General features: G+C 35.9%; 2 protein-coding genes across 2 annotated transcripts in view; both read left to right on the forward strand.

Annotated features, from left to right (window-relative positions):
- Positions 1–2,772: 2,772 nt before the first annotated feature.
- On the forward strand, positions 2,773–55,959 carry LOC133334554 (MAGUK p55 subfamily member 7). Its single transcript, XM_061542869.1, has 11 exons — positions 2,773–2,821; positions 34,868–34,984; positions 35,061–35,242; positions 35,332–35,427; positions 35,528–35,659; positions 47,857–48,024; positions 48,087–48,269; positions 51,384–51,522; positions 51,894–52,187; positions 52,250–52,593; positions 55,778–55,959. Exons 2-11 carry the CDS (start codon positions 34,939–34,941, stop codon positions 55,952–55,954), a joined length of 1,761 nt encoding a protein of 586 aa, XP_061398853.1. The 5' UTR covers positions 2,773–2,821; positions 34,868–34,938; the 3' UTR covers positions 55,955–55,959.
- Positions 55,960–70,030: 14,071 nt separating this feature from the next.
- Positions 70,031–72,089, forward strand: part of LOC133334551 (beta-ureidopropionase-like) — a 7,038-nt gene continuing 4,979 nt past the window's right edge. The window contains exon 1 of the mRNA XM_061542866.1: positions 70,031–70,153. Coding sequence (XP_061398850.1) covers positions 70,050–70,153 — 104 coding nt within the window. The 5' untranslated portion in view covers positions 70,031–70,049. The remainder of the gene's footprint in view (positions 70,154–72,089) is intronic.

The raw sequence follows: 72,089 nt of genomic DNA on the forward strand, positions 1-72,089 counted from the left end.
AGTGATGAAACAAGTGAAAATATTTATGGATCCTGTCTGTCCGGGTTTTTATGTATAATTTAGTGTGTTTCCAATTTTAAAAATAACCGCATACGTTTCGGTAGATGGTAGAGATCTTCTTCAAATACAGAGGCTGTGGCGGTACCAAAAGTGCTAGTGAAAAATATAATCATATATATATATATACGAGCGATTTAAAGAAAATACAAACCATAACAACAAAAACAACAACAATGTGAAATAATTATTTTTGATGTCTGCTGCCTACGACGGCAGATTTTTGTTAAGTTGCCATCAAATAATATGCTACTGTGAGCGTCAAATAAAAGTAAACATATGGATTTATTAACGAAAGATTCAAATGAATGGAGGAAGTATTAAATAAGATGTTGAATTACTGAGTTCAGTTTGGGAGTTCCGAAGTCAGTTGAAATTTCAAACCCCCTGCATTTAAAGCTTTTAAAATATCTATATTCGGGTCTTATCGGAATACAGTGTGAAAACCGATAGAAGATCGTCTAGAAATTGAGATTCGCCCCAGACTTAAAGGAAGAGAGTCTTTATAGACTATCTGACTGGACAAAAGAGACTAAGGCGACAGTGAAAAATTAAACAAATAAAAAAGTGTCAGTCGGTGTTGGCGAGGTATTCGGAATTACACACAGATTGTTGTTGTTGTAGCAACAAAATACATGTAATGAGTTATTGATTGTCTGCTTCTGCTTTTTCTACCTCCAAATTGAAAAATGTTGCAACTTTAACGGGTGAATTCGGCGATATGTGTCCATAGTGAATTCGGTAGGACAAGTGTTAATTATCGAGCCGTCAATTCTTGTCCAATAGGAATTGATTCGGTTGCACCATCCTGATCTAAGTTGAGCTAAGACTACTCGTGTTTGTCGGGGGAACTGCTTCTCCTCTGCTCCGATGGATGGGGATGGTTTCCGATTATGGTATTCAGAGGATTATGGTAGGACAAGTGTTAATTTGGAGGTCAATTTATATCAATAGGAATTGATTCAGTTTCTCTCTCTGATCTAAGAATAAGACTACTCGTGTTTGTCGGGGGAACTGCTTCTCCTCTGCTCCGATGGATGGGGATGGTTTCCGATTATGGTATTCACACCATATTGCTCTACTGCTTGAGTGACTGTGTCCGTGTGAATACCATGCAGACCTTCTTTATAAGCTTCTTGATTTGGAGGTTCATATTTATATTTTTGGACCTCTCTCTTTCTCTAGATCACGAAAATCTTCCCTGACGTGCCTGGGCGGGAGAGTTCTGTCCATAAGACTATGACAGGCGCGACGATAACACTCAAACAAGTTACATATTGACAAAACATAATTGTGTTGATGACCGGTCTATTGCTTTATAAGAGGTCAATAAGGTTTCTTTGTCAGCGCCCAAGTGCTGCCGGCTAGCAACTTGAGCGGCTTCTCTATTGCTTTATAAGCATAAAATATGGTTTGTCAGCGCTTGAAAAGGCTGTCGAAAGTTAGCAACTATGTAGGGTAGTCTAACTATACTTTATACTGGGATGAAAGAAATTTACGAGATCAGCTATGTTGATGTTTAACCTCTCACAAATGTCATCAATAATGGGACTCGATGCCATGATCGTACAATCATCCGCGATCGTACAATCTTTCCAGACATCTGTATGGGTTTTGGATTTGTAGACTGGGATATTTATTAGGAATCCGTAATGCCAAATTAAGGTCACTTCTGTGGAAAAATCTACGAAGTACCGAAAAAAGAAGTCGCGAGGTGATAAATCGGTTCTAAATGACAAATTTAATATAAAAGTAAAGTCAATGACCCCATCACCCGAAATATCTAGGTCAATGACAAACCCTACCCTAAATATAGCACCAAGCCTAAAATGTTAACATTTTCACATTTCAAGATCCCAATCAGAAAAGACACGATGTTGTTAAAATTCGTGCTAACAGAACTACGCGGACTTCCTACATCAATCTAAATTTCACATTCGACTGGCGCCCAACGGTTCGTTAACTCATTGAAATCTCTTATTTACTGAAAATCAACAGAATCTAATTCGTCTCAACAGAATCTTATTCAGTAGTAAATTCAATAGAGGCATTTCAAAATAAAAATTCAGTGTAACAAGGCGGATGCACACCAATGACTAATATCGAATTGATAGAGGCATTTCAAAAAAAAATCTGTTATGTTTCTGTCTTATACACATAGACTTATGACTCTAAACCTGTGACCATTTTATATCCGCCTTTTGCAGAACCGCAATGGTATTGTTTTTCAAATATCTTTGCGATTATCAAGTAGTTTAAAATTCAATAGGAACAGACCTATTTAACGCCTCTATGTTCAAGCAAAGTCGAATGTATCTTCAAAGACTAACACGTTCGATGGTGTTATGTTTCTGTCTTATACAGTTTTTCACAAATAAAAAACCCTTCATGTTAATGAGAATATTACGATCGGTTAACTTCAAATTATTACACTTGCCATATGTTTACCATTTATTGACGCTCACAGTATATCTCAAGCACCGAGAAAATATTACAAGGAAAAAAATACCCAACAACAAAAAGTAAAATAACAAAGCAAACAAAACGAATTTTTGGGTTAAATAAATTAAAAGAAAATATAATATTTCATAATAGTGTAATTTTTTTTAAATAATTTTAGTGAAAATTAAAAAAACAAACCAACTAAACAACAAAAAGAAACAGCAGCAGCAACCAATAAACGTACAATTAATCTCCTTATCCTGCATCCAAACAACGAGACTGGTTTTCTTCTAACAACTCCAGTTATTTAGAAAATATCAAGGTAAGAACAAAACCTCCAAAAGAAATCCTTGTATTCCCCTTTTTTCTGCAAAAAAAAAAAAAAAAAAAAAAACATTGACTGACGTCTATTATCTCCTTGGATTTTCGTTTCGTTTTGGCAATAACCAGTGTCATTTTATTGTTTTTGTTATTCCCGTTAAACCAGCTGTTTTGTATTGTGCGCTCACCACTCTTTACATCCCTTCATGCGAGAGTTGCAAATACGGCGTACAGACACACTCTCTCTGCGCTCTCTTGGTAATAAATGTTCCACATGTTCTCCCCCATTTAGTCTTTTAATATGCTTTTTAAACAGCCACCAACCCACCTACTCACCCACAATGCGTTTTTGTTTTGAGTCTTGCATTGAGAACAAGAAGAAGATAAAAATGTTACACACACACGCACACAATGCCATCATCATTGCCACGCATTGTTTTTGTTTGCATCTCCTCCAAAAAAGTCGGGGTTTTTTATCATTACAAAAAATACAGGGTGTCTTTAAAAAAGGAAACGCGTTAAAGTGGTTGTAATTTGTTGCTGTTGTTTTGTTTAGATTTGTAAAGTAAATCCTCTGAACGGATGGATTATCAACCCCAAATTTTACTGCAGTTTTTTTAGAATGGTAGTCCTCAATTTGTATTTTGAAGGCAAACATGAATTAATGCATGGTGGAAGGTTTGTTCATCCCTACGCTAGTAATGGAAATCAGCTGTTTAAATCTGTAAGCAATGTGTAATGAACAATAAACTTTTTAGAGGATAAATTATGTCCTCCTTATATCCACAAAAAAGGTGACGTAGGGTTGTGTAACCCAACGTCACATTTTTATGTAAAAATCATAGGGTTTTCAATATAATTTGATGGTCCGAAATACATCGGACCCTTAGGGTTCTTACATGATGACATATAGCTATGTAGAAGATGAGCAAGGTTGCTTTATACTTTGACATAGCCGCCATAAAAGTCCATTCCAATGGTTGATACTTTGAAGATTTTAGCCGCATTTCCAACCGAAGTGTCCGTAATTTGGAATTTCGGAGAGTAACACAAATATTAACAAAATGTTCAATATAGATTAGAGGCGTGCCGAGAGGAAATGCTCGGAGAGTAAATGAGAAACCACCATATTAAATGACTTACTAAAAGAGAATGAGCTTATTGATACATGTAAACAAGTGCACCAGATCCCACAGCACAGCACTAATATACATTCATTTTTTAAGGTAGCTCCCATATAAAGGCCCAGCTGAATATTTTTCAATTATAAAGGTTTAAGCCGAATTTCCCCAACTAAATGGCAGTAAGTTGGAAATTCGTGTTCATGCAGAATAACAAACATCTTTGCAGTAATTTTTTATGCAAGTTCAAGTTCGCATATTAAAGCTCCGCCCCATTCATATAGCTCATAGTACAAAATTTGGAAGATTTTGGTCCTATATTCTCATCGAACTAGCAGCAATTTAACATGCTCAGCATTTCTAATTTGAAAGACCATATTCCGAGATGTAATCCTCCACTTGATCTTTTCATCGAATTCGTGGCTTTCCCTTTCGCGTGATCCATTATTTGGCTCGCTTTTAACTGGGGTATCCTCATCCATTCGCACAACATGACCTAGCCACAGTAGTCGCTGCAGCTCGATACGTCTGACTATTTCGATGTCCGAGTATGGATGGTACAACTCGTCGTGGTTCATTCGACGACGATATTCACCGTCAACGTAGGTCGGCCCATACATCTTCCGGATAATTTTTCTCTCAAACACTACAAGTGCTGCCTCATCTGCTTGCGCAATTACACATGCTTCAGATCCATAAACCAGCACTGGTAGTATCAGCGTCTTGTAGAGTGTGAGTTTAGTCTGGCAAGAGGTGACATGCTTTTGAGTTGCTTACTTAGACCGTTGTAGCATCTATTGGCCAACACTATCCTTCTCCGAATTTCAAAACTGATGTCATTAGTTGTATTTATGGCGGTATCGATGTATGTAAAATTTTTGACTACCTCGAAGCTGTAGTTTTCAAGTTCCACAGTTGGTCCGAGTCTACTGGACATCTTGCTCGTTGATACCATCAGCTTGGTCTTCTCGCCATTTACTGCCAGACCCATCTTGGCAGACTCCTTCTCAATTTTTGAGCTTACCCCTCGCAATGTTCGTCCATTATGTCGATGTCATCGGCGTAGGCGAATAAAATATGCAGAGAGCCATTTCTGTTCACCTTTGACCTTTTCCCGCAGGATGTTAAACAGGTCACAAACTGTCACCTTTTTTGAATGCTCGTTCGGTGTTGAAGGGCTCCGAGAGGTCCTTTCCGACATTAATGTTATCCTGCATAGACGTATTAATTATGCAGGAAATCCGAACGCAAAAATAACTCTAAACACCTGAGTGAATTGGCTTTATAGCCTACGAATAGGTGGAATGTGTCGATGAATTTTTGTGGGTCTCTTCCAGGATTTGGCGCGGTGTATTGTGGATTTGTCAGGTCTGAAGCCGCATTGGTATGGTCAAATAATAACACGCTGAATAACACTTTATATGCGATGGGGAGGAGACTAATTCCTCTATAGTTGGCACATATCGTGTTGTCTCTTTTTTAGTGCACGGGATGCTGAGGTTCCAATCGTTGGACATGCATTGCTATAGCCAAATTGTACTAATCCGCCGATTAAATTTGATTTCTCGTTGTTTGATCAGGAGAAATCCACGTGGCCTTGTTATATCGAGATGTTCGAACCTAGTGCTGTTAACTACCATGTTTTTTGCTGCCGCGAAATCAATCAATCTCATGCCGTTGTCTGATATTTCTTCATGGAGGCTGTGGGGCCAAAAATATTTTTCTTCCGATTTTTGCATTAAAATCTCCTAGCAGAATGTTAATGTCATTGCCAGGGCAGCGGTCATTTCCTGTTTCTAGGCGCTCGTAAAATATGTCTTTGGTCTGCTCATATTTGTCTTCGGTCGGACATGGGCGCAAATAAGACTGATGTAGAAGTAATCCGCTTTTATACGGGTTATAGCAATTCGCTCATCTACTGGAGTAAATCTGGAGACAAGGTCTTTTATTCTCCTGTTAACCATAAATCCACAGCCAAATTCACGCCTCGTTTCATGGCAGCAGGGCGTAATCATCTGATTTACTTACGCCTGCCCTTTCCATCGCATTTCCTGTAAGGCAATAATATCGGCTTTGTACTTCTTGAGTACATCCGCCAAAGCGAAAATTGCATCTGTTCTGTACTTCGTGCGCATATTCCAAGAGCAGATTTGCAGATCGTGGTTCTTTATAATTTTGCGGGCGTCGTCAACAGCAAAAAATTGATCACGCCACAATTGAACAACTTCAACCTATGGCGAATTTTACCTTCTGGATTCTTTGTATAGTCGCAAAGGGTGTTCGTAGTCAGTCCACACGTTTGTTCATTTCCATAAGGAATTTTCCTTCCGCCAAAATCTGGTTGTACAGTGTCATTATCCATTTCTTTGGATTGAATTTCCAATTTAGAATTTATTATTCAATTCAATACACCTTCAATTTAATACATTTCGTGCCACCCTAATATTACAGACGCCTAATTACATGGCATGTAAATCAAATGTCTGAGAAATAACCTTGGTTTTGTGTCAAAGAAAAACTAAAACAAACTCACACACAAGCACACACATGCATACAAACAACTTAACGGGAATTATTTTAACACCCAAAAGGAAACTGTCAAAACACCAACGGAAATGTCAAACAGAACAAAAAAAATAACTTAAGTGAAACTAGAGCAGCAGAAACAGTAACATTGAGTACCCGTTCAAGTCCTTTCAAGCACATTGCAAATATTTGCACTCTTTTTCTTCTTCTACTTGTTTTTTTTATTCCTTGTAACATAAACATAATTTAGAAAATTATTTATATGAAATGCTATACAGCGGGCAGAGGGGGAGAGAGTGTTTTTGGTATATAAACATAGTTAAGTTGCTGTCTAACTGTCAATATTCAATTGTACATTCCTGCCGAAAGTAGTTCAAGGTTATTTTCATTGCATTTCACATTATCTGTAACAGTTTCTTTTATTTATCCCAAAAAAGGACAGCAACATCAACAACAACAACTATTTTCCAATGTCGTCATCATGGCTGTTAGGCTCCCTCTCCCTGATGTCGGTATGCACGTTTGTGTGTAGCATATAACGAATGTTGCAACATAACGATGGCGATGGATGTTGCTGTTGTTGTTTTAAAATTTTTAAGTGCATTTCCGGTACATAACCACCCCCTTATCTACTCCCATTCAAACTGTGGTTTGTTATGTTTTCCCCAAAGAGTGTTGACGGCAGTTGAGCTTTATTTGAGTATGAGAGAGAGAGAGTGAGTGTAAGAGGAGATAATTTGGAGAGTCAGAGCAAATGAGTTCGTTGGAGTTTATTTGCAATTGAATATTTCGAGTGATTTTAAGTGTGTGTGTGTGTTGCCATATGTGTGACGTTTGTTTATATGAAATTTGAAGCTATAAAATTTTAAAATGTTTATTTTGTTAAAACAGAAAATAAAAAATAAACATTTTGCTTTTTTTATTGAACGTGTTGACCAATACATGTATGTACTGTATTGTTTATCTGTAATTTCAGTGGAATAAAAAAAATCACTCGTTTCCATTTGAAGAAGAAAAACAAAAAACATCCATTAGTAAACATAGAATAAGGAAATCATAGACGGGGGTATTGGAACCATCTGATCTAAATTAACAAAAGTTTCTAGATGGAACAAATAGGGAGAAGTACAGTACATTATATTGAAGGCTTGTAACTTTGCATATACAGTGGTGGTCATAGAATTAAAACATTTACTATGGTAAACATGTTTTGATCAGCTCTCGATTCGTTTGAAGTATTTTTGAAAATTTTTGAATTCAGAACACTTCGATATACAGCACTTAAGAGATTTAGTGTGAAAATGGAAAATTATTGCATGTAATTTTTCTATAAATAACGGTTTTTATGAAAATACATCGACTTTGAAGTGGCCATATAATTAAAACATCGTGTGATTTTTTACTTTACTGCATTTTTTGAAAATATTTTTAAAAAAGCTCTTTAATTTAGTTCAATTATGTAAACTAAGCACCGATAAAATAATTTACTGATAACAATTTTTGAAAAAATCTGTAAAATCTATCAAAATTATACAGTACACCTTACATTCAGAAAATAACCCTTATTATAGAAAATAAAGGTCCAAATGCACCAGAAATTGCTAGAATTAGTAGAAAACAATAAATAATTCTCAAAATAAATAAATATTTGAAATAAAAACACAAAAAAAGGGGAATAAACCTAAAAGAACGATTCAATTTCGATAGCCTTTATTGAAGAAGGCCGGAATAGTTTTGCAGTATGTGAGGAAATATCGATTGATATTGGCATTTATTATATCAAATCGATTGTTCGAGTAGTACAGAATATATTTTATCAAAAAATATACCAGTCACAACAGAAAGAACAGAGATCAACGCCTATGTTGACGAGTAAAAGTTTCTGCCACACAGCAGCATTTTTGATGCTCAACATAAGACTTTAAATATTTGTCAAATTGTAAAATGTTTCTTTCTTTTAGGCTAAAATAGATTAAATGGACATTATTCTATTCAAAAAATATTATTTTGGAAAAATATTGTCATGTTCAATTGATTTTAAGGGTCAAGAGTTAACCATCAAACATGGTGCTGTGTACCAGAAACGTTTTCTCGTCAACATAGGTGTTGATCTCTGTGCATTCTGTTGAAACTGATATATTTTTTGATGAAATATATTCTCTCCTACTAGAACAATCGACTTGATATAATAAATGCCAATATCAATCGATATTTCCTCACATACTGCAAAAATATTCCGGCCTTCTTCAATAAAGGCTATCGAAATTGAATCGTTCTTTTAGGTTAATTCCCATTTTTTTCAGTTATTATTTCAAATATTTATTTATTTTGAGAATTATTTATTGTTTTCTACTAATTCTAGCAATTTCTGGTGCATTCGGACCTTTATTTTCTATAATAAGGGTTATTTTCTGAATGTAAGGTGTACTGTACACATTTTTGGCAATTTTGATGGATTTTACAGATTTTTTCAAAAATGTTTATCAGTAAATGATTTTATCGGTGCTTAGTTTACATAATTGAACTAAATTAAAGAGCTTTTTTAAAAATATTTTCAAAAAATGCAGTAAAGTAAAAAAATCACACAATGTTTTAATTATATGGCCACTTCAAAGTCGATGTATTTTCATAAAAACCGTTATTTATGGAAAAATTACATGCAATAATTTTCCATTTTCACACTAAATCTCTTAAGTGCAGTATATCAAAGTGTTCTGAATTAAAAAAAATGTCAAAAATACTTCAAACGAATCGAGGGCTGATCAAAAAATGTTTACCACAGTAAATGTTTTAATTCGGTGACCACCACTGTATGTATTTGAAGACTCGATTTTTATACCTTCCACCATAGTATGGAGGGTATATTAATTTTGTCATTCCGTTTGTAAATCATCGAAATATTAATTTCTTGAGCGCGTTTTTCAACCGAATTCGCTGAAATTTGGTAAATTGGGTTCTTTTTGTTTACTAAATACCTACACAAAAAATTATAAATATAGGTCCATTTTTTCTGGTAGCCCCAACAGTGCCTCCTAATTTTCAGTATTTTGGGGGTTTTAATCGTATTTTTCCACCGAATTATCTGTAATTTAGTATTTTGAGTTCCTAATAGGTACCAAATCTCTCCACAAAAAATTATAAAAATAGGCCCATTTTTTCGGATATCCCGCATACAAGGGTACCCCCAATTTTCGGTATTTTGGGGTTCTTGAGCCCGCTTTTCAACCGAATTCGCTGCAATTTGGTATTTTGTAGTCGTATATGGTAACAAATCTCCCTATCAAAAAATGTTTAATGTTCGCCCCCTTTTTGGGGTCCATATAACCTCCTTTTTTATATTAAAATAGTTATATGATTTGTTCCGTGTTTGGGTTTGGTTTTAAGACTCTGTAATCATTTCATCTGCGGAAGATACGAAAAAATAGGACATAAGGACATGTTCGAACTTGAACTAAATTTGAAAGAAATAATATGATGGGCAAAGTTTGGATGAAATCAAAATTTTTTGGAAGAAATTTGGTCCAAAGAAACATGGGGTCTAGGACCAATATTTAGAACCATAATCGGTTTGTAGAAATGTCGGTATAGGTCCACTTCTTGGTATATTCCCTGTATTTTCATTTCTAGTACCTGTGAGTATATCTATGGTGGAGGGTATCCAAAGTTCCGCGCTGCCGAACTCAACGCTTTTTCACTTGTTTATTTTTAAGATTTTAAATGGGCTGGTAAATGAATAGCACTGCTGGTTAAGGTTTGTAACTTTGCACATATACATTTGAAGATTTAGAAAGGAAGAAAAATAATTTACAGAAAATGTTGTTGTTGTTTTTTGTGATCAGAGAAAAGTCCTTATTTTGATGGCGATAACTCCTCACTGGAACATCGAAATCCGAAAATTCCAACTTTGTTAGAAAAAGTACAAGTCTGGCTCTCGTATGAACTAAGATTATTGACTTCGCACAACAATTAACAAAATGGCGGAACTTTGATTTTTGGAAAATCTTCTATTTTTGACCACAAACTAAGTTTAAAAATATGGAAGATCTTCACCGATTGGCTGTATACTCGTTCATACGAGAGCTATACACTCCGTGTCAACATTTGAAACCGATTGGATTATTAGTTCTTGAGTTATCGTGCCCGCCATACGTAAAACCACTGTTTCGGGAAAAGTCAGTTTAAAGTTTTAGAAGCATTCTTGCTGGCAGTTGATGTGAACACATAAATCAGTTATATCTTTAATACAGGGTGGCCAAAAAAGGATTGAAGGATTGAAAATAACTGCAATATTTTTGTTTTCATTTTTATTGATTTTTTTTATGTTTTTAAATATTTAATTCGTGAAAATTTTTTACATTGAAGTGTGAAATATAAATGGTGTTCATTTTCTTGCAAACAAAAATTGGCTCTTTTAACCGCAGTATTTTCCATTACTGCCCGTACAGTTTATGGTTCCAAGTTGCTTATTTCTGCTTGAATGTTGTGCTTAAGCTCTTGAATTGTTTGGGCTTTAATGATATACACAACTCACTTCAAATAGCTCCACAAATAAGTCTGTCACAAGTTCTGGAAATTATTCGAATGGCATATTGCAGGCGTGCCTGATGGTCTTGGGGGAGCAGTTGCTGTGCCATTTGAATTTTATACGGAAACATTTTAAGATTCCGCTTCAAAATGCTTTGTAGGGATGTTCTAGAGATTCCCAATTGAGTACAGCGACGACGAGTATAGACAGATGGATCTTCGTTTATATTCTGTCGTACAGCGTCTACAACTGTTTCATTGCGCACAGATCGACCTCTTCCACTTCCTGGAAGATCAAACACTCTTCCATGTTGCTCAAAACGGGAGACTAAGTTTCTAATCATGTTGTGACTGGGTGCTGTTCGGACATTAAAATGACAACGATAATTTAGTTAAGTTGTAATAATTGACATTCCAGAAGATATCGGTACCTGGTTATACCCTACACAACTATGTTGTCAGGGTATTATAGCTTTGTGCAGCCCCAAAAGACCCACCTTTACGTATACCGATCGTCATATCTCGACTAGCTGAGTCGATCTAGACATGTGTGTCCGTCCGTCTGTCCATTATAATTTGTAAACACGATAAAGGCCACAGTTATGGACCAATCTTCACGAAATTTTGCATGTAGGATGGGTTTTGGCCAATGAAGAGCCCTATTGTTTTTGGTAAAGATCGGTTAATATTTAGGGGATGAAATGGACCAAATACTAAATTTTTGTCGGTTTTTCTGGCCGCTCCAGAGGCCGCAGTTATGGTCCGAACATCGTGAAATTTTACATGCAGAAGGGGATCGGGCCTAAGAAGGTAGGGTATCAGGTAGGGTATCAAATCTGCCTACCAAAAATTATCAATATTGACTCATGTTTCAGGCACCCCCAATTTTTTGGGCACATTTTTCAATTGATTGTAATTTGTTATTTGGTCCACCTTTTAGGGAAGCCGCCATATAATGTTCCATCGCAAAAATTGGTAATTTGAGGAGCTTGAGCACGTGTTTCAAAAAATTTGGGAGCAATTTAATATTTTGGACTCCCATTGAGTAGAAAATTTGCCTACCACTGGGAAACATGTGCCAATGTACATGTTTCCCAGTAGCGCCCATATAATGGTATACCCATTATTCGGTATTTTGGGCACGTTTTTATAACCTCAGCCATATGGCTTATGCGGGTATGTCTACTTTGTTAGGGCAAAAATGTTCCTCATCGAAATATTGTTTTTTTAGAACCCATGTTTCTTTGGACCAAATCCGTTTCAGACTATTTTGAGTAGATAACTCTCGAAGAGAGTTACCGATTTCATCCGAACTTTGCATATCATAATATTTCTTCCAAAGTTGAGTCGGCGTATGAGATCTCCCATTTTCAAGGTGCACGTGGATTCGTCTTCTTCTGTATGTTTTAAGAATTTCTCCGCAGCGAAACAGGCGTCTAGCATCTAGAACTTCGTTAACAATTTTTTCCTAGAATTATTTACAATTTGGGATAAATTTGGTATCCCAAATAAATTTGTCATTTTTCGATTTGAAATTAATATTTTCGAGATTTTTCGTTGACCAGATTTCTTTCCCTATATAAAATTTATTGGAATTCGGATTATAAATGTTGTCTCTAAAGCGACAATAACATAAAGCAAAAAATTTTTTTGGTTCATTTTATCCCCTAAATATCAAAACAACCGAAGTTGCATTCGGCCGGAACCTAAATTTCATAGTGTGTAAAGACCTCTTTAAATTTTTTTATTTATAACACCCACACCGAGTACATACATCAATGCTGTTGGATTTACTGTCAACTTCTCAGGACTTTGTAATTTTCGCGCGAAATTTTTTGTCCATTTGACCCGCTAAATATTCCTATTCTTTGGTAATAAATGTAGCCTCTAGGTCGACAAACAAAAAAATGGGTACCAAAAAGGGGTACCATTGGTGCATAACTGTGACCTGTACATATCTGATCGGTATACAAAAAGGTGGGTCAGGACTAATACAAACTCGTTAGCCACATACGAGTAACCTCACAATAATACACTGAAAATCATGAATTTTTTGGAGATAAATTTATGTTTATTAACTATTCACAAATTTCTTAAAAACTTTTAGCACATTTTACAACCTCAACACTTTTCCAAAATATTTAGCACTTTTTAGCATTAAAAATTGGACTATCGTGAGGTTTTTTTATTTTTAACATTATTTAATACTTTAAAACGTTTTTTAATGATAGTTTATATATGTACGCCAATTTAGGTTTGTAATAAATCAGACTAATTCGATTATAGAAAAAGTTTCAGGCCTAATATGAAGAATAATTGGATAATTACGGACAATAATCATTGTTTTTGTCCCTGTATACCAAAGAAAAACCAAGGTAGTTTCTGATTTCGACGAGTCGCCCTGATGGCCGCATGTTGTCTAGGGCCACAAAAATTTGCAGAGGGGTTGAGGAACACCTAAATAAGATCCCAATAAAAAAATTACTAAAAAACCTTAACCCATTCGAAAGCTATAACGAATTTACTATGATTGTTTTAGATAGATTATAATTAAAGCATGGATTTAAATATATATTATTTTAATGTATATAATTTTGAGTTCCTACATCTAGATCAGATCCGTATAGACTAATTTAAAACAAAAAACCTCACGATAGTCCAACTTTTTAATGAGTTACAGAGCTATCTTTGGATGGGTACAAATGTACCACGGTTATTGATCTACGTATACTTTTTTGGTTATTGGCCGTAGGGTTAAACAAAATCCAGTATTTTTTCTCAAGAGAGAGAGAGAGAGTCACGGTCGATTGTTATTTGGTTTCGGGTTCATACGCATACTCGCATATCCATGATTCGCCACCTGTGACGATCATATAAACGACGAAGGATCCCTTGAAAGTTTTCTAATCATAGAAGGCCTATTTTTCGATATCAGAGAAATGATTTCCTTCCCGACAACTTATCCATAGATCCGACCGACTTATTCCATTTTAAAATTTTCATTTTAATATGCTTTCTTATTTTCCTTTCTACAAAATGACAAGTAAACAATTGCCTCTTCATTGTCGTAGAAGAGACAAATAAACAAAGTACAAATACACACATAAACACATATCCTATGATCCTTCTGATGACATTCTACAACAAAATGTCTTATCAAAAGGCAAAAGCTCATAACATTAACGTTCTTTATAATGGCGTTTGTTTTTTTTTTTCTTTTCTGTCGTTCAGCTATGTTTTCTATTTCTGTTGTTTGTTTCTCAGCTTGTGTTCTTTAGCTGTTCTGCCTCTTTTTTTGCGAAATGTTTGAAGGCTGTCGCTGTGAACGGGTCGCAAAGAGGTCACTAACTTTTAAATGTTCTTTACCTCTTTGGCTATTATTGTTGGCTGCATTCTTTTGTGTGTGTGCGTGTGTGTCTGTGTGTTTGTTTGTTAGCTTTGAAAATAGCTGAGAAAAACATCAACAACAATAAACGAAGGATATCCGTAGTTCTTCTGACAAAGTGTTTGCGTTATGGATATGAACGAAAAAAAAAGAAAGCAAAAACAAGCAGAGCTGAGAAATGGCAACAAAAAAACATCAACAAAGGAAAACATTTAAAATGTTGGCGCTCTAAACAATGGCGGTAGCCAAGAATTATGATTTGTAGCAAAATTTCAAACCGAAAGAAAATCTCTATGCCAAAATTAACAACAATAAAAAAATGTACACACATACATACACACGTAAGGAGGTGTTGGGTAAATATGTGAGTAAATAGTAACATAAATAGTCAAGGGTCCGACCTCCTGAATTTTTCTATGGAAGAAACACTTCAATCCGAAGTTCTGAAATTTTCTCTGTAGATAAGACTTTAGTCCCAGATTTTTTCTATACAAGTCAGACTTCAACTCAAGCTCATGATTTTAAAATTTGTTCTTCGGTTCCTGGGGTCTAATTTTTTCTACAGAAGTCCCAGGGGCCTGATTTTTTTCCTACAGAAAAGTGGGTTCGCTCAATTGTTTTGTATAGGAAGGAAACATTGGGCCTGCATTTTTTCTATAGAAAAAAGACTTCATAATCAAAAGTCCAGATTTTTTTCTAAAGAAAAAAGTAGTCCCTAAATGGTTTAGTCCGAATTTTTTTCTGTAGAAAACACGTTAGTCCCAAGGGTCCTGATTTTTTTTATAAAACAGAGTCTTGAATTTTTTTATAAAATGCCGACTTCAGATTTAAGTCCCAAAGGTCCCGAGTTTTTTCTACAGTATACTGACTTCAGTCCGAAGGGTCTTGATTTTTTTTCTATAAAAAAGTCTTCAGACCCAAATGTCTGGAATTTTTTTCTTGCATGCTTTTCTATAAAAAAAAAATCTTCAGTGCTACGGGTCCTGAATTTTTTATAGAAAAAAGTCTTCAGTTCCACGTGTCCTGCTACAGTCCCGCGATCTTCAAGAAGTATTCTGACCCAAAAATCTTGAAAAAAGTCTTATGATCCAAGGGTGTTGAATTTTTTTTATAGACCCTGGGGTCTAATTGTTTCTACATACATTTCAGGGATCTGATTTTTTCCTACAGAAAAGTGTCTATAGAAAAAACCTGGGCCTAAAATTATTTAGTCCTGAATTTCTTCTTATAGAAAACAGTCTTCAGTCCCAATGATCTTGATTTTTTTTATAAGTTAGACTTTAGTCCCGAATTTTTTCTATGGTATACTTCAATCCGAAGAGTTTTGATTTTTTTCCTATAAAAAAGTCTTCAGACCCAAGGGTATGGATTTTTTTATTCCATGTTTTTCTATAGAATCTTAATTCTCACGGGTCCTAATTTTCTATAGGTCTATAGGATTTTTTTATATAATAAAGTTTTCAGACCCAAGGATCTTGCATTTTTTTTCTATAGAAAAAAGTTCTTAGACCCAAAGGTCTTGCATTTTTTCTATAGAAAAAAGTGGTCAGTCCCAAGTGACCTGAATTTTGTTCTATAGAAAAAAATGTCTTCAGACTTAAGGGTTTTGATGTTTTTCTATAAAAAAAAGTTTTAATCCCAGGGTCCTGGATTTTTTTCTATAGATAAAAGCATAAAAGTAAAGTAGTCCTAGAGACCCTAAATATTTTTTATCCAAGGGATCCAAGATATTTCTCTACAGCAAAAAATTTTTTTAGTCGCAGTGTCCTAGATTTGTTTTCTACAGAAAAAACATTCTCTCCTAAGGCCCAAGATTTTTTTCTATAGAAAAAAAGTTTTTAGTCTTATGGTTCTGATTTGTTTTTGTTTTCAGTCCCAGCTGTCTGATTTTTTTCTACAAAAAAGTCTTCAGTTCTTGCTGCCTGAAAAAAGTATTCATTCTCTGGATCCTGATTTTTTAATTTAAAAATGTCTTAAGTCCCAATGGTCCTGATTGTTTTCTATAGGAAACATGACCTCTGGTCCATTGTTCTGATTTTTTCGGGTTTTGGAACTTTCTTCTATTTATTCTACTCCAGGTTCCTGTTTCTCCTGTAGAAAATTCCTTCGATTCCAAAGTACTGAATTTTACTTCTGTCTTCATTCTTGAGGTCCTGAGTTTCTTCTTAAAAAAACAACAACAACATTTTTTAAAATATAATACGGCAAATTCTCCTCTACCTAAACCCATATCCTGCCATGGCCTTAGAATACAAAATCCAATTGTGCAAGGCAAATTCATTGAAAATTCCATTAACATTTCAAACTGTTGCCAAAACGACAGACAGCCGTAGTTGGACGTTCGTATAGGCCCAATTATAAACTGACAGGATTAAAATGCATGAAACCCGGTCAGCACTTAATCCTTACGTTGTGATTGTAGTTGTGTGTGATGGTGATGATGATAGTGGTGGTAGTGGGGTCCTGATGGTCTTCATGCATAAATTATTATTTGGATTTGTTTATAAAGTTGTGTGTTTGTTGCTGCCGCTGTTGTTGTTGTTGTTGGTTGGCTTTTATCCAAATGAATAAAGACAATAGCTGTTCAACATGTATGCACGGAGGCTACATGTCCTCTGGTAGTTATTCATATATTTATACCTTCCAATGCACTTCCTTGTACTCTCATTCAGCTTTGGAACTTTTGGTCATTGTTTTTCTGTGTTTTGTTTTTGTTTTCTATTTGAATAGGCCATAGTAATGGTTTACTCCTTCTGTTTTGGAAAACAAAGGGGAGATAAAAAACTAAAACGTGGAAATGAAAGAAAATATAAATGGGAAAACTACTTGCCATTTAGTTCTAAATAGGAAGGAAATGTGTTGTTTATTTTTATCATGGAAATATTATTTGTGAATATGGGGTTCTAAAAAAGGTAGATAAAATCATGTTGGCGTGATATTTAAAGGAATATTTGATCGTGATCATCACAGGCGTGGATTTTTAAAGAAATATTTTCAATAGACCATCACAGACGTGGATTTTTGAAAGAAATATTTTTATAGAGCATCACATGCGTGGATTTGTGAATGAAGTATTTTTTGGTACACCATCACAGGCGTGGTTTTATTAAAGAAACATGTATATAGGTTTGTGTTTTTACTTACTTGCTTAGCTGGCTTGTTACAGAACGGTTGTTCCATAAGACGAGCTTAAAAAAGATTTCCATGCGCGTCGGTCTTGTGCGCAAATCCACCAATTTGGAAAACCACGTTCCAAGATGTTGTTTTCTACTTGGTCTTTCCATCTAATTCGTGGCCTTCTCCTTCTACCGGAACCATCAGTAGGCTCGCTTTTATATGCCTTTTGAGCTGGGGCATTCTCATTCATCCGCACAACATGGCCTAGCCACCGTAGTCGCTGCAGCTCAATACGACAGACTATGTCGATGTCCGCGTATAAATGGTAAAGCTCGTGGTTCATTCGACGCCGATATTCGGAGAATTTTTCTTTCAAACACCCCAAAAGCTGCCTGATCTGCTTGAGCAAGTACCCATGCTTCTGATCGGGTAGTATCAGCGTCTTGTAAAGTGTGAGTTTGGTCTGGCGGGAGATGGCCTTGTTTCTAAACTGCTTACTTAGACCATAGTAGCATCTGTTGGCCATCACAATCCTTCTCCGAATTTCAAAACTGATGTCATACTGGACGTATTGCGCGTTGATACCATCAGCCTGGTCTTCTCGCTGTTTACTGCCAGACCCACTTTGGCAGAGTCCTTGTCAATTTGTTCAAAGGTGGCTGCTACCGCTCGCAATGTTCGACCCATTATATCGATGTCATCGGCGTAGGCAAGAAACATGTGTTGTTTGGTGTACAGAGTGCCATTTCTGTTCACCTTTGCGTCTCGTTAAAAAGATCACACGACAAACTGTCACCTTGTCTGAATCCTCGTTCGGTATTGAAGGGCTACGATAGGTCCCTTCCTACTTTAACTGCTGACCTTGTGCCACTTAAAGTTATCCTGCATAGCCGTATTAATTTTGCAGGAATGCCGAACGTAGACATGGAATGCGGCTTTATAGTCGACAAGTAAGTGGTATGTATCGATGTGTTTTTCGTGGGTCTTTTCCAGGATTTGGCGCAGAGTGAAGATCTGGTCAATGGTGGATTTGCCAGGTCTGAAGCCGCATTGGTGTGGTCCGATGATGTCACTGACAATTGGCTTCAATCGTTCACACAGCACACTGGATAGCACTTTATATGCGATGGGAAGGAGACTTATTCCTCTATAGTTGGCATATATCGTCTTGTCTCCTTTTTTGTGTACGGGACACAGGATGCTGAGGTTCCAATCATTGGGCATGCATTCATCTAGCCAAATTGTACTAATCAGCTGGTGCATGCTCCTGACCAGCATCTGGCCACCTGTCTTGTATAGTTCGGCTGGTAACCCATCGGCTCCTGCTGCTTTGTTGTTCTTGAGCCGATTAATTGATTTTATGATCTCATCTTGGCTAGGTGGTATAAACTCTATACCATCATCTCTTATTGGTTCTGGGGTATCTTCTTCAACGCCACTATTTGATACTAGAAGCTTTTCGAATTGCTCCTCACAGATCCTCAACACGCTGTCTGTATCTGTCACCAGGTTTCCTTCTTCATCTCTACAGGAGGATGTGCCTGCACCAAAGCCTTCGGTTTGGTGTTTTACTCGTTGGTAAAATTTCCGGACTTCATTCTGACTCCTGTACATCTCGATTTGCTCACGCTCACGTTTTTCTTGTGCTTTCTTCTTTTTTCTGTAAACACGTTTCTCCTCTCTCCTTTTCTCCCGATAATTCTCCATCACGTTACGTGTTGCTACTGTCTGCAGGCTTGTCTGCAAGGTTGCCTTATAGTATAGGGCCTATACGCTGCAGATGGGTAAGTTGGGCGGAGTAGGCCACGGCTACCTGTTGTGTAAGCAGCTTTTCGACGTCGAGTTTCCGTGTTGTATTAGATCGCACCTTTGCTGCTACATTAAGACGGGTGCGTACCTTGGCTGCCACAAGGTAATGGTCCGAATCGATATTCGCTCCTCGGATCGATCGGACGTCTAAAACACTGGATGAATGCCTTCCGTCTATCACAACATGATCAATTTGATTTCTCGTTACTTGATCAGGAGAAATCCAGGTGGCCTTGTGTATATCGAGATGCTTGAATCTGGTGCTGCTAACTACCATGTTTTTTGCTGCCGCGAAGTCAATCAACCTCATGCCGTTGTCGGATGTTTCTTCATGAAGGCTGATTATTCCGACGGTGGAGCCAACGATATTTTCCCTTCCGATGTTTGCATTAAAATCTCCTAGCAGAATTTTAATGTCATTGCCAGGGCAACGGTCATATGCTGTTTCTAGGCGCTCGTAAAATATGTCATTGATCTGTTCATCTTTATCTTCGGTCGGAGCATGGGCGCAAATGAGACTGATGTAGAAGAACTTCGCTTTTATACGGATTATAGCAATTTGTTCATCTACTGGAGTGAATCTGGATACAAGGTCTTTTATTCTATTGTTAACCATAAATCCGCAGCCAAATTCATGTCTCGTTTCATGGCAGCTATAATACAGGACGTAATGGTCTGATTTACTTACGCCTGTCCCTTTCCATCGCATTCCCTGTAAGGCAATAATATCGGCTTTGTGCTTCTTGAGTACATCCGCCACTGCGAACACTGCGCCTGTTCTGTACAACATGCGAACATTCCCAGTGCAGATTCGCAGATTGTGGTCCCTTATACGTTTGCGGGTGTCGTTAACATTAGGGGGGTTTGGTCTTTTTTTCTTAGCTTTTTCATAGTAGGTTGGGTTTTCCGAGAGTGGGCAACTAACCCGACGCCTCAACCCATTTTTTTATAGTTCTTATGGGTGAACTCGCGGCATATATTAGCTCACTATTTCATCGGGTGATGAGAATAGCTCCCCAGGTGGCACCGCGGGGAGGTCAGTGTCTACAATTGAGATGAAAGAGGGACCAAGATAAGCCTGGACTACGCCATGTTAAAGCCAATCAGAGCCGTTGCTTGGTATCTATTATCCCCTGTGTGTTTTTTAAAGTAATATTTTTTATAGACCATCACATTCCACTGAATATTTTTCTAAATAGAAAAAAGTTGGGACCTCTGTGAGGATTTTTTCTTTGGAAAAAATGAATCCTCATTTCCGATTACCTTAACCTAAATTCAAAAAAATATAATTTTTAAATTTTAATTTTCCAATAATCGGCATTTTAAACCAACCTCCGTTTTTGTTGTCACAGCCAATGCACTTTAATATTTGTGTATACTGTCTACATACATATTTTATAAAACTGTCACTGGCAAATGAGAGAAAGAGTGTTCGGTGTCTGGCACAGACATTGCTGTCGTACCGGACCATTTGTGTTTTGAATTATTTTTGTTTGGTTTTTCTTTTTCATAGCCAAAGCAACAAAAAGTGAACAAGCAAAACAGTACTGACCCATATACTAGCTGAAGAGTATACACACATATATAGTAGATACAGTATAGAGGTGAGTATAAATAAACATTAGTACAGGTCTATGACAGCAGCTATTTTTTTGAGTGCATTGTGGAAAATGCATTTTTTTAGCCACCTCTTTACTGTGGTTCCCATACAATTGGGAAATGCATTCAAATAATATTAGAGTGGTTGGTATATTTATTCTATTGGAAGAACTTGAAGATTTTTATAGAGCATCACTCACATGGTTTTTGTAAGAAATATTTTTTATAGACCATCACAGGCTAGAATTTTTTAAAAGACCTCACAGGCATGGATTCTTTAAATAAATGGATTCTTTAAATAATAAATATTTTGGATTTGTTAAAGAAATATTTTTTATAGACCATAACAGTCGTGGATTTTCGAAAGAAATGTTTTTATAGACAATCAAAGGCCTGGAATTAAAAAAAATTATAGATCATCACAGGAGTGACATTTTGAAAAAAATTTGCAGACCATCACAGGCAAGGAGTTTTTAAAGAAAAATTTTAATGGAAAGTCCCTATATATTTTTCGATTTGCACGAAATGTGGCATAGTGTACTAAATTAAGTCTAGAATGATGTGTACAAAGTTTCGTGAAAATCGGTTCAAATTTAGATATAGCTCCCATATATATCTTCGCCCAATTTAAGGTAAATGGTTTACCATAGTCCCTATATATCTTTCGATTTGCACGAAATGTGGCATAGTGTACTAAATTAAGTCTAGAATGATGTGTACAAAGTTTCGTGAAAATCGGTTCAGATTTAGATAAGCTCCCATATATATTTATGTCGGATTTTATGTAATTGGTGCACCAAAGTCCATATATATCTTTCGATTTGCACGAAATTTGGTATAGGGTACTGAATTAAGTCTAGAATGATGTTGCTAAACTTCGTGAAAAGATCCATAGCTAGGCCGATTGACGCAACGTACGGAAGAAATATAAATTAGTTTCTGGCAAGTTTGTTTGAAATCGGTACAGATATAAATATATAACAAAAACGCGTCGTCTGTTAGGATACATATGTAGAATATACCCGAAGTGGTGAAGGGTGTCATATAGTCGGCCCAGTCCGACTTTACTACTTTCCTTACTGGTTTTAATTAATTTTTAATATTTTGACAGGCGCGAATTTTTTAAGAAATATTTTTTATAGACCATCACAGGCTCCAACAGAGCCTGAGGGTACTGAACTTTCAGCTTTTCTTAAATTTTGCGTTTATTCGGTATTCCATACCATTCAACTAACCTCCCAAAAACAAAACAAACAAAAAATGGCCATATGAAAAACTCATTAAAAGATTCATTCATCCATCCACCTGTTTGTTCCATAGAATTTTTTTGGTAAACAAAAGTAATGAAAATGGACCGTAAATTTTAATTAAAACATTCCCGAATGTTCTTTTTTGTTTGCATGGAAATCTAAAGATAGAAAATATGCAACAAAAAAAAAAAAAAAAAAAACAAGCATACATATATAAATAGATATCTGCGAATGGGTATTAACATTTTTACAATTGGAAATTATGATTTCTTTTAAGTTCGAGTCTTTCAGAAGAAAACGAAATACCAAACTGATGAGTGACTTTTGTCATATAGATGCTATAAAAAAGGAGGAGGGGACCAATACTGATAACTTTTGGGTTTCGGTTTAACCCCAAACTTCCCTCGAGAAACTGTAGACTTGCCTTCCTTACAATGCCATACTTTTTTCATTGATAAATAGTTTTTTTTATAAACAGAACAAACAAAACTACAAAAAAATATAAATTAACTCGTCGGTGTTATAAAAATTTATTGAATTTTTTCTATAGAAAAATTTCTCAGTCCTCTGGAAACTTTTTGATTCTATGGTCGATTGTGAAAAAAGTGTTTTCTTTATAGAAAAATCATTAATGATGTCAAGGTGCGTTTTTCCTATAAAATATGGCAACGGAACTTCAGACCAAGGTTTTTACAATTTTCTATTAAAAAAAACGTTCTCAGCGAAATTGAATTTTTGTAATGTATATTAAATTTGCCATTCCGTGTCGTTTTCATTGCGACACCTCGAAATACTCATCTCCTATTTATGTTTAAAAACCTGTATAGAGTTCCTCCTTACCCACACATACCTCTGTGGAATTCTCCTTTTTTCATTTAACCGCCCTCCCGACCGAGGGTGGCTACGTAGGGAGAGCGTACATCCCATAATCGGGATTATGGACGATTTATGATGTAGGTAAACTCCACCTACAGTAAACATAAACCGGTTAACAAATTAAGTTACTTACACTGACTACAGGAAGGACAAAGACAAAAGTCTGACCACTGCTTGTAAACTATAGTTCTATCTATATATTTTTAAAATAATATTATATGTATAGGTTCAGGTATACATAAACACTTATATTGTGCACTTCTTTACCTATATATACGGCTATCCCTCATCTATAACGTTCTCTATAGACCTGGACCCTATAGGCTTCTTCTCATTTAGGCTTTCTTTTCACCAATTTCACTACTGCAGACCACCCCCTCCGTCTCCTAACGTATACATACATACATCTGTGCCTATACACACGTCAATTGAGGTCTTCCTACCTATACAGACCACTACTGCGGTCCTCTTTATCTAAACGGACATCAGAAAGAACACATCCATACGAATACAAACCTTTATAAACCTCTTTATCTATTGAGACTTCTATTGAGCTCCTGCTAATAATTTCTTACTTATTAGCAGGAACTCAATAGAGCTTATCTTCCCAAAACAATACAACCCTTAATGGAAACCCCCATTCATTACCTATTCAAACCTCTATTGATTTTTCATTACCTATCCGAACCCCCATAGAACGACGTATGCATGGATTGTTTTTAAAAATAGTTTTCCAAAGGCTCCTAAAGAGCTATGTTGAACTCCAATTTGTCATACCGTTTTCAACACCTGGAAATATTCACCGGAGACCCTGCAAAGTATATATATATATATATATATATATTCTTGATCAGAATAAAATTTTATGTCGATTTACGCATTTCAGTCCGTCCGTCTGTTGAAATTTTGCTGGTACTCTTACTTGGCTGTAACTTTGTATTTTTTTATATTGAGCCAAATATTGGTATTTATTTTGGTTCTCATAACGGTACCACCACATCTCCGCACAAAAAAATTATCAATATTGATCCCCGTTTTATTATAGCCACATATAACGGTAGCCCAACTATTTGAAGTTTTGAAAATTTCAATCGTCATTTTCTCACGTATTTTTTTGGTATGCTCAATGTCTTTCATGACATGAGTTTTCCCCTAGACTTACTTACTTAGCTGGCTTGTTACAGAACGGTTGTTCCATAAGCCGAACTTAAAAAAGATTTCCAAGCGCGTCGGTCTTGTGCGCAAATCCACTAATTTCGAAAACCACGTTCCAAGATGTTGTTTTCTACTTGGTCTTTCCATTTAATTCGTGGCCTTCTCCTTCTACGGGAACCATCAGTAGGCTCGTTTTTATATGCCTTTTGAGCTGGGGCATTCTTATTCATCCGCACAACATGGCCTAGCCACCGTAGTCGCTGCAGCTCAATACGACTGAATATGTCGATGTCCGCGTATAAAATGTAGAGCTCGTGGTTCATTCGACGCCCCAAGAGCTGCCTCAACTGCTTGCGCCAGTACCCATGCTTCTGATCCATATAATAGCGCGGGTAGTATCAGCGTCTTGTAAAGTGTGAGTTTGGTCTGGCGGGAGTTGGCCTTGCTTTTGAGTTGTTTGCTCAGACCATAGTAGCATCGGTTGACCATCACAATCCTTCTCCGAATTTCAAAACTGATGTCATTCGTTTTATTTATGGCGGTACCAAGATATATAAAGTCTTTAACTACCTCGAAGCTGTAGTTCTCAAGTACCACAGTTGGTCCGAGTCTACTGGACGTCTTGCGCGTTGATACCATTAGGTTGGTCTTCTCTCCATTTACTGCCAGACCCACTTTGGCAGACTCCTTCTCAATTTGTTCAAAGGTGGTGAAGCCGCATTGGTATGGTCCACTGATGTCATTGACCATACCATACCTATAGGTTGCCCTATACGCTGCGTCAGTAGCATCAGTAGCATTACGACACTCCTGATCGTACCATGGTTCTTGGTGGTGGTTTTTGGTACCCAAGTGTTGCTTTTGCTGCAGTTTGTAGGGAGTGGGCAATTCTTTGTCATTGTGCTCCTATACTATTATCGGGTAAAGAAGTGCTTTCTTCAAGCAGATGGGTAAGTTGAGCGGAGTAGGCCTCGGCTACCTGTTGTGTTTGCAGCTTTTCGACGTAGAGTTTCCGTGTTGTGTTAGATCACACCTTTGCTGCTGCATTAGGACGGGTGCTTACCTTGGCTGCCATAAGGTAATGGTCCGAATCGATATTCGCTCCTCGGATCGATCGGACGTCTAATACACTGGATGAATGCCTTCCGTCTATCACAACATGATAAATTTGATTTCTCGTTGCTTGATCAGGAGAGATCCAAGTGGCCTTGTGTAAATCGAGATGCTTGAATCTGGTGCTGCTAACTACCATGTTTTTTGCTGCCGCGATGTTAATCAACCTCATGCCGTTGTCGGATGTTTCTTCATGAAGGGTGAATTTTCCGACGGTGGGGCCAAAGATATTTTCCCTTCCGATTTTTGCATTAAAATCTCCTAGCAGAATTTTAATGTAATGGCCAGGGCAACGGTGATATGCTTTTCTAGGCGGTCGTAAAATATGTCTTTGGTCTGTTCATCTTTATCTTCGGTCGGAGCAAAGCGAACACTGCGCCTGTTCTGTACAACGTGCACACGTTCCAAGTGCAGATTCGCAGATCGTGGTCCTTTATACGTTTACGGGGGTCGTCAACAATAGGGGGGTTTTGTTTTCTTTTTTTTTAGCTTTTTCATAGTAGGTTGGGTTTTCCGAGAGTGGGCAACTAACCCGACGCCTCAACACATTTTTTATAGTGTTTATGGGTGAACTCGCGCCACATATTAGCTCACTATTTCATCGGGCGATAAGAATAGCTCCCCAGGTGGCACCACGGGGAGGTCAGTGTCCACAATTGAGATGAAAGAGGGACCAAGATAATCCTGGACTTCGCCATGTTAAAGCCAATCATCCCCTTGGTATCTATTTTCCCCTAGAAGCCCCCATTAATTTTAGATATTTTGATTGTCATACTCATGGTGGAGGGTATAAAAAGTTCGGCTGAACTTAATACACATAGTAATACTAAGACTTACTCCTTACCCATGTATATAAAGACCTCTATAAAGCTTCTTCTTAGCTACACGGACTTCTTTTATGCTCTTCTATGGTGTTTATTGGTCCTCTCTATATCTATTGGCTCGGTTCTTCCATATCTATGCAGATCAATTTATAAAGTTCATTCTTACCTCTTAATAAAATTAATCTGTTAAATCTATGTTTTTAATTTAAATCGGATTTTATTAACATACCATTTTTTGGTATAGCCTCCATTTAACGGTGCCGCTATATTTTCCATATAAATCTTTTGCCCAAATTTTAGTTCCTAAGACTAATGAGGGTATCAAATGAGACTCATCAAAATAGATATATAAATCGAATTTAGCATGTTGTTACTTCTGTCTAAAAAAATCAGGTTGCGTAAGGGAGGATTCACATGGATGCAAAAATATTTATTTTTAATATTTAATATGAGCTAATTTGAGGTCTCACAGTTCTATAATTAAATATATATTTCTGTATTGAAAATAAATATTACACATCTACACACACTCTCACTCACATATAGAGGCACTTGCATGCAGTCACTCGGAATGCTCAAGTATTTTAATCGTTAAGTAAATTACCGTCAAGCAATCAACAACCACAACAACAAAAAACTACAAGACGGCATAATTCTGTTGGTGAAAGGCGTCGGAATTTGCTTTCCATTCGTCTTCTACTTCTTCCTATTATTATTGTGTCACCAATGTTTGTACTGCACCCATCCCTTCTTCGATTTATTTTCCTTACTCCGCCTCATGTCATCTCAACATATTCTTGTCATTTTTTCGCTGTCTGATTTATATTTTAGTTTTCTTGTTGTTCTTGTTGTTGCTGTTGGTATGAGTTTGGCGTCTGTTGTTCTGGTTGAATGTAAATTTTGGCACCCGTTTGTCGCCTGTTGATAGAAGAATGCCCAAAAAAGAACGGAGCAGCCAAAATGGCCACAGCAACAAAAAACGACAACAATAGCAAAGGCAAGAAATAACGTCAGCGAAAAAAAGTTAAATAAAATAAAAAACAAAACACAAACAAAAAAGAATAATAGGAAAATATGCAATAAATAAAAGATTTGTTTTTGTTGTAACAAAATACACAATGAGACGAAGCAAAAAAAAAAAAAAAATAACAGGCACAAACACAAACCCACACACAAACAAACACACTCATAAATTGCTTACACTATTCGGTAATATGTAAAAGTATTCAGGAATTTGTTGGGGATATTAGAGTGGGGAATTGGAATCGGTTGTCCCAACGGCATAATTGGTGCTATGTAAATACACAGACCATGGAATATAACATTTAGCATTACAACATAATCAGTATACCAAATTTTGATTATATTCAGGATATGCTCTTAGGAGTCCAATAAAGACTAAAGTGATTGACTGGCATAACGATCAGAGATGGTCCGTCAGAAACAGTGACGTAAATTACATACATTTCCGACGAATAATACATACGTCAGAAACGTCGGAAACCTAACCAAAACCATTAGGTTTTTGACAAAATAGCTATTTCCCTTAATCAATTTGGAAATTACGTATGCTTTACTTAAATACGTATAAAATTTCAATATTTTCTTTTCTAAAATGTTAAGAATTTTTTTTATCAGTTATAGTAAGGAATAGTCAGATATATGTAAAAATAATATATATTCATGAAAATAACTGTATATGGTAATAATATTCAAATAAATGACGTTTACTACATTTATTACATTTTATACAGGTATATGACGTTTTCGACGTTTACACCTTTTAGACAGTCGAAAGCCTAAAAATTCGTCACACGGACCATCCCTGATAACGATTCATGAACGCCCAGACGAAACGGCTAAAGCTAAAACATTGAAATTTTGGGTGAGAGTCACTCTTAGTCCGAAGGTGTCAGATAAGGTTGGTTTTTTTTTAATTCGTACTAGAACGGAATGAAAAGTACTTTTGTATTTGGCTAACCGGTAGATGTAGAACTCGTAAATTTGAAATGAGGGTCACTGATGGTGTAAAGAATAGACGTAGCAAATAATTTTTTGGGCATTCAAACTATAAGTATTCGGAAGTGGGTTTGAAATCATGTCCTCATGTTTAGGAAAGTACTATATGGTACTATATTCGGTAGAATTATTAATTGAAGGTCCAAATGGAGCTGGAATCCTGAAATTTGAAATTAACATTACCGCCGAAGTGTAGGATTGGAATATTTACGTAGTTTTGGAATTCTTTTACTTATGTGTACGAAAAGTACACAATTTGGATTTGGTTGAACCAATAGAGCTGGGATCCTAAAATTTGTGGTGTGGATTTGGGTATGTAGGGAATTTTGAAAAATCGTACTAATGTGTAGTATATGGTACCAAATTTGGAGTGGGTGAACAGATAGAGATGGAATCTTGAGATTTGGAGTTGGGGGTAGAATTGAGCTATTTAGGAAGTTCTCGAAATTCCTAATAATTGTGAAACGATGTATGAAGTTTTGGAAATTTGTACTAAATGGTACCAAATGTGGATTTGTTTTAACCGATAGAGCTGGAATCTTGAAATTTGGCGTTAGGATCACTGTTGGGGTGTAGGATTGAGCTTTGTAGAAATATTTGGAAATTTGTACTGATGTGTACTAAATTTGGTACAATTTAAATTTTGGGTGAACCAATACAGTTGGAATCCTGGAATTTGGAGTAAGGTTTACTGATGGGGTGTAGGATTGGGATGTGTAGAAAATTTTGGAAATTTGTATGATGTGTACAAAATGGTACAAAATGTGGATTTGGGTGATCCGATAGAGCTGCAACACTGAAATTTGGAAATAAGGTTACTGTTGGAGTGTAATATTCGGGTATGGATGTAGTTTTGGAAATTCATACTTATGGATAATTGCACATCAAAATTTGCACAAATTTTCGTTCAATTAACCGAGGAACCAATTATCCGAACCCGCTTAATTGAATAGTTGGTTCAATTACAGTAATAACGTATAATTGAAACTACTAATGATTTAAAAAAAATCCAATGTCAAATACAAATTACGCTTTCACGAAGTTTTTCCTTAGCAATAAACACATGTTTTAAATTAGTAAAGATGCCACCTAGTCTTTTTCAAAAATTATGTCAAATATGTATGTAAAAAATGGCAGATTATTTTTTAATTATTATTGTGCAATTAACGGTGAAAAGTAAAGAGAAATTTATTTTTGATGACATGAATTTTGAACCAATTAAGCGGGGAAATCAATTAACGGGGTTTAATTATCCGCGAAATTTTACGTGTATTTTCCTATGAAATATTTTTTGCCCCATCATGTGGTTCAATTAAGCGTGGAAACCAATTAACCGTAGGGACAATTAAGCGAAAAATACTGTACAATTTGAATTTTGGGTGAACTTATAGAGCTGGGATCCTGAAATACAAGAGTACTAAAGGTAATAATGGTACCAAATTTAGTATAGATCAAGATTTCTGTTGCGAATTGTTGTGCAGTGTTGAGATGTGAAGGTTATTTTTTAAACACATACTATAAAAATAAGTAAAAAAGTGTCAGTCGGTGTGACCGACAGATGAGAATGAGAGAGTGGACTTCGGATTTGATATAGGGTTGGTAATGATAATTGGATGTGGAAGGTTTGGTTGAAATATGACATTCCATTTGCCTGATATTGCTTTTATAAAAATTGAAACCAGAAGTAGTGGACCAATGGGTCCCATAATTGGACTTAAGGGGACCCCCCATTTTCGGGGTCAATTTTTTTTTGATTTAATTCGAATCTACACTAATTCAAGAACGTCCCCACAAATTTTCAAGTGAAAATCTCAAGAACTCTTGAAGACATAGCCAATTTATTGTGTCAGCATCAAGTGACGGCTAAAGGACTTCTCAAACTTTAAACGCGTTTTTCTCTTTTGCGAATGGCGGGCACGATAACTCAAAAACTAATAATCCTATGGATTCCAAATTTTTACACGTTTCTCTGTGAGTGTATAGCTATCGTATGAACTAGGATAAAGCCAATCGGTGAAGATCTTCCTTATTTTTTAACTTAGTTTTTGGTCAAAAATCGACGATTTTTCAAAAATATTTTTTCAAAGGTCCGCCATTTTGTTAATTTTAGAGCGAAGTCAATTTTCGGATTCCGATGTTCCAGTGAGGAGTTATCATGCCCGCCATCAAAAATAAGAACTTCTCTTTAATTACAAAAAACAACAACAAAATTTTTTGTAAATTATTTTTCTTCTTTTTTAAATCTTGAAATATATGTGTGTAAAGTTACAAACCTTAACAAGCATTGGTATTGAGCCCATTAAAAATCTTGAAAAATTAAAATCTAGAATGGAGGGGGTTCCCTTAATCTAGACTTCGTAAAGATAATGGGTTGTGCAAAGGTTGGTTCACATCGGACATTATATTCGCCTGATATTGGATTTACAAATATTGAAAATTTTGACCATTTGTCCGTTTGCATGTTATTATAAAATTAGTTTTTAGCACAATGTTGACCATTTTGTGGGGGAGGTACCAGAAGGAGTAGAACTTAAACTAATTTTGGAAGAAATATTAAGATGTGCATAGTTTGAATGAAATCGGTTGCTGCCTTCGAGAATTATCGCGCGCACCAGCCAGACAGACAACGGACGGACGGACATGGCTAAATCGACTCCAAATTTTCGAAAACGGATTTGGTCCAAAGAAACATGGGTCTAAAATCAATATTGGGTCTAAAACCAATGAGGTACATTTTTACCGTATCTAAGTGTATATACCATAAGGGGCATATGCTAGTTTAATATAAAAACTTAAATGCTCAAAAATTAAACTAAAATCTAACTTTCTGGTGTTCTATATTCCGATTATAGGTAAACAGTTTCACTTTATAACCCTGGCATATTTTCAATATCTTGTTTTCCCGAGCCGAATATTTAGGCCATAATATAAAAATTTGGTCATTTTAGGTTTTGGTTGATTTGACCCTCGGAATATTGACCGATCATCATCAACGTGTAAAATATGTGATGTTCTGCATATAATAATGGCCTCTAGAGCGACTAGAAGATCTTTCGGTTCATTATCCTTGGTCCTTGACATTGAGTGAACAATAACAACAACACATATACAGGCGAGGGAGTAACAAAGAAAGATGAATTAAGCGATCATCAATGATGACGTTTAACAAGAATTGTACGTCAATAACAAAATAGAAAATGAAAGAGGAAATGGAAGGATGTAGAAAAATCTATACAGTAGTTGTTGTTGTGAAGTTATTCGAATAAACTGCGTAGTAGAAATTTAAGTTACAATTCAAATTCTTAAATTAACGAAATTCATCTAAATTAACTTAAATCTAAAATTATATTCGTAACAATATGATAATGCTAAACTCGTTAACAATATCTATTAAAAATCCTTTATTACCCACTCTACTCTACTTCGTGTTTCGTATGTGGTAGTCGGAGCCATTACTAGATGGCTAACAAACAGTATGGCGGAATAGGTATGTGCTTGCTCACTAAATAAATGAATGCCCAAACGTTGACTAGGGATGTCAAACAACATCTACAACAAAAAATATATACATAAGTCAGAAACTATCATTTTAATATTACTCCTCATATCAACTATGTCCATCTTCTAACATTACATTCATAAATATTAAATATTTTATGGCAAACATTTGATTCCCAAATTTTGTTCTTTACATTCCATCATGTCATCTCTATTTTTATTTTTGTCCACTTGACAAATGGTCGGTTCGTCCCACAATTTTGTTATCTCGTCATTTGAATTGTAGGGTGTAGAACTGTGGCTGGTATTGTGATGGCATGTGATAAATGCATTTCTGCAAGGCGAACATGCATTGCATATTGGTGTACGTATGTATGCATGCAGCTGTGCGTGTGTAGATTTACACACTCTCATAAACAAATGGATATTAAAAATTTAACATTATTTAAGTAGCGGTTTAGGTGTTGGTTGCTTTTATTATTATTATCGCTGGCACTCACACAAATCACAAAAAAAACTGCCAACCAATCAAAACTTGTCACTTGTTTGCAAATGCAGTTAGTCATGTGCGTAAATACGCATCTAAATGCATTATACACTGAGAAAAAAATTAGCTAGTCGCGCAAGCAAAACAAATATTAAAAGTGTAAAAGATTCAGGTACTATTGAAGTTTATTCGGCTCAATTGGAAATGTTATGAAACTGAGAACCAAAAATTTTTTCTCGCGTTATCCTACACCATCGTTAGCTATTGAATAGTTCTACGACTTTTAAGGATTTATATCGGAAATTCGTTCGCAAATTGAGAGCTTTTCCGTTATAGAAATTGAACGACCAGGATTAAAAAATCACATTATCATATTGTTTTACTATGCATACACTTATTTTCAAATTTCACTTTATTAACGTGTTAAAAATGTTCAATAACCCTGAACATACTGTAAATTGGAGGATGACCGTAATATAGGAGCCGCACTGAAACGAGGACCAATGTTAATAATTTTAGGTAAATAAATTTTGGTAAACCCAAAATATCAAAGTACAGCCGATTCGGCTAACAAATGTTTTAACAGAACTCAAAGGTACAGTTACATGAGAGCTACCGTAAAAAGTGGGCCAATATTGACCACTTTTGGTAGGAAGATTCTCCGCCCATTAAAATCCAAAAAAAACCAGTGAGCGGAGCAGTATAGTCGGACGGGGCCGACCATACGATACCCTACCACGGAACTCAAATTTTCTGCGGATGTTTATTCCGAGCCTGGGCAATATTTCGTGATATTTGCACCCTCTTGCCCGATTAGAGGTAAACAGCACCTCTTTCTCACACTGACATATTTTCCGAATATTATGAGAATTCAGTACAGCTATTGTCCTTCACCGTGGGTTGTGTTGTGATATTCGGCATTCATTTGTGGTCTATAGATCGACTCGAAAATAACACAAAAAATTAAGTTTTTGGTCCACTTCATTCCAAAATTATTATCTGATCATCACCGTTGTTCTTGACCATACCTGGAACATTTCAAAGCGATCAGCGCTATAGTTCCCCTCTGTAGAGTGATAATGGGTTACTAAATAATATACGAATACGGAGATACCTGTAAATATTTACTTATAACTCCCACATCCGAGTACATAAGACAATATAATTGGTATCAATTTAAAGGTCAATCACTCGTCTTGGATATACTATCAACTTCTCGGCTCTATGTCCTTCACGAGTAAATATATAAGCTGTAGAATACAAATTTTGTAATTTTTTACACAAAAGTCAGGGTCCATTTGACCCGCTAAATATTGACCGATCTTTATCAAAACAGACATGCTTATTCTTTGGCCCAATCCTCTTCTCCATGTAAAAATTCGAGATGTTTGTGCCATAATTGCGGCCTCTGGAGCGACCAGAAAAACAGACAAAAATTAAGTATTTGGTCCATTTCATCCTTTAAATATTAACCGATCTTTACCAAAAACAATAGGGGTCTTCATTGGGCCAAACCGATCCTACATGCAAAATTTCGCGAAGATTGGTCCATAACTGTGGCCTATATCGTGTTTATAATTTATATATCGACTCAGCTAGTCAAGATATGACGATCGGTATACTTAAAGGTGGGTCTAGGACCAATATTTCGCGGTGTTACAAACACTTGGGGCTGCACAAAGCTATAATACCCTGACAACATAGTTGTCTAGGGTATAATGACAACCATAAGGTGGAATGTGGTTGTCATTATACCGGAGACGCCACAAAGTATAAATATTCTTGATGAAAATCAAATTCTATGACGATCTACGCATGTCCATCCGTCTGTCTGTTAAAATCACGATAGAATTCACAATATTTAAGATAAAGCTTTAAAATTTCACATTGCAAATGGTATATATCGATCCAGATTTTGGTGCAGTCTCCATATAAAGGTACCCCACAATATTCGATATTTTGGGGATTTTGAACACGTTTTACAACCTTATTGGTTGTAATATGGTATTTTGGATTGTCATTGAATAAAACATGTCCGCACCAAAAATTATTAATATTGACTCAAGAAAAATGAGGCTAGAATCATTAAAATACCTAAAAGGGCAGTGGACCGTATATGACATCAAATCTCCCTCCGAAAAATTATTAATAATGGCCCCCTTTAAGGGGTAGTCCCCATATAAGCCCTTTTTATATTAAAAAAAGTTAACTGGAATTCTAAGACGATTTAGCCATCATTCTGCCTTCGAAGGATATCGAGCCCCCATCTAGCCCCCAAATATGATACCTCCCGATTTTCGGTATTTTTAAAATTTAGCATGAATGAAGGTATCGAGATACAAATATTAGGTTTCAAATTAAGCTATAGTATCTTTTCACATAACTTTGCCCCCTAAATTGCAGTACCTACATAGTAGGTAGGTATGTGTACTTAAGGTAGGGTAAGTAGTACCTACCCAGTACATCGGTCCACGTTCCCATTAAAAATTGCTGAAATTTGTATTTATATCAATCGATTGACCGAGTTGTCGGTATATGTCCAAATTGCATACGTCTGAGCTCAGTTCCTAACATTTGTTGGATCATCACTTTCTTGTTCAGTCCGAAACCATTCCGTAGAAATTCAACTTTGTAAAAAGTTGACCTAAGTACAACTATCATTTATGACATTTCAAATGTCTTTATAAATGTTTCTAATTTTTTATAATTATTTTTTTAATAATATTTTTTTTATATTTTTTTAGATAACATTGATAGGCGAAAGTAGACGTAGACAATTTTTTGTAAAAATTTCCTGCCGTCATTTTTATGAATTATGACAGCTGAAGTTATGGCAGCAAATGATACACACTGGGATCCGGGTAAGCCATCACCACACACACACACACACTGATACACTCACCCAAATAACTCAAAATCCGTTTGCCTCTTTTTAAGCTCTTTCCAAGCTGATAACTTCACTAAAAGAAGCTGAAAGTCTTTCCAATGATCAAGAAATTGATTTTCTGCAAACGCTACTGGAATCCAAGGAACTAAATGCTTTGGTCAATGTGCACAGTAAAGTGGCCAAGGTGGGGAAGGATGATCGTTTGGCACCCATACTCTCAACATCAGGGATGGTAAGTGCAAAATTTAAACAAAAAATCAGATTTAATATGAAATACAATATTTTCTTTCTCCCCTCCCCCTCGATGTTCCCATTGAGTAGATAATGTGTGAAGTGTTGGAACAATTATCACAGCAGTGTCACCTCAATGAAGATTGCCGTGAGGCATTTCATCTACTACAAAAACCGCATTTACAAGTGAGTTGTGACTTTGTTGTTATTTTGCTTTTTACAAGTGCTTTAATGTGTCCTTCGTGGTTTTCCACTTCTTTCGTTTTGTTTCATATCTATTTTTTAGAGTCTTCTTTATGCCCACGATGCCATTGCTCAAAAGGATTTCTATCCACATCTTCCCGATTTACCCATTGAAATGGATGAAGATGAGGAGACCATTAAAATTGTTCAATTGGTTAAAAGTAATGAACCCTTGGTAAGTCCTAGAATTGAATAGAATTCAGGGACCAAAAAAAAAGAAAAAGGTGTTGGGAAGTAATAGGATATGCTTGAATGGATATTATTCATCGCTATTTTCTATATATATGACCTGAATATTAAGAGGGGAGGGTTGTGGCTATATACTGAAAACGATTATTTTTCATATTTATGTTTGTAAAGTTTTCTTTTGTTTATATTCATGCTAAAAACAAATGTTATTGACATGGCACAGTGTTTTGAAACTAAAAAATTGAAACGATGTAAAGTTCGGCCCGCCGAACTTTTTATATCCTCCATCATGAGAATGACATTCAAAATATTAGTTTGGGAAAAATAAATTCATTTTTTTGTAAATAGTTTAAAACAGTTTTATGGTAGATTTTTAGCTCCTGGGATGTTACGACTGCTAACATGCCGGTTACCGAATTTTCTCTGTCATTTTTAACACCCACAAAAATAGCAAACTATTTATAACCTTCACCACACTGTGGTACAGGTTACTATGTATTTGTGCATATGTTTGTAGCAGGCAAAAGGAAACGAGATAGACCCATAGTTCCTTTTCAAAATATGCATAGAATCACTTTCTGAGTCGGTTTATGCATGTCCGTCCGTCTGTCCGTCTGTTGCTGTTAAATTGTAAACAAAGTACAGGTCGCATTTATAATCCGATTTGGATGAAATTTGGCACAGCTAATTTGTTTGGCCCAAGGACGAACCCTATTGAAATTGGGAAAAATCGGTTCAGATTTAGATATAGCTCCCATATATATTTTCGTCCGATTTAAGGTAATTGTTGCAACGAAGATCCTATATATGTCTGTCGATTTGCACGAAATTTGGTATAACGTACTGATTTGAGCCAGATTTAGATATAGCTCCCATATATAGTTTCGTCCGATTTCATGTAAATGGCACCCTCAAGTCCCTATATATCTTTCGATTTGCACCAAATTGGGCATAACGTACTGAACTGAGCCTAGAGTGATGTCTGCCAAGTTTCGTGAACATTGGTCTAGATTTAGATATAGCTCCCATATATATTTTCGCCCGATTTCATGTAAATGGTGCGCTAAAGTCCCTATATATCTTTCGATTTGCACCAAATTTGGCATAAGGTACTAAATTGAGCTTAGAGTGATGTCTGCCAAGTTTCGAGAAAATCGGGCCAGATTTAGATATAGCTCCCATATATAGTTTCGTCCGATTTCATGTAAATGATGCACTAAAGTCCCTATATATATTTCGATTTGCACCAAATTTGTCATAACGCACTGAACTGAGCCTAGAGTGATGTCTGCCAAGTTTCGAGAAAATCGGTCCAGATTTAGATAAAACTCCCATATATAGTTTCGTACGATTTCATGCCCCATATATAGTTTTGTCCGATTTCGATTTGCAACAAATTTGGTATAGCGTTCTGAATTTAGTCCTGAATAATGTGTGCCAAGTTTCGTGAAAATCGATTGAGATTTAGATATAGCTCCCTTTTATTATAGATTGATTTTAAGTAATTGACGCACCAAGGAACCAATAGGCTGATAGGAACAAAACGTACTGAAATTAGTGTAACCTAACCTGTGACAAGTTTCGTTGAAATCGCTTCATATTTTGATATAGCTTCCATATATATATATTTCGCCCGATTTTAAGTAAATTGGGCATGTTAGTCAGATTAGTCAGATTGACATAAAATTTTGCACAACGTACAAAATGGAGCATAGAATTACGTAGATGCGTATTCTAGAAGTAGAACATAGCCCAACGGATGACCTATTTATATTTGTCGATTTACATACTTTTGTCCCATTCTAACAAACGAATGACATGTTTATGGATAGATCTAGGTGTTCTGATAGAGAAAAATCATGTTATGATAGGACTTTGAATATACCGAAAAAGACGTGAGACGTGAGAATCTAATAGGGGGCTAGCTTTTTATAAAGATATATGGGGTACCGTTATATGGGGTGAAACATGGGTCAATATTAATAATTTTTTGTACGGAGATGTGATATACCACGATATCCCAAAATACCAACTTACAGCTAGTTCGATTTCAAAAACGTGACCAAAATACCAAATATTGGGAGAACCGTTATAAGGTGGCTACCCGGCAACTTGGCTCAATATGAACAATTTTTGGAATAGAGATGTGCTATACAATAAGAACCCAAAATACCAAATTGTTGAAAAACGTGTCCAAAATCCCCAAAATACCGAATTTTGGGGGTACCATTATATGGGGGCTACCCTGAAACTTGGGTCCATATTAATAATGCGTAGTATGGAGATGGGCTATACAATGAGAAACTAAAATACCAAATTTCAGGCAATTCGGTTGGAAAAGTATACAAAATCCCCAAAATACCGAATATTATTGGGTACCGTTATATGGGAGCTATACCAAAACGTACACCGTTATATCCCATTTGCTACCAAACTTCCTAGGTGTACTAGCAATGTCTGTGGAAAATTTCAGATCTATATCTTAAATATTGCTATCTCTATAGTAAATCGACATCGAATTTTATTATGGTCAAGAATATATTATATATACTTTGTGGGGTCTCTGGTGAATATACAGGTCCAGCAGGCGAATCTTTATACAGGGTGAGATAAAAAAACTGCAACAAAGTCAAACGCCATAATTTTTAAATTTTTCTTTAAATTTTATTGATTTAAAGCAAAAAATATCGGAAATAGCATACAATTTTAGAAGAAGTTTAGATTTGTTCGAATTGGTCGCCTTTGGCACGAATTATGACCAATGAAACCGTCACACGCTGCCCGAAAGTTGCTCTGCGGTATTTTGGCCCATTCCAGGCGAAGCGCTTGCTTGAGGTGATCGACACTTTGGTATTTTTGTGTGCCAACCTTGCTTCCCAAAATACTCCAAACACAATAGTCCAACGGATTTATATCCGGAGATTTTGGTGGTCATTGTGGCTGGAAATGAAGCGAGGAACCTCATTTTGTAACCATTCTTGGATGGCGTGTGCTGAGTGCCATGGTGCTGAGTCCTGTTGGAATGTCCAAGGTCTGCAGCCAAAATGTTTGCGTGCCCAAAGGCTTAATATACCCTTTGTTTACAAACTACTGAACAACGAATGTTTTCTCATCGGAGAAACGCAAATTCGGCAGTTCATTACTTTTGGCCAACCGAAGCAATTCTAGCTCACAAGCCATTTGTCGGCCACTGTGACGCGGGTTTCGATCAAGTCGCTCCTTTACTTGCCGAACCATTTCTGTTGATGTTGCTGTTTCTTCCGTCGACTTCCTTGACGTCAGGCTATGCTACCAGCATCGCAGTAACGAGCGATGGTATAGGGTTGCCCATATTCGACGGACCCATGTTTTTCTTTAATCAAAGAAAAAAAATAAAAATTTGGCGGTTGGCAATGTTAATCATTTTCATTTGTTCCAAGTAGATTTGTTTACATCAATTTTTGAATATGATATCACTCAAATGGCCGCCTCTGGCGTTGCACTTTTTGCTGCATTTTCCATTGTTTTTGCCAACATTTCGGCCGGAATAGCGGCTATTTCTTCACGAATGTTGTCCTTGAGCTCTTCTACGGTCCTTGGCTTGTTAACGTAAACCTTTGACTTCAAATATCCCCACAAGAAGAAGTCAGGCGGCGTCAAATCGGGCGAACGCGGTGGCAAGTCCAAATCACCACTTTTCGACATCAAACGGCCCGGAAACAAATTCTTCAGAAAATCGATTGTTATGCGATTTGTGTGAGGTGGAGCGCCGTCTTGTTGAAACCAGAACTGCCTCATACGCTTTCGACGAATAATTGGCATCACAAAATTGGTCATCATGTCGCGATAACGCTCCTGATTGATGGTAACAGCATGGCCATTTTCATTTTGGAAGAAAAACGGCCCAATGACGTTTTCGTTTTCGCACTAACCCCGCACCAAACTGTGACTTTTTCGTCATGAAGAGGCACTTCTTGAATCTCCTGAGGATTTTCAGTGGCGTAAAAACGGCAATTTTGCTTATTTACGGTCCCATTCAATGTGAAATGGGCTTCATCGGACATGATAATTTTGTTCCAAAATTGCTCGTCATTTTCGGCCATTTCGATGACTTATCCGCAGGCAACATTCTTTGCGTCAATTGAATTTTGTACGGGAACAAATGCAAATCAATGCGAATAATCCGTTGTAAAGTGGACCGAGCCATGCCCAACTGCTGAGAACGGCGTTTTTAGCATGTTCTTGGTGACCTCTCAGCACTGGCTCGTACGGCAGCGATATTCTCGGCCGATCGCCTTGGTCGATTTTTAAATGGCCTCTTCGGATTAGAAAGAGCCTTACCAGTCGAAAATTTTTCGTATAAACGCTTAATGGTGTTCTTAAAAGGCGCACTTCTCACATTTTTTTAATGTTTTAAAAGCACGTTGAGTTTTCACAATTGACTTCTTCTGTTGAATGTAAATTTCAAATATTAAATGGTGCACCAAAGTCCCTATATATCTTTCGATTTGCACGAAATTTGGCATAACGTACTGAATTGAGTCTAGAGTGATGTCTGCCTTTTTTCGTGAAAATCGGTCCAGATTTAGATATAGCTCCTTTTTTTATTATAGATTGATTTTAAGTAATTGACGCACCAAGGAACCAATAGGCTGATAGGAACAAAACGTTCTGAAATTAGTATAACCTAACCTGTGACAAGTTTGTTTGAAATCACTTAATATTTGGATAGAGCTTCCATATATATTTGCACAACTTACAAAATTGAGCATAGAATTACGTAGTTACGTTTTCTAAAAGTACAGACATAGCCCAACGGATGACCTATTTATATTTGTTTAAAGTCGATTTACATACTTTATGGATAGATTTAGGTAGATTCACATTTAGATAAACATCACATATTTTATTTCATCTAATTTCATGTTAATAGCATTGTTTAATATACCTATATTGGCGAAGGGTATCATATAATCGAAAGATATATAGCCGTCCGACTTTACTACTTTCCTTACTCTCACTGTTTCAAAACAATGAAGCAATTGTCCTATGTTGGGCGCCAGTAAAAGTTTCTATTTCCAGATGAATGTAACATTAGGTAACTTATTCTGAAGAAATGTTTATACTTATGGACTCTGTTTAATCGATACCATCTGTACTCGAATTTGAATATTTTGTGCATGGTGCATACTTTTTAGAGCTATGTATAAGGTCACATAAAGCCTAGGTACGCGAAAGTATGCCTGGTGCATACATTTAGGCTCTGAGTTCAAGGCCAAATTAAGCTTTATGAGGCTTTAAACTTAGGGTGAAATCCTCTTGGTCTCAAATGTCAATTCCGTATAAGTCAAGTAAATCCTGTTTATAAATCCTGTGGATTGTTTTTGAGGTGTACGTGAATTTTGTATAACAAAACTTATTTTTTTGTTTCGAAACACTGTGCCTCATGTCATCATTTTTACATTCTGTTCATAAACACTACATACATATATAACCTACTAGTTTCTGATTTTTTTTATCATTTGTTTATTTTCTTTCTCACAGTTTTCTATTGGGGTCTTTGATTTTTTCCTACCTAACACATTCAATAGCATCATCATCATCATTGTCACCATTGTCGCTATCATTGGCTGGCAACAACAACGTTGTGCCATTTGTTTAGTTCAAATTGTATTCTTTTCGTCTTCTTCTTTTGTTGATGCTTTCCTGCTATGTTGTCACCACCAGCTGCTATCGAATGCTTTTAATCGTCGTCTTCCCCAAAACGACAAACGATGACTACTAGAACTTCCCATAGTTTAGCCACAGAGACAACGGGCCATTGTCTGTGGCACATACGTACCCATGTACCACCTCCACCACCACCACTCATGCAAATATTTCTAAAACATTTACTGACCTATCCGTCAACTTGTCTCAATTAATTCACATTTGTGGTCCTATGCCAACGAACTTCCAATGTTGAGAATAGCATCTTAACATTCTGATGACGATGGTGATGTTGACGATAGAGGGTCGGTCCTGTTAGTGGGTCACATGTTACACTGACATGTTGTAGTGTCACTTGTTAACATCGTTTCCTTCGTTCATTTTGTCTCTCTAACACACTGCCGCCTCTCTGTTATGGCATCTGGTGTGAAATATTGTAAATAATTGATTAACGCACCTCCCACACACATTGGCATCGTTTGTTTGGGGTCATTTGTAATGTTCGATACTGGTGCGAGTCGCATTGCGCCAGTAATTGTTTAGCCGTGTTAATTAATTAGTTCATTGTGTCACGGCGTGAATGTGTGCGAGTATTTTATGGCACGTTTATAGTTTCAATTTCTTTGCTGCTCTGACATTTATCGACATTGCAAATACCATTTGAAGGTTGGGATTTTTGCTGCAGACAATATTATATTAATTTATAAATTGATTTATTATTGAAGGATCTAAAAAGCATCCCTCAACAGTTCTCGGTTATTTCACTAGGGTCTAGGGTTTTCTCGGTATTATCAGATATATTACAGGCCATCCGACTTAATCACTTCTGGACATTCTAATCATGGATGAAGAAATTGTGAAGGGTGCAGGGACTACAGAAAACTTGTTAGCAGAAAGGAACCCAAGCTTCACATGAGAGGAATTATGAGCTTCGTCGTACCCAGGAATTTGTACGAGTCAGATATTTTCATACCGAAGCCGCCTAATCTCTCAGTTTCAAAAAAAAATAATTTTGTTTTTTTTTTATTCAAATCGAACCTACTGCAATTTAAGAATGTCCCTATAAAAATTCAAGTGAAAATTTCAACAACTCTTGCAGATATATCCGATTTTTTGTGTCACCATTAAGCGACGGCAGAAGTGATTCTCAAACTTTTAACGCGTTTTTCTCAAAACGAACGTTTTACAACGGTCACGACTACTAAATCTAATCGGTGACGATCTTCGTTATTACACCCATCACAAGTTTACGTAAAGAAGGAGATCGGGCCAAGGAATAACCATTCCTGTTGTGATAAAGTTCGGTCAATATTTAGTGGGTCAAATAGACCCAGACTTTTGTGAGAAAAATTAAAAAATAAGTTATTCTATGGCGTATATATTTACGTCCTTCAGGAGTAGACCCTAGAAGTTGATAGTATATCCAAGAGGAGTGGCTAACATTTAAATTGATACCAATTTTATTGTTGTATGTATTCGGACGTTGGATATACGTAAATATTTACAGATGTCTATCAATTCGGATTACCATTACCCCACAAGAGGGCATATATTTTACGCCGATCGATTTGAAATCCTACACGAAATTCCGTTTATGGTCAAGAACGACGGAGGTGATCAGATGATATTTGGGAGGATGAAATGGACCAAAACCTTAATTTGTGTTTAAATGTGCTTTTGCAGTCGCTCTGAAGGCCACAATAATAAGACGGACATAGCAACACATCACATGGCGAAGGGAATCGGACCAACTATGGCTGTTTTGATCGGACAATATTCAGCGTATCAATTTAAAAGACCATGTTACGGGATGTTGTCTTCCACTTGATCTTTCCATCGGATTCGTGGCCTTCCCCTTCTGTGTGAAGCATCAGCTGGTTCGCTTTTATATGCCTTTTGAGCTGGGGCATGACCTAGCCAACGTAGTCGCTGCAACTCGGTACGTCTTACTATGTCGATGTCCGAGAATTGATGGTACAGCTTATTGTTCATTCGACGGCGATATTCACCGTCGACTCAGATCGGCTCATGGATCTTCCGGAGAAATTTTCTCTCAAACACTCCAAGAGCTGCATCATCTGCTTGAGCAAGTAACCATATTCCAGATCCATACACCAGCACGGATAGTGTCAGCGTCTTGCATAGTGTGTGGTTGGCCTGGCGAGAGGTGGCCTTGTTCTTGAATTGCTTACTAAGACCATAGTAGCATCTTTTGGACAACACTATTCATCTTCGGATTTCAATGCTAATGTTATTAGTTTTGTTTATGGCGGTACCGAGGTATATAACATGTTTTTCCGAATCTACAAGACGTCTTGCGCGTTGATACTATCAGCATGGTTTTCTCGCTATTTACTGCCGGGCCCACTTTGGCAGACTCCTTCTCAAATGTTTTCAAATGTGGCTGTTACCGCTCGTAATGTTCAGTCCATTATGTCGATGTCATCGTCGTAGGCGATGCAGTAGAATGTTAAAAAGGTTACACGAATGGCTGTCACCTTGTCTGAACCCTCGTTCGGTGTTGAAGGGCCCCGAGAGGTCCTTTCCTACATATCCGTATTAATTTTGCAGGAATACCGAACGCAGGCATGGCTTTAAACACCTATGAACGGATGGAGCTGTTGAATGCGGATTTATACCCACGACAAACGTGGGTAATTTCCAGGATTTGGCGCAGAATGAAAATCTGGTCAATGGTACATTTGCAAGGTCTAAAGCCGCATTCGGCTGATGCGATAATGTCATTGACCATTGGCTTCAGTCGTTTACACAGCACGCTGGATAGCACTTTATGCGCGATGGGAAGGAAACTTATTCCTCTATAGTTGTGCACGGGACACAAGAAGCTGAGGTTCAAATCATTAGGCATGCATTCCTCTAGCCAAATTGTACTACTAAAGCTGGTGCATGCTCCTGACCAGCATTTGACCACCAGTCATGAATAGTTCGGCTGATAAACCATCGGCCCCCGCTGCTTTATTATTCGTCAGCAGATTTATTGCTATTCTGGCCTCATATATACTGTCATCTCTTATTGATTCTGGGGTATCTTCTTCATCGCCACTTGTTGATACCAGAAACTTTTCAAAATGCTCCTTCCGGATCCTCAACACGCTGCCTGTATCTGTCACCAGGTTTCCTTCTTTATCTCCAGAGGAGGATGTGCCTGTTCCAAAGCCTTCGGTTTGGGGTTGTATTCGATAGGAAAATTTCCGGAATTCATTATGAATCCTCTACATCTCGCTTAGGGTTTTCTTGTTATTTCTGAAAATACGTTTCTCCTTTTCTCGCGACAATTCTCCATCGCTTTACGTATTACTAATGTTTGCCCGGTTGTCCTATACACTGCGTCAGTAGCATTACGACACTCCTGATCGTACCATGGATTTTTTAATGGTGGTCTTTGGTAGCCAAGTGTTGCTTTTGCTACAGCTTATAGGAAGTAAGCAATTCTTTGCCATTTAGCTTCTATATTTTCATCGGGACAAGGAGTGCTTTCGCCAAGCAGATGGGTGTGTTGAGCGGAGTAGGCTTCTGCTACCTGTTGTGTTTCGGGTCACCGTGTTGTGTTAGGTCGCACCTTTTGCTGCATTAAAACATTATCGATCGTGGCCTTGTGTATATCGAGATCATGGACACAAATACCTCATGCCGTTGTCTGATGTGGAGGCTGAATTTTCCGACGGTGGGACCAAAAATATTTTTATCCGATTTTTGCATTATAGCAATTTTAATCAACCGGAGTGAATCTGAAGACGAGATATTTTATTCTCCTGTTAACCATAAATCCGCAGCCAATTTCATGTCTCGTTTCATGACAGCTATAATAGAGGCCGTAATCAAGCAATAATATCGCCTTTGTACTTCTGGAGTACATTTGCCAAAGCAAAAACTGTGCTTGTTCTGTACAACGTGCGCACATTCCGTCCGTCTGTTGTAATCAAATGCGAAGATGGGATATATCGGCCCTTGTTTAGGCATAGCTCCCATATAAGGGCCCCCAATTTTCGGTATTTTGGGGTTCTTGGGCGCGTTTTTCAACCTAATCCGCTGAAATTTGGTACATTGGGTTCTTATTGGGTACTAAATGTCTCCACAGAAAAATTATAATTATAACGATACCTCCTAATTCTCAGTATTTTTCCATCTAATTGGCTGTAATTTAGTATTTTGAGTTCTTATATGTAAAAAATCTCTCTACAAAAAATGAATATTTGTCAATTTTTTCGGATAGCCCCCACATAAGGGTATCCACAATTTCCGGTATTTTTGTCTTCTTGAGCGCCCTTTTCAACCGAAATCTCAGCAATTTGGTATTTTGTAGTCATATATGGTAACAAATCTCCCTACCAACAATTATATTTTTTATATTAAAATAATTATCTGATTTCTTCCACGTTTTGGGTGAAATAGCGAGATAAAAAATTAGAACGTAAGGTTCGATAATGAACTATAGCCGCATTTAGACCTAGCCCCTATCTGCAGGTTCCAGAAGGAGTGGACCGATATTCTCCATATTCGAATTTGAACTAACTTTGGAAGAAATAATAAGATGGGCAAAGTTTGGATGAAATCAAAATTTTCTGAAACGGATTTGGTCCAAAGAAACATGGGGTCTAGAACCAATATTTCGATGAGTCACATTTTCATTGTGTCAATGTATATACACCTTCATTGGCCACAAGGCTGAGAGTATAATTATCCATTAAAAATTTCTGAAATTTCTATTATGGTTTACATAATATGTTTGTAGAAATGTTGGTATAGGTCCATTTTTTGGCATTTTCCTATATTTTCATTTCAAGTACCTGTCAGTATATCTATGGTGGAGGGTATACAAAGTTCGGCCCGTTCGATCTTAACGCTTTTTCACTTTTTTATAGTTCTTATGGTTGAACTTGCGGCACATATCAGCTCACTATGTCAATGGGTGATGAAAATAGCTACCCCAGGTGACACCGCGGGGTGGTCAGTATCCACAATTGAGATGAAGGAGGGACCAAGATAAGGCTTGGCTTTGTCCTATTAAAGTCAGTCTGAGGCATTGCTTGGTATCTATCTTTCCCTATGCCACCCACAAGTTATATACCGTAAACATATTCACTATATACAATTTTCAAAACATTAAGGTCATTGATGTTGTTTCACAACAAAGAGGTAGTTCACAGGAAAACACAGACCGATAAAAATTGGAATTTAAATGGAGAATTCAACCTAAATGTAACAGAGTTTATTTGTTTACTGCAGCAATCATTAAACTTATTAACGTTTATAGCTTAGGAATTTTCTTAAATTGTAAAAATCATAAATGTCATCGATTTCTAGGACCAATGTCTATTTTCGACTTTGTTAGGCAAAAGTTCAATCCTAAAACCGGAATTAATTTTTGAGAAGAAAAGTCATAACTCTACACAAAGGGAGGGTGTTGGGTCATATAGCCAACCTCATTTTCTATAAAATACATTTTTTTAAATACGTTTCTTTTGAGTTGATCAATAAATACTGGATATTACTGTGCATTTACTTTGCATATTGCTTCTATCACATTCATTGTCCTAAAATTACAACATTTTCGCATTATTTTTGGTTTTATGAATTGCTTTATAAATGCCTAAAATGTATTTGTCATTCTTTCATTGTCTGTGTGTGAATTACAAACAAAAATCCAAAATTTGTTCCAATGTAAACTCATATAACAAAAATTCGTTATGTGTTTCTATTTTTTCCCATTCTGTATTTTGTATTTATTTTTAATTTGTATAAAAAAATTGAAAATGATCCAAAAAAAAACATATATCACAGTCAGGAGCACAAAGTGCGGAACCAATTGTTGTAAGTAAATGTCCTTCACAAACAAAAATAAAAAAATGCAAAATCGAATACTAAAACCAGCAAAAATATTGAGTGGAACAACACTGGACACAAAATATAATAAAAAAAAAAAACAAAAATTGAAATTGTACAAAAACACACATTGTGAATAAAAAGAAGAGAAGAAATAATAAACATATTGAAAATTAAAAAAAAAATGTAAAATCTAAATAATGGATCAAAGTGTAGATTCAGTTCATTGATCCAAAATGTTGTGGTCTGCAAGAACAGGCTTTAAGAATCGAAGCAGATTTTTTGATCTTAAAAAATCCTATAATCGATATTTAATGATCTTTTGTCTAAAATTTAAATAAATACATTCCCAATTCATTAATTCTTAAATACTTAAAAATTTTCAATATGTTTATTATTCAATTTTTTATATATTTCCCTTTGGGAAAATATTTATAAAAAAAATTCTTCTTCTTTTTTTGTAAAAAAACATACACTTAAAACATTTGTGTCGTACTTTGTCTGTGTAGTTGTAATAGTCGAATAATGTTTTTCTTTACATTTTTCTTATCTTCAAAATATCTACCGCTAATTTTTTTCTTACATTAAATTTATTATCCATATCTATATTCTATCGATTTCGAATAACTTTCACATCAAATTCTATTTTAGGGTGCCACCATTAAAACCGATGAAGAATCGGGTAAAATTATAATAGCTCGAATTATGCATGGTGGTGCGGCTGATCGCTCGGGACTTATACATGTCGGCGATGAGGTCATAGAAGTCAATGGTATTAATGTTGAAGGTAAAACACCGGGAGATGTGCTAAGTATACTGGTAAGTTATTGTTACTATTTTTTTTTAAATATTTCAATGTTAATAATATGATTGTCTTTTAGCAAAATTCGGAAGGCACCATTACATTCAAGTTGGTGCCGTCTGATGGCCGAGGCGCCCAACGTGAGTCGAAAGTACGTGTCCGTGCCCATTTCGATTATAATCCTGAAGTCGATCCCTACATACCGTGTAAAGAAGCTGGCTTAGCATTTCAGCGTGGTGATATTTTGCACATCGTATCACAGGTTTGTAAAAAAAATAATAACCGTTTATAATCGAAGAGAGTTTGGTCCTAAAGTATGTACAGGTAATCATATCTTGATAAGTTTCATCGATCCAATTATCTATCATAAAATGATACAAATCCCATTATTGTGTAGGATCATGCCATTCTGGTCAAGGGCGACGGATTGAACAGCTCGCCATATATTAATCCCATGTATATGACCGACCCATGATAAGTGCCTGATCAACTCCTTGGAAAAGCGTCTCAGTGCCGACATTGTTCAATGCTCCCTCTATGTCAATGCATAGCCCTATAGTGTGCATTTCCTTATCTAAGGTGCCCTCGATGTGGTATACTACCACGTGTAAAGCGGTATCCACTGAAATCCGCTTACATACCCATGCTGATCTTCATCATAGTGTCGACTGTCCATTCCATGGATTTGAGTAGAAATAAAGTGAGGCTTTTTAACCAGTAAGATGTTCTTTTTATGTAGCATGCCCTGTCGGGCTTGGATGTAAAGAATGCTCGGGCTTCCTGCCAGGGCTTAGAAGTGTACGCAAACCTTAAGCACGTGTTAAAGAGTACGTTTAGGTATGGCGATATATAGTCCGCCTCTTTTATATGCCATTCTACTATAGACTTTTATGACGTGCTTACTTGTAAATACAACAGTCCTTTTTTCAAATTTCCCCTGTCATTCAGGGTTTTTCAAGAAAGATTTTCTTCCTCAAACAGTAGAACTTTCTTCCATTGACTTTACTGTTGATTCCGCTAGGTTGGCCGACTATATATATGCAATATCCTGTAGATAGAAGATACATAGCATCTTTGGAAAACCATTGAAATGGAATCGGGCGACATAAAAATTATATTAGATCTAAATAGACATTTCAACTAATAAAAAATATACGCATACCATTCTGAAATCTATGATAAATTGCAAACGGACCTTATTCAGTACGCTGTGGAAAATTTTGTCTCAATCGGATATATATTGGGAGTTTTGTGCACCATTTACCTAATCTCGGACGAAGCTATATATAAATGCTATATCTAAATCTGAACCGATTTTCTCCAGTTCCAATAGTGTACGTCCTTGAGCCAAAGAAGTGAATTGTGCCAATCTTCATCCAAATTGAGAGCATCAATAGATGTACGGCCATGCATAAATCGACACAGAAATATGATATGCATATTCTCAAAAGGAACCATGGGACTAAATCTAACCATGGGTGTCAAAATATTAAAACAATGTCTATGAGATAAACTTCCGTATTTGTTTATGTAAATGAAGTATGTGTATTGATTTAACCTCCCAAGTAAAATGTTGGGTAATTCGCATAGCGCTTCTCTCCATAGCGCTTCTCTGTGCGCCTCCTGGCAATCTCCGGTTAAAACGGCGGCTACATACCAATTGTTGCTGTCCTCTTCCTCCTCTTTGGGATTCCCAGTCTTATAGGATAGCTTCGCCGCGCTCAGTCTATGGATTCTCGTAACAGTCTCCTTCAACTTTGGATTGACTACGCTTTCTCTTAATATTAATTTGGGGAAAAAGAAATCCATTATTTTTATATGAACTATGGGACTTTATTTAACATGCTTCAGAGTGTCCAAATATGCACCGTTTTGTTGTATGGTTTTTAAAGGTAACTTCATAATGCCATTCTCATAGAAGTCCTGCTCTCTATTTGCAAAATAGAGAAATGAAATGTTTCTCCATTTCACATTGTTCTTTTTTTTTTGAGAGTTTGGCGATATTCGTGCCCAATTTATCTACCATAATATAAGCATCTTCGATTCCCAGGCATTTTAAAACGGCTATTAGACTTATCTTCATATTCAGACTCGGAAGTTTGAGTCCCCGCATGTGTCGGAAGATGACGTTGCTCTTCACCTGTTGTAATTAAACTCAGATCCATTTTTGCTCATTGGCTTCGTGTTTGTCTTGTTACCCTCGTCTACAGATATCAAAACACACACACAAATCTTTAGGAGATCGCAGGATTACGATGGGGCGTGACTTGCAAGCAGATAAACGAAACACGTCGGTGCTAATTTATTCAGGCTCTGCTCTGTAACTTTATTCTTCTTCGCACTTTCCGCTTTTGTTTTAGGGAATTTTGGTCAACGGAACAAGGCCCTATCACATTACCTTCAAATTTAACCGATTAGGTCCTTTTATTTCCTTCACACAATTCTATGGTTATATTGGGGGATTTTAATGGATTTTAATCGCTTCACGTTTTGGTGTAGCTCCCGAATTGGCTGTAATTTAGTACTTTTAGGCTTCATTTTATAGAAAATGTCCGTACCAAAAATTATTATTATTGATTCAAATTTCCGGGTTGCCCCCATATAATGGTAACCAGCAATATTCGGTTTTAACCGATTTTCGACACGTATTTTAACCGAATTGGTTGTAATTTGTTATTTTGGGTTCTTATTTCATAACACATCTCTATACTAAACATTATTAACATTGACCTAAGTTTCAGGTTAGTCCTATATAGCAGTACCCCGAAATATTCGACATTTTATGGATTTAGAACACGTTTTCAAATGAATTGGCTGCAATTAAGCATTTTGGGTTATCATACCAAAAATTGTTAAATGACCCAAGTTTCCGGGTAGCCCCCATATAACGATACTCCCAATATTCGGTATGTTGGGAATTTGACAGCCCCGTTTTTGTATATCCCCATACAACACTAGAACTCCTATTAATCATCTTGGGAGCCCACATTAATTTTACATATTTTGAATGCCAGGCTAATGTTGGAGGGTATTAAAAGTTCGACCGGGTCTAACTTTATTTTAACATGCTTTTATATTTAATAGTTGACAAATGCAAAAGCGGAACAATTGTTCAAACAAACCATTTTGGAGCAAATTAACAACGTTTTTATGTATCAAATCGGCTGATAGACACTTAAATCATGATTAAAGTTAGGGGGTAATAGTTAGGGGGTATTTATGGATTTCTTTAATAGGGTCTACTTAAAACCGTATATGTAAATGTGCTTTTAGGAACTGAAAAGTTAATTTGTTATAAAAATGTTCAGAACTTTATTTTTTTTAAATACGCTTCCGAACTTCACTCAAAACTGACTTTTTATATTTTTGATTACAGGATGATTCATACTGGTGGCAAGCTCGTCGCGAATCTGAGCGTACAGCTCGTGCCGGTCTAATTCCCAGTCGTGCCTTGCAAGAAAGACGTATTATACACGAACGGACGCAACGTGAAATTGGCGATGGTGAATCGAAAAGTGAGTAGTTATAGATAAATATTGTCTAAGGGCACTTCAGAACTCAAAAGTTAAAATTTCAACAACTAAAGATCTCAATGTAAATATTTGCCAAACATTTCATCTAAATGTGTAAATAGTTCTAATCATTAACATTTTTAATTGTCATCTCATTGTCATTAATCATTCTATTTTATTTTCAAATGCATGGTTTTACAAAAAAAATCCGCTTCCCAACCTAACTCTGAAACCTATTCTGATTCTTCCGCAAAAAAAACAAACCTTAAACTTCGCCCACTAAAACCAACAAATTCTGAAATTCCCTAAAAAACTGCTCCTAACATCACTGCTCCACATAAAAAAAAAAAAAAAACATCATCATCACAATTCAGAGGGTTCATGTACCTCCATATGTTCCACACCGCCTGGTTCACCTAGATTACGTTCTAGCAGTAGTACCTCATCGTGTCGACAACCGAAAACTAAAAAAATCATGTACGATTTAACAGAGAACGACGACTTCGATCGGGAGCTGATTGCCACCTATGAAGAAGTAGCCAAACTATATCCACGTCCAGGCATTTATAGACCGGTGGTATTAATTGGGGCGCCCGGCGTCGGACGCAACGAGCTGAGGAGACGTTTAATCGCTCGTGATCCTGAGAAATATCGTAGTCCAGTACCATGTAAGTAAATAGAGGAATCACCATTCATGAAAAATGTTTATTAACGTTTTTCTCTATTGCAGATACCACACGTCCCATGCGCACCGGTGAGGTGGCCGGTCGTGAATACATTTTCGTTAGCCGCGAAAAAATGGAAGCCGACATTGAGGCTGGCAAATTCATTGAACACGGTGAATACAAGGGCCATTTGTATGGCACCTCAGCGGAAAGTGTCAAATCAATTGTCAATGCCGGCTGTGTTTGTCTACTGAGTCCCCATTATCAGGCGATTAAGGCCTTGCGAACAGTACAACTGAAACCCTTCCTTATACACATTAAACCACCGGAATTCGATGAACTGAAGAAGACTCGTACAGATTCGAGAGCCAAATCGACATTTGATGAATCGAATGCAAGAGGTTTTACGGTTAGTATTTAGTGTATCAATAATACTATTGTTTGAAGATTGTTTAGAATAATATTAAAAAGGTACAATAGAGGCTTCAAAGTGATCCTAGCAAATCCATGGCCTTGGAATTATATAGAAGCATTAGAATGTTCTTTAAGTTCTTTAAAGTGTCGACTCCTCATTAAATGCTTTTAAATATCCACGCGTCTTCTAAAGTCCTTTGAAATATCCTCGTCTCTTTTAAAGGACTTTAAAATATCCACGCCCCTTGTTTACTTACTTAGCTGGCTTGTGACAGAACGGTTGTCCCATAGCCGAGCTTAAAAAGATTTCCAAGCGCGTCGGTCTTTTGCGCATCTTATCCAATTTGAAAGACCATTTTCCCAGATGTTGTCTTCCACTTGATCTTCCATCGAATACGTGAACCATCAGTTAGCTCACTTTTTGTGCCTTTTGAACTGGGGCATCCTCATCCATTCTCACAACATGACTTAGCCATCGTAGTCGCTGCAGCTCTGACTATGCCGATGTCCGAGAATAGATGGTATAACTTATGGTTCATTCGACGGCGATATTCACGGTGGACGCAGATCGGCTCATAGATGTTTCGGAGAATTTTTCTCTACCCATTATTCAGATCCATACAACAGCACGGGTGGTATCAAGGTCATGTAGAGTGTGAGATAGGTCTGGCGAGAGGTAACCTTGTTCTTAAATTGCTTACATAGACCATAGTAGCATTTGTTGACCAACACTATCCTCCTCCGAATTTCAAAACTGATGTCATTAGTTTTATTTATGGCGGTACCGAGGTACATAAAATCTTTGACTACCTCGAAGCTGTAGTTCTCAAGTTCCACAGTTGGTCGGAGTCTACTAGACGTCTTGCGTGCTGAAACCATCAGCTTGCTGTTTTCGCCATTTACTGCCAGACCCATTTTAGCAGACTTCTCAATTTATACAAAGGTGACTGTTACAGCTCGCAATGTTCGACCCATTGTGTTATGTCATCGGCGTAGGCCAGTAACATGTGTGTTCTGTACACCTTTACATCTCATATGACTTTTCCAGCAGGATGTAAAAAAGGGCACACGACAAACTGCCACCTTGTCTGAATCCTCGTTCAGTATTAAACTGTTGACCTTGTGCCAATAAAAACTATCCTTCATAGCCGTTTTAATTTGCATGAATGCCATATGCTGACATGGCTTTAAACACTTTTGAGCGGATTGGGCTGTCCAATGTGGCTTTATTGTCCACGAATAGGTGGAATGTGTCGATGGGTCTTTTCCAGGATTTGGTGCAGTGTAAAACTAGCTGGTGCTGGTGCATGCTCCTGACTAACTTCTGACCACCGGCCATCTGATCATCGGCTCATGCTGCTTTTGTTATTCATCCGCCGATTGATTGCTATTCTAACCTCATCTTGGCTAGGTGGTAAACACTCTATAACGTCGTCTTTTATTGGTTCTGGGGTATTATCTTCACCGCTACTATTTGACTACCGCTACTAGTTTTACGAAATGCTCCTTCCAGATCCTCAACACGCTATCTTTATCCGTTACCAGGTTTCCATCTTCATCTCTACAGGAGGATATGCCTTCACCAAAAACTTCGGTTTGGTGCTTTACTCGTTGGTAAAATTTCCGGAATTTGTTCTGTCTGCTGTACATCTCGATTTGCACACGTTTTTCTTGTTCTTTCTTCTTTTTCTAAAAATACGTTTCTCCTATCTCATTTTCTCGCCACAATTCACTCTCGAAGTGTGTGTTCCTACTGTTTGCAGGGTTGCCATATACGTTCGTTTTTCACATCAGTAACAAAACGACACTCCTGATCGTACCACGGGATTCTTGATGGTGGTCTTTGGTACCCTTTTGTAAGGAGTTGGTAATTCTTTGCCTATGTGCTTCTATACTATTATCAGGACAAGAAGTGCTTTCGTCAAGCTGGTGGGTAAGTTAAGCGGAGTAGGCCTCGGCTACCTATAGTGTTTGCGGCTTTTCGAAGTCGAGTTTCCGTGTTGTGTTAGATCGCACCTCTGCTGCAACATTAAGACGAGTGCGAACCTTGGCAGCTACAAGGTTGTGGTCCGAATTGATATTCGCTCCTCGGATCGATCGAACGTCTAATACACTGAATGAATGCCTTCCGTCTATCACAACATGGTCAATTTGATTTCTCGTTGCTTGATCAGGAGAAATTCAGATCGAGATGCTTGAATCTGGTGCTGTTAACTACCAAGTTTTTTGCTGCCGCGAAGACAGTCAGCCTCATGCCGTTGTCTGATGTTTCTTCATGAAAGCTGAATTTTCGACGTTGGGACCAAAAATACTTTCTCTTATGCTAAGAGATTTCAAATCTCTTAGCAGAATTTTAATGTCATGGCCAGAGCAGCGGTCATAACCGACAGACAGACCATCTTTGTCTTCCGTCGAAGCATTGGCGCAAATAAGGCTGATATAGAAGGACTTCGCTTTTATACGGATTATAGCAATTCGCTCATCTACTGGAGTGAATCTGGAGACGAGGTCTTTTGTTCTCCTGTTACCCATATATCCGCAGCCAAATTCATGTCTCATTTCATGGCAGTTATAAAACAGGGTGTAATCATCTGATTAATTACGCCAGTCCCTTTCCATCGCATTTCTTGTAAGGCAATAATATCGGCTTTGTACTTCTTAAGTACATCCGCCAAAGCGAAAACTGCGCCTGTTCTGTACAACTTGCGCACATTCCAAGTGCAGATTCGCATATCGTGGTTCTTTATATGTTTGCGGGGGTCGTCAGCATAATAGAAGGGGTTTTCCGAGTGTGGGCAACTATCCCGACGCTTCAATTCATTTTTTACCCCAGGTGACACCGTGAGGAGGTCTGTGTCCACAATTAAGATGATGTTAAAGCCAATCAGAGCCGTTGCTTGGTATCTATCTTCCCATTTAAAATAGCCACGCCTTTTTAAGTCCTTTGAAATATGCACCACCTTTTGTTACATATTCTTGAAACACATGTTCCCAATTATTTTCAAATGCAAAAGACAATATCCAGGACCAGGACGATATTGTGAGAAACACGTTTATAGAGCTTAGAATAACCTTAAGTTCTCTATATTCCAAATTAATTAAAACTTCCCCGTAGATATTTAAATTATAAAGACTCCTAATAAATTTGCTTTAATTTTTTTAATTTTTCTCCATTCCAGGATGAAGAATTCAATGACATGATTAAATCATCGATTCGCATCGATTTCCTCTATGGCCACTTTTTCGATGAAGAAATTATCAATGCCGATTTGGTGACAGCATTCGAAAAGCTTGTAAATATCGTGCAAAGAGTTGAAACGGAACCGTTGTGGGCACCCTCATCCTGGGTGCAATAAGATCTGTAGAAATGGCATGGAACGAAAGGAGTCGGTGGGTGGAATGGGTTGTGGAGCAGGCAGCTATAAGAAAAAACCAAAACACACACACACTTACAAAAAAGACGTGGCCGCTCAAAAGGTGCTGCAGACAAAAACCGGGAAACACACACACTATGAAAGAAGAACAAAAGACAAACACTGCTACAAACCAAACAAAAAATGCCAAATTACAACAAACACACAAAATTATTTAAAAAAAATACATTAAGAATGTATTAAGCAAAAAATTAAAACAAATTCAATTCGAAGAATCCAGAATATAAAAATCCAACAACACCAAGAAAAAGAAGAAAACTATTTAGATTCATGTCTTTAGAGCAAAACACAAAAAAAAATAATTTTTTTTTTTTTATTTTTAAGATTATACAAATTTAAAAACATTTATTTCAAACAACAAAAACAACGTGTTTTTCAGCTGACTTTGTAAAATAGCTAAAATTTGCAGGAATAAAAAAGAGATATAAAATAAATTATCCTCATATTCCAGTTGGTACACTAATGTGGGAATTATTTTCGCTCGGGTTTAGTTTTTTTATTACGATTATAAATCTTGGGATATACGATTATTTACTTTTGAATATTATAATTTAAACTGTTTAAAATTTAAATAAAACTTTTATATGGATTAGGAAGACTTGAACATATTCAAATTAAAAATATAAAATAATGTTTTGAATTAATAATTCTTAGAAATCCTCTATAGACTTCTGCATAGATTTTTAAATAGTCTGAAAGAGATACACGATTACAGAACTTTGAATAGACTTCAAAATATTGTTTTTATATAATCGTAAACAAAAATCGCAGTTCGATTATTTTCTGTAATAAAACATAATGTATTACTTTGGACGAGCAAAATTGATTCTCTTGTATAAGATTTACCTATGGGCTTTTTCCCATTTGTTATCAACGTTTGTAATACGTCTATCACCTTATCCATGATACCAATACATGTTAAGTAGTTCATTTTTTTGTAGGAACTATAAAAGTGTCCTTTCGTTTGCAACACATCGAAATACTCCCCGGAGACCCCTTAATAGAGCTGTAAAAAAATCGATGGCAATATCGATAGTATCGATTTTTTTTTAAAATTGAATGTCGATTGACAGTTTTGGCTATCGATATTATCGGACAAAATAACATAGGTTAGGTCAAGGTATACATAATAAGGTAGCCGCATCGGCCCAGCTGTTGGTGCAAATAAATGCCAAACATGTTGTTGTAATGTAGAATCAAAAAATTAAAAACTAAATTATAAATAAGCCATGATCCTTAAACGTATTATCCAAAAACGAACAATATAATTTAGTTCAGAGCCCGTACGTTTTTCAGAAACGCGAAAAAATTTCAACAATCGTAAAGGAGGACATATTGCACCATGGACAACTATATAAAAACCACTCCAAAATGTTCGTACAAGTACTATCAATCAAGAAATATCTACTAAAATACTTTTGTGAGTGCATATTTTTCTTTAGTCTGTGGCAAAGAAAACGTAGAAGTGCTGGCCAGCACCGACACCAGTTTCAAAGGAGACAATCCAAAAATTACGAAATGGAAGACATCGGAAGCGTGGGCATATTTTAATAGATCGAAAGATTGCAAATTTGCAATTGCCGAATATGCACAAGAGTATATAAAACTAGCGGCAATGCCACTAACATTTTGGGCCACCTTAAAAGGGCACATGCATCAATTGAATACTGAACACGAATCCACCTCGAAGCGGTAGAAAAAAATGATTACACCTTTATGACAATGATATGTCTAGACGTCCGGCTAGGGATTTCAAGAATTTTTTTGGTGTTTGGATTCGCCTTTAGATCTTCTTTATAATTCTGCAAAATGTCAACAAACACAAAATCTCCGCCAAATATTAGTGGAAAATTACCGATAATATCGACAGCAATCGATAGTTTGAAATGAAATATCGGAACTAGATAATGTTTGGAATATCGATGTTTTTACAGCTTTACTCCTTAAAGAACATAACATCTTGATCCAAATAAAATTCTATGTCGATTTATGCGTGTCCGTCTGTACATCTGTGTGTCTGTAGAAACCACGATAGAGATCGCAATACTTCGGAATAAAATTTGTACACTTGAATTGATATTACTCCGGTACCCCTCTATAATTCGGTGTTATGGAATTTTTAACAGTTTTTTCAAATTTAAAATCTATGAAACCACGTTTTTCTCTACATTTACCATCAAATAAAATTAATTTTCGAAGTGACCCAGAAAAATCAAAGGTATTTTCGTGGTCCAGAATTGATACATTAGAACCCCTAAATAATTTTTTTTCTTGTTTTGTAGCACAGTTTTTTTTAATATTGGCTCAGGTTTCGATGTAGTCCCCATAAAACAATACCCCCAACATTCGGTATTTTAATGATTTTGGGCACATGTTTCAAGCTAATTAATATTCTTATTAAAAATTATGAATATTGGTTCTCCTTTTAAAGAAGCCTCCATAAAACGCTACATTCCAAAGATGTGGGGAGCTTGAGCACGTGTTTCAACCAATTTGGGAACAATTTAATATTTTGGATTCTCATTGCGTGGAAAATGCTCCAACCAAAAATTATGAACATTGGTCCATGTTTCCGGTAACCCTGTTTTTGATAGTTTTAGGCACGTTATTTAACTGAATTGGCTCTAATTTGATTTTACAGCTTCCCATAGGATGTCAAATCCTCCTAATAAAAATTATCAATATTGGTTCACTTTTTAAGGAATCTCCCATATAAAGCTGCATCAACCAAATTATCTGTAATTTTATATTTTGGATAATCATTGAGTAAAAAAATTCCTTTCCAAAAATGATCAGCTTTGGGGTATTTGGGCATGTTTTTCAACCGAATTCGTTTTTATTTGATTTATCAAATTCTTATGGGGTGTCAATTCTTCCTACGAAAAATTATCAATGTGAGTTTACGATCTGATATAACTCCGATAGAACAGTACCATCACATTTTCGGTATTTTGAAAGACAAGTGGCAGTAATTTGGTACGAATGGTTCTGGAAAACTGACTTATATACACACATTTTGCGATGTATATAAGGGTTCCAGTTTTGATATAATCCCACGTAAATGTTGTGCTTCTTTTGCTTCTTTTTCGGTAATAAAACATTTCTAACCGAATTTTCTCATTGGAGTGGCTATAATTTGACATATAAATGTCCCAATCGACTTAGGGAGTTTTGAATGCACTCCACGAGGTGAAGGGTATAAAAAGTTCGGCCCGGCCAAAATTAGCGACATTTTTACTTGTTTATAAAAAAAGATTAATGTTATTATAATAATATACAGATTTCAATTAAAGCATCCAAAAAAGTTAGTTTTCTACGATTTTCGAAAATATTCAAAGTTTTTTTTCCGAATTTGGGATTGAACATTCGATAATTTTCGTATCAAACATTTGACAAATTTCCAAAATTCGAATCAAACACCCGGTCATTTTCTGAATATCAGATCAAACGAACGATTTTTTTGAACTTCTGAAAAAGTATCCGAGAATCTTCCAATTTTGGAATGTTCCCTAGAGTTAGTCCCATACAGAAAATAGTCCTTGTACAGAAAATTTAAAATTTCCTCAAAATTTAAAATTTTCGGTCGATTATTTAGAATGTGTGCTATAGTCCTCAATAAATGCCTCCCATCTTCTGATTTTTGCATTAGTGTTATTTTCTAATACAGGAAGGGTTAGAGGTTGATGGTCATTAAAAATTTGAACTCTTTAGTAGTACCTACAGATATGCTATCAATTCTCTTTAATTAATAATTAACATCATAGTCTGTTAACAAGATTCTGGAAATCGTAAAGATTGGTCTAGATCCTCTGACAAAACCGCACTTATTCCACTCGCGTAAGCGTCTGGGGTAAGTCGAAAGATTTCTAAAAATGACAAGATATTGATATTGATTGGACATGATCGTTTTCATTGTCTGAAATATAATAATGTTTATTTCTATTTTCATCTTTATAAGTCGCCTATTAGTATACGACCCGTAGTTGGGCTATGGTAGGTGAATTTGTATGTTTCATAATGACATGTTTATACCCTCAGCATTATGGCTAATGAAGGCATAAACGCATTGATGCGACAAAAATGTGTCTCATCAAAATATTGGTTTTAGACCCCATGTTTAATTGGACCAAATTCGTTACAGACAATTTGGAGTCGAGTTACAAATGCCCGTTTTCCTGCCTGTCTGTCTGTAGCCGATTCTATTCTAAATTTGCGCATCGTAATAGTTGTTCTACTGCCTGTCTGTCTGTAATAGTTGTTCTACACTTAGACTTAGATCGAAGATGAAGGATATCGGCTCACTCCTTCTGGTCAAAATGTTGCGGAAATTTATTTTCATAATATTCGGATTTTCCGACTGAAACTAATCTTTGCACAACCTAATATTATAGCAATGACTGTATAATATTGCAATATGGGAGTTATCGGCCCACTCCTTCTGGTATCTCCCCCACAAAGCATCAACATTTTGAAAAGTTGTACATCTCACATGTAGTGAATGGAATATCCTATTTCAACGAAACTTTACACAACGTATTATTTTTATGGTACTTAGATTATGTACGAAGATGGAACTCGTCGATCTACTACGTCAGGTACCTCCGTAAAGTGTCAAAATTTTTTAATTTGTTAATCCAACATCAATTGAATGGAATGTCATATTTTTCTGGTGTAGAGTATGTTTTTAGGTGCAATATCCAAATTTAAGGGGACCCCCCCCCCCCCTCATTCTCGGGGTCAAATTTTTTTTGATTTAATTCGAATTTACACTAATTCAAGAATCTCCATACAAAATTTCAAGTGAAAATCTCAAGGACTCTTGAAGATATAGCCGATTTATTGTGTCAGCATCCAGTGACGGCTAAAGGACTTCTCAAACTTTAAACGTGTTTTTCTCTTTTGTGAATGGCGGGCACGATAACTCAAAAAAAATAACCCAATCGATTCCAAATTTTTACACGTTTCTCTGTGAGTGTATAGATATCGTATGAACTAGGATAAAGCCAATCGGTGAAGATCTTCCTTATTTTTTAACTTGGTTTCTGGTAATTTTAGAGCGAAGTCAATAATCCTAGTTCATACGAGAGTCAGACATGTACTCTTTCTAACACCGTTGGAATTTTCGGATTCCGATGTTCCAGTGAGGTGTTATCATGCCCGCCATCAAAAATAAGGACTTCTCTTTAATTACAAAAAACAACAACAATACAATTACACAATTTTTTTGTAAATAATTTTTCCTCTCTTTTAAAACTTTAAATATATATGTGCAAAGTTACAAACCTTAACAAGCATTGGTATTGATTTACCAGCTCATTGAAAATCTTGAAAATTTAAATTCGAGAATGGGGGGGGGTTCCTTAAATCAAATTAATGATTATCAAGTCCAACTGCTTGATTGTTTTAAACCCATTCTTCTTGGGTTTCCTTTCAATTCAAAGTTTTATTTTGGTATGTTCCCTATTTAGTTGAAACTTATTACTATTTAGTTTTGATATTTTTTGCAATTGGCTAAATATATTAATTTACGACATTTGATGGTATTTTAATTTAATTTTAATTAAATTTCTTCATTACATTTATTTTTATTACGACTTCCTGCACTGTCTTCTGTATTTTACTTAATTTTTAATTACACCTTTTTTATTTAATGACACCTGGAATATGAGAAGAACGGTAAATATATAACTTTGTTAACAAATTGTTATAAAAAAAACTGTCCTCTTTAAATAAAAAATAAAATATATTTATAACAAATAAAATAGTTCCATATTTAAAAAAAAGAATGTATGTACCAAAACCATATAAAAATAAATAAAATCAAGGCCTACACTTGTTAAACTTAAACAAATTAAATTAATTAAAAGCTTCAATGATTTTAACTATAACATTGGGTAATTGCTATAAAATAAATATATAAATAAATCAACAAATAATGTCAATAAATGCCACCCCATATATTTGTATAAAAAACACAAGAATCCAATGCAATAAAAAATTTCAAACTAAAGTTAAAAACATTTTTTATTTAATTTTTGTTAAAAACAAGAGCTGAATATAAATAAAAAAATAAATGAAACTTCTCTATTTTATTACTTATTACAACAATAACATAACAACAAATGTCCATTATTTAAACAATAAAACAAATTGTCTATACAACAACAACAACAAAAATAGCATTATACTATACTATTTATGTAAATGTATTTAAAATGTAAACAAAAAAACTTAAGAATTTATTAAAGAAAAATGTTTAATGTTGCAACAAAGAAACAGAAAAGATAAATAAAAATTATATATATGAACAAAGAAAAATATTTTTGTATTTTTTTTACTGTGCAACAAATTTAAAAATTAAAATAAAAAAATACAAACCAGTAAAGAAAAGCCCCAAGTTGAACGGACCATTTTGGATAAATATATATTTTACCATATTTTCCACTTCGACTGAGACACCTCCAAAATATCTTTTTGAACGCTTGAATTGCATCTTCTGACGTCGAAAATCGTTGAGCACGCATTTTTTCATGGGTATACATTAACATGTTATGAACAAATGCAGTTTCATGTAATAAATGAATTGTTGTTTTTCCAAAACCAAATTATTTTTTTATTAAATTTGAATACATGCCTAAAAGTATGCAACAAGTTTCATTATATTCATTATAAGTTAAGTTAAGTTTATTGAGACTTATAAAAAAAACATACAACGCATTAACAATAACATTTCTATACATATATCGGCCACTTAAAACTATAATGTATTATTTTAATTTTAATGTTTTGTGTATATTAACAAATTGCAAACATGACAATGACAAAATATTTATGATAATGTAATCTGATGGTGTTACAATATGTTTGCTCCCGGCATATCCAAATGTTTTGTAGAGATCATCTACACAAGGGTTCTTAAAACTACTATACACATTTTAAACTTACAAACTAATATAAAAACTAAGGACCAAAACAGAGCATACACCTAAGTCTGTTTTTACACGGTAGATTGGTTCCAGAAGAAGCCGTGTGAAAAAAGACATTGATCTTATACATAAAGGGAATTCCCCTAAATTAGTGCTATTCACATTTGCTTTGACCAGTAAAAATTGTTTGTACGCGCTAAAGGGGAATTCACTTAAATCTTTAAGCTAGTGTTCGCAAACTATCGATGGTTTCAGACTTTTTTCTTTCATAAATACTTTTTTGTGATATGAACATACTTCGCAAAAATTAAATTTGACAAAAAAATTTAAGTACATAAAATTTCAAATCGTGCTCAATTTTCAAACCGTGTTATATCAAAACGGTGTACAAAAAGACCGTGTAAAAACAGACTTAGGTGTACTAACCCCTGTGTATGCCGGGAGTTGTCGATGTATAAAGACTACCAGACAAATAATTTTGTTCCTTTAAAATGCCAATAGGAGATAAGTAATTCGTATTTGACCAACTAAAATGCGACTCTGAATTTAAAATATAGCGCATCACACCTCCATTGAAATGTTGGAGATTTTTAACAAATTTTTCTAAACCTAAGAGGGAGTACTCGCACAACCTTACAATGGAAGACGTGTCGTGAATGAATTCATTCGAATACCTTTTATTTTGATGTTGATAGTTTCTACATATGCATTTCCGAATAACACCCATTTCAAAAATTTCCAATTCTTTCATTACGGATGGGGATATGGTAAACCAAATTGGAAATGCATAAAGTAGGATAGGCCTAATACTTTAAACAGAAGTAATTTCGTTTTAATACTTAGATATTTGTTGTTAAATAATGTTGAAAAAGCTCCTTTCATCTTATTTGCTTTCTTCAAATTATTCCGGGAATGAGAATTAAACTTTAATAATTTGTTAACATAAATTCCAAGATATTTAATATTATCTTCAAATTTTATCTCATTACCAAGAAGGAAAAGTTTTAAATCTTTGCTTTGCGGTACTACAAAATGCTTACATTTTCCGGACGCGTTACATGTTCCAAATGAACTGACACTAGACGTAGAGCTTCTAACGGAGACTCGCTATGAGCGTAAAGCAGCGAATCATCGGCATACAGAATTCCTTTCGAGTCGTTATATTGATGAGGAAAATCATAAATAAACAAATTAAATAGGTTTGGCGACAAAATTGACCCCACAGTAAACATTTCCTAAAGAAGATAATTTATTTCTATGCGTAACACAAAATTTTCTATTACTTAAGAAACTACCTACTAATTTAATCAACACAGGAGAAACCCCTATAACAATCAATTTATATAATATGCCTTTATGATCTGTTCTATCGAATGCCTTTTCCACATCAAGCGACGCAGCTACAGTACATTTTCGCTCCCTTAAATTTTGAACAACGTCATTAGGGAATTTTAATAGTGCTTTATAGAGGAAAAAGTTGTGGGCAATCATTTTTAATACTCAACTACTAATGACATTTACCTCCCGCGGTGTCAACTGAGACAGCTACTTTCATCACCGGTTGCAATATGTGCCGCGAGTTCAGCCATAAGAACGCGAGTTCACCCATAAGAACAAAAAACGGGTTGAAGCGTCGGATTAGTTGCGCCCACTCTACTATGAAAAAGCAACGAAAAAGAAAACCAACCCCCCTTAATGTTGATGACCCCCGCAAACGTATAAAGGACCAAAATCTGCGAATCTGCACTTGGAACAGGCGTTGTACAGAACAGGCGTAGTTTTCACTTTGGCCAATGTACTTAAGAAGTACAAACCTGGTATATTTCCCTTACAAGAAATGCAATGGAAAGGGGCAGGCATAAGTAAATCAGACGATTACGCACGGTATTATAGCTGCCTTGAAACGCGACATAAATTTTGACTGCGGATTTATGGTTAACAGGAGAATAAATCCCTTGTCTACATATTCACATCAGTCTTATTTGTTCCCATGCTCCGACGGAAGACAAAGATGAACAGACCAAAGACATATTTTACGAGCGCCTATAAAAGGCATATGAGCACCTGGCCATGACATTAGGAGTTTTTAATCAAAATATTTTTGGTCCCAACGTCGGAAAATTCAGCCTCCATGAAGAAATGTATTGTAGTTGTCTGCAAATGACTTGTTGACCACAAAGTCAGGCGCCAACGAAACGAAATTCTCATTGAGGTCCCTTACCCCTCGGCGGACAATACCATACATTCCCCACTAATAAATAATTGATTTTTAAAAAAAACAACAAACTGGGATTCAGCCTCACTATTTTGCAAAAACAAAAAAACATGGTAGTAAGCAACGCCAGATTTAAGCATCTCGATATACACAAGGCCACCTGGATTTCCGATCAAAAAACGAGAAATCAAATTGATCATGTTGTGATAGACTGAAACCATCCAACCAGTGTTTTAGACTCTCGATCTATCCGAGGAGCGAATATCGATTCAGACCACTACCCTGTGGCAGCCAAGGTTCGCACCCGTGTTAATATAGCAGCAACGCGGAAACTCGACGTCGAATAGCTGCAAACAACAGATAGCAGAAGCCACATGCTTCACGAAAGCATTCATTCTTTGCACGATGGCAAAGAATTGTCCACTCCATACAAACTGCAGCAAAAGCAAGAAACCCGTGGTATGATGAGGAGTGTCCTAATGCTACCGATGTGAAAAACGCTGCGTATATGTCAACCTTGCAAACAGTAGAAAATGAGAGAGGAGAAGCATATTTTCAGAAAAAATAACAAAGAACAAAAAATGGTGAGTGGGAGCAAATCGAGATGTACAGGAGTCAGAACGAAGTCCGGAAATTTTACCAACGAGTAAAACACCACACCGAAGGCTTTGGTGCAGGCACATCCTCTTGTAGAGTTGAAGATGTAAACCTGGTGACAGATACAGATATATATCATTCCCTATGTTGAGAATGTGGAAGGAACATTTTGCCAAGATTCTGGTATCAAATAGAAGATACCACTGAACTAATATGTGATTATGGTATAAAGTGTATACCACCTATCGACTGAAGAATAATAAAGCAGCAGGTGCCGATGGATTACCATCCAAACTATTCAAGACCGATGGTCAGATGCTGGTCAGGTGCACGCACCATCTGATAAGTAAAATTTGGCTAGAGAAATGCATGACCAATGATTGGAACCTCAGCATCCAGTGTCCCGTGTCTCCTTCCCATCACATATACTGAGTGAACGACTGAAGCCAATGGTCAAGGGCATTATTGGACCATACCAATGTGGCTTCAGACCTGGCAAATCCACTATACCCAAGATTTTCACACTGCGCCAAATTTTGACGCTAGAATAGATTTTATTCATTTTTGCTCAGCGTCATACTCAATATTTCTCTCTTGCTCTCAATTGAGTTGGCATATTTTAGGTAAAAATCAACAGTGCTACCAAATTTCAATGAGAATTTATATAAAAAATATGGCAGTGCTGTTAAAAAAACAAATATTTTCAAAGATTGTGGACGTTTTTTTTAACGATTTAATAATAAAATGGAAGAAAATTATTTTTTTTTAATGATTTTCCCCGAGTTCCTTGACATTATTGTTTATTAAATAATAAATTAATTTTGGTTTGCACAACGTAAAATTTTCTGTCAGAAAATGAAAACAAATAATTGACATTTTGTGCCGCTAACGCAAACTCTTTCGTTTGGTTTTCACACCGGCGAAAAACTATGACGGTGACTCTTGACTCTCTGGTTGCGTTTAGACTCTAAAGCAGCGGTCGGCAACAAATACAGATGCATTTGAATTTGGTTGAATATCTTTAATATTTAACCAAATTCAATGAAAACAGACCAAAAACTGGGTAGATTGGACCAAGATTTTATATACCTCCCATACAAAGGGTCTTGAAAAATCCGCTTTTTGGACCTATAAATTGTTTATATTCATACAAATTGCATGAAAATGTTCATGTTTTCGCCCAAATATGATGTAATTTGGACGAAGACATGAACATTTCAGTAATAGGTGTTGTAATTTAGTTGTTGGCCCAAATTTCAGGTACCTACCATACCAAAAGTCCCAAAAAATGTAACTTTATATATATATATATATATATATATAATATTGTCTTTCCAAATGTACGATTTAGTATCATCCACGTTATAATCTCGGGCCTTTACTTTATGACTGTTTAAGGATATTACAAGGTCGGATTGTAATATAAAATTCTAAATAAAATCCCTATTTAACTCGGCTTTAACAAAAGTTCGGGCTGCTACTAATTATTTGTTGGCATGACTTGTTAGCATCTTGTGAAAGTCGCTCAAAAGGTATTGTACTGCACTTTGCATATCCCATGCCATGAACTAATATTTAAATGTATGAACTTTCCACAAATTCATGTGCGACCTCTAAATTTAGTTTATAAGATTATGTCTCAAATGATCTGATAAATAAGTATAATCTTAAACTGACTGAAAATTTATTTAAAAGCTATATTTTAAAACCAATTCTCCCATATCTCAGCATCGAATAACGTTTTTACCACTTAATTGCATATTTTATGTAAAATATTGTATTATTACTATGTTCTGAATCCATCTTCTCCTTCCTATTTGACCCTCAATAACGTATTTAATTGTATACATAACATATTTGACCATTCGCTTCTAACCATTTCATGAATATGTTATATTTTTTCATAAGGTGGTCACCAAAAAAGTTAAATAACTCTTAGGGCCGCAGGACTCCGCAGCTAATTTTTGTATTCCTTAAATAACACACTTTTCACCACTCAAATAAAAAAAATGAGCTAAACTTTTTAATTTTTTTTTCTGCTCCACTAATTTCAAAATTGTTTTTAAAAATTTGATGAACTAAGTACTACAAGTGTGGACGACTGTATACACCATTTGATATCTATATACATACCAACTAAAGCGAATCCTAGTTTTTACATCCACAGCAACCAAAATAAACACTTTTATAATAGCCGTTAATTCGAATATTCAAATATTTGAGCATCAGAAAAACACATATTTTTCGAAAATATGGTAAAAAGTAGTTTATAAATAATTATCAGATTGGAACCTTTGTAGAGACAAACTACTCGACATATCGATATAAAATTTCATATTCATTCTAATTGGAGTATTTTCTATCAATCCTCATCAAAAAATTTGTCCTCCGTGATACTTGGTTTTGACCATTTTTGGTCGCGGTCGTGACACTGTGCGACATCGACATAATCGGTCGAACATTACGAGCAGAAACGGCCACCTATGAACGAATGGACAAGGAGTCTGCCAAAGAGAGAATGACAGTAAACGGCGAGAAGACCAAGCTTATGGTCAACGTGCAAGACATCCAGTAGACTCGGACCAACTACGGAACTAGAAAACTACATATTCGAGATAGTGATGATTTTATACCAGGTCACCATAAACAAAACTAATAACATCTGCTTTGAAATCCGGAGAAGAATAGTGAAGAAAAATTCTCCGATAGATCTATGGGCGTATCTGCGTCGACGGTGAATATCGCCTTCGAATAAAGCATGAGTTGCACCATCTATTCTCGGACATTGACATAGTCAGACGTATCGAGCTGCAGTGACAACGTTGTCTAGGTCATGTTGTGAGAATGGATGGCGATGCTTAAAAGGCATATAGAAGGGAGCCAACGTAAAAGGGGAAGACCGGATGATGGGGAAAATTCGATGGAAAGATCAAGTTGAAGACAACATTTCGGAACATAGTATTTCAAATTGGAAGAGCTGCGCACAAGACAGACGCGCCTTGAAATATTTTTCAAACTCGGCTTATGGAACAAATGCTCTGTCACAAGCCAGCTGAGTAAAGTAGGTTCTTTTATTTTGTACTAAATTTTAATTTATTTGACTCAGACTGTATTAGGTGGATCACACATTTATGATAAAAAACAAATAAATTAGAGTTATGTTGAAAATGTTTAATAATTAGCCATGTGTAAACTCTTTCTTGACATACTGTATAAGAGAGCTACATCTAAATCTGAACTGATTTTGACAAAACAAAACACATCACATCATAAGCTTGAAATCTAAAGTACCAAGCTGTACAAAATATCTACCCAAGCGGACAAATATTGAGACTTTTTTGTTTTGTTTTTCTTATTTTTTTACAAACACTGAGATCATGCGTGGTATTTTTTGCCTGGTGCTGATATAAATGCATTTCTATTAATTGATTGAACTGAATATTGCTCGCGATATTTGGGTCAATTTGTATCGATTGAGTGATTTGAGTAGCCTTATTGCAAAATGTTTACTTCAATTACTATCAAATGCTGGGAGTATATGAGTTTGTGTTTTTGTTCGTTTATAGAGTACAGATCGGCTTTTTATGGCAATGATCATGGGGGGTAAGGCAATTGTGATAAGATTATACATATAATATATAAGTATACACAACTCCGTTATCTTTGTTTCTCTGAAATAATAAACTAATTATGCAAAATATAAAAACAAAATAACAGATCCACTTTTAACAGAGACTAAAAGCAATTAATTTTTGCAAAGTCGGAGAGAATATCAAAATAATTGAGAGTTACTGCATTTACTTATTTATTTATTAATTCAGAGATTCTGAACAGCTTCAAAACAATAATTATTATTTAAATAAAATTTTTATTGATTTTTATTAACATAATATCAATACTGCGTATCTATAAAACACAGTCGGGCGAACCAACGCACGCGTGCACTCTCGCGAGAGTAAGTACCAATTGAAAAACCATTGACACACACACAAAGACAAGTGCGTGAGAATAGAATTTTTTACGCTCTGCCCGTGCCTGCTATAAAATACATCCCTACACACAGTTTGGGAAACACTGATTGCATTTTTTGTTTTCTCTCTCTCCCTCTCATAAGTAATTATTTCTTTCCCTCCCTAGTTTGTTTACTAGGGAAGGTCACAACAAAAGACACTGCTCACATCGATATTCATTCGTAGTTTAGCTGGCACACGGTTCAGACGTGATTGGTTCTCAAAGCGTTGAGGAAAATAATAGGAAAAAAAATATATCGCCAAATAAAATGTCAAGTATAAATTTTAAAAGTTTAGAAGAATGTCTCGAAAAACATATACCGGCCGATGAGTTGAAAGAAGTGAAGCGAATTCTATACGGCAGATCAGATGAGTGAGTGCAGTTTTTTTTTTTAATTCAAACATTTATACAAGTGAAATGGAATATACGTGAAATGATATATGTATATTTGCATACGTATGTTCTGATGTGAATATTAAATAATGTTAACTAAATAATAAAATCTAAATATTGTTGATAAGACCAACAACCACTGTCTTCAGAAAAAGTGCATTGTCAGGTGGCAGTTATCATGAATACAAATTATGATCGTAAATTATTTCATAAAAAATATCATGGAAAATATTTATTTAGAGGATTTTGATGGCACATAGAACCAAAAACAGAACCAGTTCTAAACACGTAAAAGAGGGATCCAGCCAAATCCTGAATATATGAATTTTCATTAAAATTTAAAGGCGATCGCGTTCCAATATAGGTTGCATAATTTGAAGACATTGAAGTTGTCCCATCTTCGGATTTGGTTTGCTAAAAAACTTTGGATCAGAGTGTTCAACAAAATTTAGACCTTTTGTGGGCGCCAGGAGTGGAGCATTATTCCCAATTTTCTAACTTTTTTTTATAAATTTTAAAAATTAGGTACACTAAGTTGAGTCGTTCCGGTACGAACTAGTTCAATAAAACGGTTCCGCAAACGGAACGATGGGTACTAGGACCGCTTCTTTCGTTCATTAATGAATAAAATTTAATTTATTTTACGTGTGAACATGAACATCCTAACTTAAAATAAATGAAAGTTCTGTTCCAGAACCTGAAAGAACCTACAAATTTTGCCAGTTTTGAAATTTTTTACTAGAAACCCGTTCCTGAACCCACAAAACTAGTTAAAATTTCAACCAAATTAAAGAGAACATAAAACAAAATGGCTTTCTCTTTGTAAAGTTTTTACTCGAACAATTTGGGCGAGTAAAAGTGGTAAAGTGGAAAGCTAACTTCTTCAGTTGTGTCGATTTTGAAGTAATGTCATCTAATTTTGAAATATTTACTAGATTTTCGAACTTTTCGAATTATTTTGTACTCTGAGAGTTATTTTTACATTATTCCCTTTCACCAGATTTATTGTTAAAAAAGAACTGGAACAGACCAGAAATAAAATATTCAATATTTATATATATTCAATATGAACAATTTACAATAATTCACAATTTAAGGGTACAAAATATTTTTTGAAAAATCGCCAATTTTTTACCACAAACCAAGACAAAAAATAAGGAAGATTTTGACCGACTGGATTTATTCCAGTTCATACTATAGCTATACACTCACAGAGAAACGTCCTAAAATTTGGAATGGATCGGATTATTAGTTTTTGAGTTATCGTGCCCGCCATTCACAAAAAAAACGCTGTTTAGAGAAAAATGTGTTAAAGTTTGATAAGACGTCACTTCATGCTAGCACTATAAATCGGCTATATCTTCAAGAGTTGTTGAGATTTTCACTTGAAGTTTTATAGGGACATTCTTGAATTAATGTAGATTCGAATTAAATCAAAACACAAAATTAAATTCTTGAAACGGAGAATGGGGTGAGTTTGCTTATTAGGATAGCCATTGCGAGAATTTGAGACCATGGGACTCCACACGTAGATTGCATAGATGAAAATAGTTCCTTACCATGCTGAACTAGGAAAATCTCAACGTGAAATCAATATTACTCGATTTGTTGCCCAAAAGATTTTTACATAAGCATGATCTTCGTGGGAGAGTTGAACTGAAACCCCAACAAAAGCTTGTGTCGATTGATACAAAAACATTTTGGAAAAGTTTGCGATGCTTGATTTGGCAGGAATTGGTATGTGTTGGAAAGCTGAATTAATTTAAAAATATAAACTAAAGTATTCGTTTAAACAAATATACTTTCAAAGAAATAAAAAATGGCATATCGCAATACTGGGGTCTAATTGCTTAAATGCTTCATTATAGATTTTTCCAGATGTTTTATGCAATAGATGTGGATAATCTATGTCATC

The sequence above is a fragment of the Musca vetustissima genome, unplaced genomic scaffold, assembly GCF_032173495.1.
Source record: "Musca vetustissima isolate MV318-11 ecotype Yass unplaced genomic scaffold, APGP_CSIRO_Mvet_v1 utg4378, whole genome shotgun sequence".
In the NCBI taxonomy this organism is placed as follows: domain Eukaryota; kingdom Metazoa; phylum Arthropoda; class Insecta; order Diptera; family Muscidae; genus Musca; species Musca vetustissima.

Bases quoted from the DNA above. Each gene is read 5' to 3' on its own strand.
- LOC133334554 (XM_061542869.1), top strand. From the start codon at position 34,939: ATGACAGCTGAAGTTATGGCAGCAAATGATACACACTGGGATCCGG. The intron at 34,985-35,060 runs GTAAGCCATCAC...CCTCTTTTTAAG, and splicing joins TGATACACACTGGGATCCGG to CTCTTTCCAAGCTGATAACT. The intron at 52,594-55,777 runs GTTAGTATTTAG...TCTCCATTCCAG, and splicing joins CGAATGCAAGAGGTTTTACG to GATGAAGAATTCAATGACAT.